General features: G+C 38.2%; 2 protein-coding genes across 2 annotated transcripts; one reads left to right on the top strand and one right to left on the bottom strand.

The window, feature by feature from the left end:
- Positions 1-24390: 24390 nt before the first annotated feature.
- Positions 24391-26702, bottom strand: LOC122316236 (beta-amyrin 11-oxidase-like). Its single transcript, XM_043132769.1, has 5 exons — positions 26565-26702; positions 26432-26488; positions 25975-26241; positions 25742-25831; positions 24391-24465 (listed from the first exon to the last, which is right to left on the bottom strand). Exons 1-5 carry the CDS (start codon positions 26700-26702, stop codon positions 24391-24393), a joined length of 627 nt encoding a protein of 208 aa, XP_042988703.1.
- A 6087-nt stretch (positions 26703-32789) lies between these two features.
- On the top strand, positions 32790-39821 carry LOC122317541 (INO80 complex subunit D-like). Its single transcript, XM_043134675.1, has 2 exons — positions 32790-33350; positions 39218-39821. Exons 1-2 carry the CDS (start codon positions 32878-32880, stop codon positions 39477-39479), a joined length of 735 nt encoding a protein of 244 aa, XP_042990609.1. The 5' UTR covers positions 32790-32877; the 3' UTR covers positions 39480-39821.
- Positions 39822-72089: the final 32268 nt, after the last annotated feature.

Here is a 72089-nt window from a genome sequence, read left to right on the forward strand (position 1 = left end):
TGGACGGGTCCTTACACAATTCATGAAGTTTTCTCTTTTGGAGCAGTAGATTTGAAGGACAAGACAGGGAATATTTTCAGAGTTAATGGTCAGAGATTGAAGCACTACTATGGAGAGCAAATGGAGAGGAACTTTGCATTTATTCCTCTTGGAGATCCTAATTGATGATCATTGAAAAGTCTGGCTGTAGACTTTAAAACAAGCGCTTATGGGAGGCAACCCATAGATCTTTCTTTCTTTCTTTCATTTAATTTACTATCTTTATTTATTTAGTTTTAATAAATTGGTTTTTGATGCAGGTTTATTTAGCAAGAATAAAGAGCTGAGAAATTCTAATCTACGGAAGATTCATGATGCAACCAGGGAAGTTCCTTTTATTTCTTCAATCCTTTTTACTTTTGCATTACAATGAGGACATTGTTTAGTTTAAGTTTGGGGGTGTAAACTCCTATAGTCATTTGATCCTCTTGTTTTCTATGTCTTGGGTTGTTGATGGGTTGTTTGATTCTCTTACCAAGCATGCATTGGAGTAAGATTGAATTCTCTATGACTCTGAAATTTGTGATTGAAGATGGTTTTGAGAAAAAATTTCAAAAATTTCTTTTATGTCAAGTGAAGTTTTGTGGGTACTTTGGTTTAAATCTTTGACCTTGAACACAATTGAGCACATAGCCGTTTTTCTCTCATTCCATTTTGCTTATGAAGAGAAGAAGTTGAATTAATTAAAAGAGGGAGGTTCGATTTTGCTTTGCTCTAGAATCCGTTGATGGGTCCTTGAGGCGAAATCCTAGTTGAGACCAAATATTAGAGAAATGATCTAGGCATTTCTTTGGCATAACCAAAAAGCTTTCCCAGCCGTCCTAAATATCATGCCATCATTACATGATGTGTTTCCATAGTCAACCCCCTTAAGCCTTCATGAGCCTTTATTTATTCTTTGAACTACATAAACCATGCCAGCTCTAAGCCTCAAAAACAATGAATCTACCTTTGATAGTTTGAGAAAATACTTTGGTGGAGAGTTACATTTAAAAGAGAAAAATTGGTTTCATGATGAACCGTATTATATTTGCTTTGTTTGATCAAAGAAGAAGAAGAAAAAGAAGAAGAAAGGAAGTATCTGATTTAAAAAAAAAAAAAAGAAGAAGAAGAAGAAGAAGAAGAAGAAGAAGAAGAAGAAAAGAGAAAGAAAAAGAAAAAGAAGTCGCTAAGCGGAGTGTGAATTACCTCAGATTTTGTTAAGGGAAGTGTTGGTATTACATCAGTGATTACAGCAATAATAATGCCACAAGTATGAACATATTGCCAAGAAAGAGCTATGATTTGAATCATGTGAGTTTCTCTTTTAATGTTCTTTTCACTAAGTATTTTCCCAGTTTGATTTAATTTCCCATATCCAGTTCTTTCTTAACCCTCACCCTGTGGCCTATCATTACAACCTTATTAAAGACCTTTTGATCTCTGATTTTGGTGTTGACTACATTAGTGGAGAGGATTTCTGAAAATTGGACTTATGGGGTTAAGTTTTAAGAGAATTCTTCTGATTTTGGTTGTTCTACTTTTATCTGAGTTTGCAGGTGGTTTGAGGTTAAATTGACTATATCACACACACACACTCAAGGTCTTAGCTTTAGGTTGAAGTAAACGCCTAACTCTTGCTTGACAAATTGCAAAATTTTTGATTGATTTTCCTGCCATCTTTGATGTTAAAAGAGTAAGATACTAGAGATGAAATCTAAATTCATAAAACCTTGGTGAGTGATGATACTTCTCTTTCGGGTCGAGTCGATATTGCCTAAACTATCATTTGTTTTTCTTTTTGTTTGAGGACAAACAAAGTTGTAAGTTTGGGGGTATTCGATGACTTGCAAAAATTTCATATTGCAGATTTTACAAGTTCGCTCGAGCGGAGGCTTTTGGCCGCTCGAGCGAATTTAGGCAGATTCAAACGCTCGACTGCCGCTCGACAGGAAGCTCGAGCAGATTGCTGAAAAATAAAGATCGCTCAAGCGGAGACATTGGCCGCTCGAGCGAAATCAGGCAGAGTCGAACGCTCGATGTGTGCTCGACACCCCGCTCGAGTGAACATCGTATTTTGACAGATTTTAGGTTTTCCGCTGTGAGACCATATAAAAGCAATTTTTCACTCTAGAGCCACGAGTTTTGACTGGAGAACACTTCTTGGGAGAGAAAAACATAGCTAGAGGGATTCAAATCATCTATTTTTGGAGAGGAAATTCCAATTTTTGCACATACGTTGGAATCATACACGAGTACGGACGAGAGAAAAGCGTTGAATCGTTCCCTTGAGCTTTTGACGACAAGTTGAGGCTGCAAGGAGGATTTTTCAGTGTTTATTTTCTTCCCATCTTCTCAGAACAATTATGGTGAATTCGTTTATGTTGAATTCCATTTCTAGCATGAGCTAAATTTTCTTCATTCTAGGAAAACGATGTAACCTATTTCCGAACTATGCTTGATTGTCTATGCTAATTTAATGCAATTCTCTCTTTGTTTATCTGATTTATTCTGAATTTATTGCTTCTAATTAACAGGCCATTGATTAGATGATAAGTAATCTTGTGATTTGCTATCGAAAGAGGGAATCAGAGGGTAGATCTTGGATATTTCAGCATTGGTAAGTATAGAGATCGAAAGACTTGTATGAACTTATGTAGTAATTAAATCATTGGTCTTATTGAGTTCTTGATTATTGAATTTGCATATTCTTGTGTGAATTGATAACCAAGAGTCAATTCTAATTGACTATCGAAAGAGGCTTTTGGATGAATTAGAGATTTGCTAATAGACAAAAGAGATTTAAATTAAATTAGCTGGATGAGAAAAGCATAGTGAAGAAGTAGGTGAAATCGATTTCCTAGAAGTTTTCTTCCCATTAATTTGATCTTCGAACTTCAGTGTTATTTCCTTTACACATTTTTCTTTGAGTTGATCTGATTTAGATTGCAACTACAAAAATCTTAGTGATTCCTCTAGATAAAATCAAGTTTAGTATAATTTTGGTATTTGGCAAACGTAAGGTACTAATCCCTGAGGACGATACTCTTCTTATTACTTTACTATAAAACTACGATACTGTGCACTTGCAATTTTGCACCGGTCAGTGGGCCAAATGGGTTTTTGGCGTGCGTGTAAAAATCTTGTTTTATGGCGCATGTGCATTGGTTTTTAGTTCATGCATATTGTTTGCGTTTATATGTTTTTATCTAGTGTTGTTTGGAGTTTACTTACCTGCGGCACCATTTTTGGTACCGTAGATTTTGGTGCAGAGATCGAGGATGAGGAGGAGGAGGTTGAGCTCGAGGATGCGGCTCCGCCGGGGTGCTGATGTTATGCCTTGTATTTAGTTTAAAATTATATTTGTGTCTTGTAATATTTATTTATGTATGTTTTGAATAGTTTGTATTAAACAAGAAAAATTATGGTATTTAGTTATTGACTTGCTTTTTGCTGCGTATTTCTCATGCACATTCGTCGCTTTTTCACACACTTGGCACACGTCGATAGGGTGGTGACCCGTGATGTCATCATCCGGACGTCTCGATTTCCCCGTGTTCATGCGTGGGGATTTGGGGGCGTCACAGTAATATTCACTATTACATGTATGCCATGTCACATAATATTCATTGTTACATATTATATCATGTTATGAAATATTCTCTATTACATGTTATGTCATGCTATGAAATGTTTCTATCTAAAGTACGTCATGTCTCTCAAATTACATTCAAGTCATGTTATGTGATATTAGGACTTCTGTCCTTTCATATTCCAGTCATGTTTCATTTCAAATATAATTGTGTATTTTGAGAATAGTTAAGTTTCAGTTATCAGTTAATTTGTACTACAGTCAAGGATGGTACACGTTGTCTAGTATCGCAGTCAAGGCTATGCGCTGTTGAGTACTAAGGTAAAGGAGTATAGTATACTCTGTCATACTACAAATGGATAAATCAATTAAGTTGTACTACGATAAAGGATAATACGCGCTGCCTGGTACTACGGTCAATGCTATGCGCTGTCGAGTATTACGATGAAGGAGTATAATCTACTGTACTATAGAAGGATAAAATGCGCTGCCTGGTTCTGCGGTTAAGGCTATGCGTGACTCACTAAAAAATGAGTAGCACAAAGGTTATCTTAAGTTCAGGAGGATATCGTGTAATAATTAGGAATAAAATTCTTAAATCGTCTCGTCGAGGAAAGTTGCTTAAATCCAAACTCGTATAAAATGGTGAAAAATTTCACAAACAAAAGTGGTGGTATGTACAATAAATGGAAGAGTGCAACGGAAATAAAAAATGAACTAGTCATAGACTAGATTCATACTTTTGAAATTTTTTAGTGTCGAAATGGAATGTAAAAGACTACAAATTGAAACTAACAATTAAATATTCAACTACGCTAAACAATTTTAATTAATCTGAAAATTAAATAATAAACTGAAATTAATATAAAATATAATTGTAATGCATATTTAATAGAAAATTAAAGAAATAAGAAAAATAACTAACATAAAATAAAATAAATAGCAAATAAAATATGTTGAATCTAAGGTTTCAAGTTTTGTGTAATTATATATCTACACATGGATTTTGATGATAACAAATGAATTCAAAGAATAAAGAAGTCTCAAGCTCAAGTTATTTACACAATGGAGTCAAGCACATCAAGGAAATAAGTATGAGCAAGAAGGGAACAAGTTCACATTAAAGTCATAGAGTAATGTTGTAAATCTCTTAAAAATTTGAAATTAGGATTAAGGTTCAAAATTAATATTTTATCATAAAGCATTAAAATACATTTTCCACATGTGCATGAATATTTTGAAAATTAAATTTGAAAATTTTGAAAGATGATTGATTGTTATCTTTCACATGTGCATTACATGATTAAATGTTTGAATTTTGAAAATATTAAAGATGATTGATTGTCATCTTTCACATATGCATGTTTTATTTGAATATTTTCAAAAGTGATTGATGCTTTTTATTGACTTATACAAAAGGTAGATATTTTTGTTTAAAAAATTTGAAAAGTAAAGTGTGTTCCTTTTATCATATGCAAAAAGTAAAAAGATTAGGTTTGAAAATTTTGAAAAGTAAAGTGTGCTCCTTTTGTCATATGCCAAAAGTAAAATATTAGGTTTGAAGTTTTTGAAAAATGAATGATGTTGTCTTTGATAATTAAAAAAGAAGAACCTTTTATTTGAATTTTTTGAAAAAGTGAATGATGTTGTCTTTGAAATGTGAATCTTTTTAAATTTGAATATGAAGTCTCATATGCCTATAAATAGATCATTTGAGAGCTTCACATTTACAACACCAAGAGCATACAACATTCATTCAAAGCTTTCATTCTCTCTTCTCTAAGCATTGAGCCTTAATCCTTGTTCATTTTGAGAGATATAGTTTGTACTGTATTGTTCTTATTTCACTCATTGAGGAGTGTTTTCTGATAACCTACCCATTATCAACTCTTGTATCAGTGAAAGAGTGTGTATAACCCTTGTGCGTGTAGAAAGTGTTCTACACAGGGAATAGTTGAATCACCACGTGTAAAGTGATTGCAAGTGTATAGGGTGTTCTACACGGATACTTTGTAGCGGTGTTGTTCAAAGGTGTAATAGGTTTCTATCTCCACTTGAAGAATGTTAAATAGTGAATTTGGGAATCCTCAAGGGGTAGCTTGAGGCGAGGACGTAGGAAGTGGGGCCGAACCTTGTTAATATACTGAATTTGCTTCTCTCTTACCCTTACTCTTTATATTTATTGCTATTTCGTATTTTGTTTATATTGTATATTGTATATTTGATTTATAATTGTTATTTTTTTAATACAACTCAATTCACCCCCCTCTTGTGTTAGTCATCTGGGCAACAATTGGTATCAGAGCTAAGAGCTCTATTATAAGATTAACTATCTTTTGAGTTAAGATCTTATGGCTAACATTGCAGCTTCATTTGATGAAGGTCTATCTAGCAGTCGGCCTCCACTCTTTTGTGGAGACAATTACTCATTCTGGAAAGTTAGAATGAGAATATTCATTCAGGCTCAAGGTCGAGAAATCTGGAAATGCATTGTAAATGGACCTTATATTCCAACAAAAGTGGTTGATGGAGTAAAGGTCAAAAAGGAAGAAGAAGAGTTTGATCGTGAAGACGATAGACTTTATACTTTGAATTTAACTGCTATGAATTTATTATTTAATGCTCTTAATGGAAATGAGTTTAATAGAATAATGAATTGCACTACTGTAAAAGAAATTTGGGATAACTTGGAAGTTACTTATGAAAGAACTTCGCAAGTCAAGGAATCAAAAATGTTTAAGATGAATGATGATGAATCTATTTCTAATATGCACACTCATTTTACTAACATCATAAACAGCTTGACAACTCTTGGCAAAGTTTATTTCAAGGTGGAGATAGTAAGAAAAATTCTCAACTCTCTACCAAAACGCTGGGAATCAAAAGCGACAGTAATTCTTGAAACTAGAGACTTCAAGATGCTTGAAATGAATGAACTCATCGGATCACTTATTACCCATGAGTACACATTGAAAAGAGGAGAAGAAAAGGAAAGCTGTGATACCCCGTTTTTACGTGTATTTTCACTGAATGAGTATTTTAATTTAATTAATATATTAGTTCTTTTATTTTAAATTAGTGTATTTTAATTGGTTTTATTTTAGTTTGATGTGGTGTTTAATTTATTTTAGTCGTTTCATAGTTTTTATCAGTTTTTGGACTCCGGAGGTGAGGGTTGAACCTCATTTCTTTTCCTCATCTTTTCTTTTTCTTTTCTCTTTTTCTTTTCTTTTTCCTTTCCTTCTTTCCTTTTTTTTTTCTTCTTTTCTGTCTTCTTTCTTCTTTCTCTCCTGAGCGCACAACCTCTCTCTCTCTCCTCTGTCGCCGTCCAGCTCCTCAACCCAGAACCGCCTTTCGTCGGTGATGTGGCTAGCACCACCCACCCAGAAACTTCCCCCTCCGACCGGTGCACCTCCCTACCAAATCTCACCTCCATCCGAGCCGCCATTTGCCGTCGAGAGCCCATCTAAGCCGCACGGTTTTTGGCCATTTCTGCCACCGTCGCTCCACCTCCGGCCACCATCTCTTCACCACTTCATCACCTACCTCTTGCAGTCCTAACCCACCCATTTCCGGCCCCGATCTGTTGCCGGAGTAGCTCGCACGAGCTCAACTCCGATTTGCCCTTTTTCCACTTCCACCGCCATTTCCACCACCACCCACCGCCAAAACTCTCTTCCATTAGCTTCATAAACATCTTTAGTCCATTCTCTATCAATCCTAAGTCTTGGTTTGTCTCCGTTCGAAAGTGGATATTTTACAACCCACGGCCACAGTGTATTTTACACTGTTATGTTACTTTTTCTCCGTTGTTTGCAACGTCGTGATCCTTCGAAAAATACCTTATAGCGCTGTAAGTATTTTCCAAACTCTGTTTTAGATTTAAATATATTATTGCTCTTACAATTATTTATTTGACTGATTGGTTAATTCCAAACTGAGTCCGAGGAGTCGGGGGTCGGATGGATTGAGGACGGAGTTGTTTGATTTTGTTGATATTGTGATTGGTTGGATGATTTGTATCTTAAGGTGTGCATTGCATGATGCATTCATGTGCATTTATTTAATTGAGAAAAACCGGTGTTATTTGTGTAAATGGATTTTCGGGTGCGTGTGTATCACCACCCCAAGCCGGGATGAGGTAGTATTGTGACGCCCCCAAATCCCCACGCACGGACACGGGGAAATCGAGACGTCCGGATGATGACATCCCGGGTCATCACCCTATCGACGTGTGCCAAGTGTGTGCAAAAACAACAACGTGCACGAGGAAAACGCAGCGAAAAGCAAGTCCATAACTAAGTACCAGAATTTTTTTTCTTGTTTAATACAAAGCTATTCAAAACATGTACAAATAAATATTACAAAACATGAATATAATATAATATCAAATATAAAGCATAACATCAGCAACCCGACGGAGCCGCATCCTCGGGCTCAGCCTCCTCCTCCTCATCCTCGAACTCTGCACCAAAAGCTACGAAACCAAAAATGGTACCGCAGGTAAGTAAAACCCAAACACCACCAGATAAAAACACATAGAACTCAAGCAACATGGATGCAAGAAAAACCAATGCACAAGTCTTGCAAAACCACATTTTTACCACGCACGCCAAAAACCCATTTGGCCCATAAAAACATATCCTCAAAACCAAGCATCGCCATTATCCCAGATAATGGCCCAAACCACCATTTTTCCAGAAAATGGATCAAAAGCCTCGAAACCAACCTCGCTATTTTCCCAGAAAATGGCTCACGTCCGAAAACCATAAAAACGATTAAATTATGCATGCACCATGATCTCCCCTAGGGATCATCCGCACACCCTGGCTCTGTGCCACACCGTAGGTAACGACCACGCATGTGACACCTACACGAGTAATGCCTAGACTCGCGCCCAGCGCGTACCTGACCAGGCCATCCTCTAGTCCCCGCCACTCTAAGGACCATGGAGTCGACATGACAGCGTTACCGTATCGTGCGATCCGGTCGTCGCCCTGCGACAACCCAGGGGATGTCACTCAATTTTATCCACTCCTGAGTGACCAGAGGAGCTCCACCAAGATAATAACTCATCCCGGCTTGGGCTCGTGAGACACAAGCACCCAAAAACCATTCACGCTAGCAAAACAGGATTTCTCAAATAAAATAAAATACACGTGCATGCACCATGCAAATGTAATTATCAATGCCCAAAACAAACAACCAACCGTAACACAATAAATCAAGCAACTCCGTCCTCCATCCATCCGACCCCCGAACTCCTCGGACTCAGTCCGGAATCAACCAACCAGCAGCAATAAATAAATTGAATGAGCGATATATATTTAAATCTGAAAATAGGGTTTGGAAAATACTTACGGCGCTATATGGCAATTTTAGAAAACACCCGACGTTGCAAACGGCGGTGAAAAAGCAACGTTACAGTGAAAATTCACTATGGCTGTGGGATGTGAAATACCCACTTTTGACCGGGGACAAACCAGGACTTGAGATCGATAGGGAATGGTCTAGGGATGATCGTGAAGCTATTGGAAGTGGTGGTTGGCCATGGGTGGCGGAAAAAACGGCGGTGGGAGGCCGGATTTCCCAAAAAGGAAAGCTAGCTTGTGGGAGCTGTTCCGGTGGTCGTTGGAGGCCGGAAATAGGTGGGTTAGGACGGCAAGGGACCGATGATGAAGTGGTGAAGAAATGGTGGCCGGAGGTGGAGCGACGGAGACGAATCGGAGCAAAAACCGTGCAGGCTTTGAAGGGCTTTTCCGGCCAAACGGCCGGCCGGATGGGGGTGGGTTTTGGTGGGGAGGTGCGCCGAAGGGAGAGGAGTCGACCGGTGTGGGCGGTGAGCCACACGGTGGCCGGACGGTGGCGGGTCGAGGCTGAAAGGGCTCCGGCGTGAGAGAGAGAGAGAGAGAGAGAGAGAGAGAGAGAGAGAGAGAGAGAGAGAGAGAGAGAGAGAGAGAGAGAGAGAGAGAGAGAGACGGGGGGGGTTGACGCGGGAAGGGAAAAGAAAAAAAAAAAGAAAGAAAAAAAGAGAAAAAGAAAGGAAAAGAAAGAAGAAAAAAAGAGAAAAAGGAAAAAGAAAAAGGAAAAAAAAGAAAAGAGGTGTAGGGAAGGAAGACGAGGTCTAATTCTCAGTCCGGAAAAACAAAACTAGACCGCCGCAACGAGATTTAAAAACCGTAAAAAGGAAATAAACTAAAAGAAATAAAACACAACATCAAATAAATAAAAACCCAATTTTAAAGCGCAATAAATTAAAATAATAAACTAATATATTAATTAAAATAAAAATAACCATTTCAGCGAAAATACAAGCGAAAGCGGGTCATCACATCCTCCCCCCCTTAAAAACAAATTTCGTCCTCGAAATTTGCAAGATCAACCACCAACTTAAAGAAAGCCACATAAAAGCACATAAACCAACTGTGACCAAGATTAAGATACATACCTTCATCCTTCAAAAAAATACGGGTACTGCTCCCTCATGTCCGCTACTCGCTCCCAAGAGAAGTCTTGTGCTAACGGATCTCCCCAAGCCACTTTAACCAAAGGTATCACCTTGGACCTCAACTGTTGCTCCTTCCAATCCATGATCTGCGACGGAACAACTTCATAAGTGAGATCCGATTGCAACTGAATACCCGCTGGGTCGACAAAGCGTGGCTCTTGCTGTCCAAAGCTCTTCTTCAGGGATGATACGTGGAAGACATCATGAACATCCCCAAAATAATCTGGCAAAGCAACTCTATAGGCGACGGACCCTACCTTCTCCAGAATCTGAAAAGGGCCGACATACCTCGGATCCAACTTCCTCTTCTTACCAAAACGCTTAACACCTCTCATGGGAGAGACTTTGAGATAAACCCAATCACCAACTTCAAAAGACAACTCTTTCCTCCTGGTATCAGTGTAGCTTTTCTGGCGACTCTGAGCTGCCGCCATTTTATCTCTGATGATCCGGACTTGGCTTTGCATTTCTTGAATTATTTTGGGTCCAATTATCCTACTCTCCCCGACTTCATCCCAACACAAGGGCGACCTACACTTTCTCCCATAAAGAGCTTCATAGAGAGCCATCTGAATGGTCGCATGGAAGCTGTTATTGTATGCAAACTCGATGAGCGGCAGATGGTTTTCCCAACTCCCTTGAAAATCCATGACACAGGCTCTCAACATGTCTTCAAGGGTCTGAATCGTGCGCTTTGATTGGCCGTCTGTCTGCGGGTGATATGCAGTACTGAACTTCAACTTAGTACCCAAAGCTGCCTACAAACTCTTCCAGAACTGCGAAGTGAACCTCGGGTCTCGATCCGACACTATACTCTTTGGTATGCCGTGTAGCCGCACTATCTCCTTGACATACAAGCGGGTCAACTACCCAAAGAGTCGGTGTTATTAACAGGCAGAAAATGAGCACTCTTCGTTAACCGGTCAACAATCACCCAAACAGAATTTTTCCCACTAGGCGTTCTCGGCAAACCCACTACAAAGTCCATCGTGATGTCATCCCATTTCCACTCAGGAATAGGGAGGGGTTGGAGCATACCTGCAGGTCTTTGATGCTCGGCCTTCACTTGACGGCATGTGTGGCATTTCTCAACATATAAGGCAATATCCTTCTTCATTCCATCCCACCAGTAATTTTTCTACAAGTCCCGATACATCTTTGTACTGCCGGGATGAACTGAATAAGGGGCCACATGAGCTTCTGCCATGATCCGTTCTTTGAAATCTGAGTCCTTGGGGACCACTCTACGATCTCGGAACCGAAGTATCCCATCATTATCCATGCTATAATGCAACGGCCCTCGAGATTTTCTGACTCTTTTTCTGATGTTCAGCAGCTTCGGATCCTTCCTTTGGAGAGTCTTCAATTCTTCAAAATCAGTTACTCGAATATCAAGAACTGAAGATAAAACCTCTTCTTGCTGCGAACTCTCTATAAGGAGCCTTCTCATCCCACAAAGCAACGAATCCAATTCTGACGGCTCGGCTTCATCTTCCAAGTGCGACTTTCGGCTCAAAGCATTAGCAACTATATTAGCCTTCCCCGGATGGTACTTGATCTCACACTGATAGTCACTGATTAGCTCCAGCCATCGCCTCTGCCTCATATTCAGATTTTTCTGGGAAAAAAAATGCTTCAAGCTCTTGTGATCAGTAAATACCTCACAAGCTTCCCCATACAAGAAGTGCCGCCAGATCTTGAGAGCAAAAACAATCGCAGCCAATTCTAGATCGTGCGCCGGATAATTCTTCTCATGGTCCTTTAGCTGACGAGATGCATAGGCAACAACTTGTCCTTCCTGCATAAGGACACAACCCAAACCAAACTTAGACGCATCACTGAAGACTACAAAAGGCTTATGCGGTTCTGGGAGCGCTAACACTGGTGCCGTCGTCAACCTTTTCTTTAATTCTTGGAAGCTTCTCTCACATTTCTCTGACCAAACAAATTCTGTATTCTTCCGAGTCAAAGCTGTGAGAGGTCCGGATAGGCGAGCAAAACCCTTTACAAATCTTCGGTAGTATCCAGCCAGCCCCAAGAAACTCCGGATCTTGCGCACTGTAGTCGGGTGCTGCCATGACAAAATGGCTTCTACCTTACTAGGATCAACAGCCACTCCGTCTCGGGAAATTACATGCCCAAGAAATTTAACTTCTTCCAACCAGAATTCACACTTGCTGAGCTTGGCGTACAGTTGGTGTTCTCTCAATTTCCCAAGTACCAGACGAAGATGATACACATGCTCTTCAACATCTCGGAAATAAATCAGAATATCATCAATAAATACTACTACAAAGGAATCCAGATAAGGTCGAAACACTCGATTCATTAAATCCATGAAAGCTGCAGGGGCATTAGCTAACCCAAACGGCATCACCTTAAATTCGTAGTGTCCATACCTCGACCTGAAGGCAGTTTTAGGCACATCCTTGTCTCTGATCCTCAGCTGGTAGTATCCCGACCTCAAATCAATTTTAGAGAACACGGCTGCTCCTTGAAGTTGATCAAATAAATCATCTATCCGCGGGAGAGGATATTTATTTTTGATGGTCACCTTATTCAATTCCCGATAATCTATGCACATACGGAGGGTTCCATCTTTCTTTTTAACAAACAAAACTGGTGCACCCCACGGTGAAGTACTAGGCTGAATAAATCCCTTCTCTACCAACTCTTGCAGCTGAGTCTTCAAGTCTTTTAATTCAGCCGGTGCCATGCGATAAGGAGCTTTATGCACAGGAGCCGCTCCAGGTTCCAAGTCTATAACAAACTCCATCTCCCGCACAGGGGGTAATCCGGGCAAGTCATCCACAAACACATCGGGGAATTCTTCCACAATTGGAATGTCTGCCAATGACTTCTCCTCAGACGGCGTGGACACCATCTGAACCAAGAATGCATCCGCTCCCCATGCAATCTCTCTTCTTGCTTGAATCACTGATATAATTATCGGCTTTTCTTTTAACTTACTCCCTGCAAATTCCAGACAATCACCATCTGGAAGCTGAAAGCTAATTGTCCGACTTCTGCAATTAATACTCACAGAATATCGGTATAGCCAATCCATCCCGAGGATGATATCAAAACCCAATAGCTTGAATACCACCAAATCAGCATCCAAGAATCTTCCCTCAAAATTTAATGGGCATCCCAAAGCAACCTTGGAACACCACACCATTTCACCATCGGGTAGAGCCACTACCATCACCTTCGGCAACGGTTCCGTGACCAAATTACACACCCATGCAAACGTGGAAGATACAAATGACTGCGACGCACCGGAATCAAACAAAGTACAAGCATAAAACTCATACAAACGGACTCTTCCTGAACCAAACACATCAACCCATGAAATCCAAAAAAAACAAAGAATAAACCAAATACACCAAAAATTAAATCCAACTTAAAATTAAAGTAATCCATACCTGTAATTACTCCAGCATCATGGGTCGTTGGCGCCTCATCATCCACCTCTCCGGGTGTAACAGCATAAACCCGGGTTTGCACTGTTTGTCTCGGGTTTGTTCTTCCACCGCGTCTACCTCCACGGCTTCCTTGAACTGTTCTTGGACATTCTAGGGCAAAGTGACCCTGCTGGCCACAATTATAACATCGAGTTCCACTAGGTTGGCACTCACCCACATGGGCTCTATTACAAACTCCGCAAACAGGCACACGTCCTCCCATGCGAACACTTAAGGATGCTTGCGGTCGAGTCCCGGTCCGCTGAACAAATTTCTGAGGCGAACCCGAGCTGCTTCCCTCACCAGAAAAACTCCGCCTCTTATGCCCTGGAGGGGAGCCCATACTCAGATTGTTTTCTCGTTCCACCAGGGTGGCCACATCCACTAATTCCTGAAAAGTGGATATCCGATGGCTGACCACCATACGGCGTATATCAGGGCGCAGTCCCTCCTGAAAATCGCTCAGCTCGCATCTCCTCTGTGGCGATAAGGTGAGGAGCAAATCGCTCAAGTTCTATGAATCTCCCGGCGTACTGTTCCACTGTCGCGCCCCCTTGGACCAAATCTGAGAACTCTCTCGCCTTTTGCTTCCTTACCGATGCGGGAAAGAAGCGGTCATTAAACTCCTTCTTGAAGCGCTGCCAGGTCACCGCAGCGAAAGATCCCAATTCTGATTCCAGCATCACTCTCTTGGTATCCCACCAATCCGAAGCAGTGCCTTACAAGAGATAGCTGGCGTAGAGTACCTGTTGCGCCTCGGTGCATCCACACACCTCAAATGTTCTCTCCAGGTCCTTTATCCACTTTCCAGCTCGAAGCGGATCCTCTTCTCCAGTGAAATGTGGAGTCCTATGCGCCAGGAAGCGCTCATAGGTGCACCCGGCTTGCACCATGCTGCTAGATCCTCCCAAGTAAGGCCAAGGCCCTCCCTGATATGGCCAAAGACCTCCTGGTTGCGGCCAAAATCCTTCTTGTTGCAGACAAGGCCCTCCTTGTGGCGGCCAGGGACCCCCTTGTTGTGGCCAAGGTCTCCCTGGTTGTGGCCAAGGCCCTGTCTATTGTGGCCTATAATTTTGCTGCATAAACTCTGTCATCTGCCGTATGGCTTGAGCTATGGAGTCATCTCTTGATGTATTGTCCCGTGGCTCCTGAGTAGATTTCTTTGGCCTTCCCATTTTCCTGCTACCACAACCTTTGACCCCCTTTCAGAAAACAAAAACAAATAAAACCAACAACCAACAAAAACAGAACCAAAGACCAACACCACGTCACAGAAAACAAAAGAAACCAACTTGCAAAAACATAACCAAATAAATAAAAACAAACAAACAAGCTCAAACAATTAAAACAAATAAAACAAATCAAATAGCTGTACTTAACATAATTTTCGAAACACAACTTTAAAAAGCATTCCGGTACAACCTACGGGACATGTGGTTTTACCCAGAGCCAAACCGCTCTGATACCACCTATGACGCCCCCAAATCCCCACGCAAGGACACGGGGAAATTGATATTTTAAGAAAAGAAAAGTATCGTTTTGAAAGATGAAAATCTTGAGTTGAAGAAGAAGAAAACTGATTTAGAAAATATTATTGAAAACTTTACGAATGGAAAAATAAATTTTGAAAAACTTCTTGGTAGTCAAAGATGTGTTTTTGACAAGGCAGACTTGGGATATATGCCAAAACAAAAATACAAATCTTATAAAAACTTCTTTGATAATCATTCTACATCAAAATCTAATAATATTCAAAATTCTTTTCATAAAAATAATTTTGTAAAAAAAAACTGTTATAATCACTCAAGTTCTTTATATATGTCACATGCTATTTGTAATTTTTGTAATAGAAATGGTCATAATTATCATACTTGTCCTATTAGAAGAAAGCATACAACGACTATTAGAGCCATATGGGTATCTAAAAATCTTGTTTCTTCTAATATTAATAAATAAAGGACCCAAAGAACTTGGGTATCAAGAAAAATCATTTTAATTTTTTTTATAGGTATGCATGAAGTTCTCCACAAGTAAAAACAAATGGTTTTTAGATAGTGGATGTTCAAGACACATGACAGGAGACAAGACTAAATTCTTTGATTTTAAATCTAAAGAAGAAGGACACGTGACATTTGGAGACAACTTGAAAGGGAAGATCGTGGGAATATGTAAAATTGGTAATAAATCTTCTCTCATAATTGAAGATGTTCTACTTGTTGAAGGTCTAAAACATAATCTTTTGAGTATAAGTCAATTATGTGATAAAGGATTTACAGTTACCTTCAAAATGGATAAGTGTATTATTTTGAATTATCATTATTGTAATATTTGTTTTATTACTTTTAGAAGTAACAATGTTTATACAATCGATTTTGAAGAAATTACCTCACAAGATGCTATTTGCTTTTTAGCTCAAAATGAAACTAGTTGGTTTTGGCATAGAAAATTAGGTCATGCCAACATGAAACTTATTTCCAAACTTTCAAAAAATGATCTTGTGAGAGGTTTACCAAAAACAAATTTTTTTAAATACAAAATTTGTAATGTATGCCAATTTGGTAAACAAACAAAAACTTCTTTTAAAATTAAGAAACATATTTCGACTATTAGACCATTGCAACTGATACACATGGATCTTTTTGGACCAAATAGAGTTGCAAGTCTAGGAGGAAAATATTATGCATTTGTTATTGTTGATGATTTTTTAGATATACTTGGGTCATCTTTCTTGCTCATAAGATGAGACACATAATGCCTTCACCAAATTATGCAAGAGAATTAAAAATGAAAAGGGTTATACTATTTCAAGTATCCGAAGTGATAAGGGAAAATAGTTTGTTAATAAAAATATTGAAACTTTTTGTGATGAAAATAGTTTTGTGCATAATTTTTCTGCTCCTCGAACTCCTCAACAAAATGGGGTAGTAGAGAGGAAAAATATATCTCTTCAAGAGATGGCAAGAACAATGCTTAATGAGAACAACTTACCTAGTTATTTTTGGACCGAAACAGTAAATACTGCATGTGATGTTATAAATAGAGTTATGCTAAGGTCTAAGTTAGATAAAATCTCCTATGAGCTTTGGAATGAGAAAAAGCCCAACATTGGTTACTTTCATGTATTTGGATGCAAATATTTTATTTTGAATGACAGGGATAATTTAGGCAAGTTTGATGCAAAATCTGATGAAGGTATCTTTTTCGAGTATTCTACTAATAGTAAAACTTATAGAGTATTCAATAAAAAGACTTTGACTGTACAAGAATCTATGCATGTAGTATTTGATAAATCTAATTCTCCACTCTCCAAGAAATCTATTGATGAAGTAACAAGAGGTATAAATAATACGGAAAGTCTCAATCTCAACAAAAAGAACATAATAGAGGAAGTTCAATATGGAACTATCAGGAAAGATCATCAAAATTTAATATAAGATGCAACCAAACAGTGAAAATTTGTGAAAGATCATCCAATGGAACAAATTTTGGGAGAACCTTCACAAGGTATAAGTACTCTTTCATCTCTTAGAAATATTTGCAATCATATTGCTTTTCTATCTCAGATTGAACCCAAAAATATTGATGAAGCACTTCTTGATGAATCTTGAATTCTAGCTATGCAAGAAGAGTTGAATCAATTTGAAAAAAATGATGTTTGGACACTTATTCCTAGACCCAAAAATCATATTATTATTGGAACAAAATGAGTATTTAGATACAAGAAAGATGAGTCTGAAATCATACTAGAAATAAGGCTCGACTTGTAACCCAAGGTTTTAATCAAGAAGAAGGAATCGATTATGATGAGACATATGCACCAGTCGCAAGATTAGAAGCTATTCAAATGCTACTTGCATATGCTTGTTATAAAGATTTCAAACTTTTTCAAATGGATGTTAAAAGTGCTTTCTTAAACCGTTTTATAAATGAAGAAGTATATGTTGAGCAACCTCCAGATTTTGAAAATCATATTTCCCCAAATCATGTTTCCAAACTCACAAAAGCACTATATGAACTCAAACAAGCTCCTAGAGCTTGGTACGAGAGACTCAGTAGTTTGTTGATTGAAAAAGACTTTTCAAGAGAAAAAATCGGTACAACTCTTTTCATTAAGTATGAAAATGATGATATTCTTTTGATTCAGATTTATGTTGATGATATAATATTCAGTGCTACTAATGAAAATATGTGTCATGTTTTTCCTAGGACTATGCAGGAAGAATTTGAAATGAGCATGATGGAAGAACTTACATTCTTTCTCGAATTGCAAATTAAGCAAGCAAAAAGTGGGACATTCATCAATCAATCAAAATATATTAAGGAATTACTAAAAAAGTTTGGGATGGAAGGTGCTAAGGAAATTGAAATACCAATGAGCCCATTAACTAAACTTGATAAAGATGAAACCAATAAACTAGTTAACTCGAAGATATATTGAGGTATGATTGGTAGCTTATTATATTTGATAGCCAATAGACCAAATATTATGCTTAGTGTGTACTTGTGTGCACGCTTTCAATCATCTCTAAAAGAATCACATTTAATTACAATTAAGCGCATTCTTAGATATCTTAGTGGTACAATTAACTTAGGGTTATGGCACCCTAAACATACATCTTTCGATCTAATCAGTTACACAGATGCTGATTATGTTGGTTGTAAAATATATCGAAAAAGTACTAGTGGAGCATGCCATTTCTTAGGTCATGCACTAGTTTCCTAGTTTAGTAAAAAACAAAATTCTGTTGCACTGTCTACTGCTGAGGCAGAATATATTGATGCGGGTAGTTGTTGTGCTCAAGTTCTCTACATGAAGCAACAATTTGAAGATTTTAAACTCATGTATAATCACATTCCAATCAAATATGATAATACAAGTGCTATAAAATCTTTCAAAGAATCCAATACAATATTCTAGAACTAAGCATATTGAAATAAGATATCATTTTCTTCGAGATCATGTGTAGAAAGGCGATATAGTACTAGAATTCACAAACACACATGATCAGTTAGCAGATATTTTCACAAAACCTTTACCAGAAGATAGATTATGTATGATTAGAAGAGAAATAGGTATGATGTATGCTATGAATATCTCTTAAAAGATAGACCAGAGTCAATAAAAATAGAGAGATTTTTTAAATACTTTTACATAAACTTGAGATTCTTAGTCTCATATTTGAGACGCTCATTCTCTTCATACAATATCATGCCATTCTCATCCATGAAAACTGGCAAGCAGAATGAAGAATCTAATAGAGATTTCAACTAAATTCTTCTGCCAAATGATTCATTCCCTTGTGTGAGACTCTTGAACAATTGTTGAAGTACAACAATTTGTTTTTTAAGCTTTTCAACTTCATGATTTCTGACTTGTAGCCGCTAGGAAAAAGCAACAATAGAAGAAGAGTAGCAAGTGCCGAGACTCACCAAGTCTTAAATAGCATCGGAATCTGACTTATTAGTCAAATTATTATTTTCTTGCTCCAACATTGCACCAATGGCAGCTGCAAAAATGACAGGAGGTTGAGGTGCAAAATACCTCATGGATGGATCTAGAGAAATGTTAGAAGAATGAGCCATTGAGAAAAGAATTGAACCGTTAAAGTGAGAATGTTGAAAGAATGCAGATGAGTTATAGAGATAAGAATAAGATTTGATGTGAATTGGATGAACCTTAAGACTGATTTTATAGGATATCAGATGGGTGAAAATGATCATTTTTTTAGAAACTCGGAGTCCTCAATCCCGTTTGTCAACAACATTAGGCGATTTTTTCAAATCTCCAGCCACACTTGTCAGGTCACGGACGGATCCATTTTTTCAACTATCTACAATTTCTACTAACACACCATTTTCTTCAGTTTATTTACTTGTTGTGGATCCTTTTTAATGATGTCAAAAGGGAGAGAAGTGTTAGACTATAACATTAACATTGTTTGAACTGTTAAACTTGTTATATATGCTTGGAATTATATTTATACTTTTGCTTGAAAAACTAACGCATATTCTCAGTGAGAGCTTAAGTATTAATAAAGGTTTCAGGTTCTATCAAGTATTTGTCATCATAAAAAAGGGGAAGATTGTTGAATCCAAGATTTCAAGTTTTGTGTAATTATATACCTATACATAGATTTTGATAATAACAAACGAATTCAAAGAATAAAGGAGTTTCAAGCTCAAGTTGTCTACACAATGGAGTCAAGCACATCAAGGAAACAAGTATGAGCAAGAAGTGAACAAGTTCACATTAAAGTCATAGAGTAATGTTGTAAATCTCTTAAAAATTCAAAATTAGAATTAAGGTTTAAAATTAATATTTTATCATAAAGTATTAAAATATATTTTCCACATGTACATGAATATTTTGAAAATTAAATTTAAAAATTTTGAAAGATCATTGATTATCATCTTTCACATGTGCATATTTTATTTGAATATTTTCAAAAGTGATTGATGCTTTTTTTGACTTATACAAAAGGTAGATGTTTTTGTTTGAAAATTTTGAAAAGTAAAGTGTGCTCCTTTTGTCATATGCAAAAAGTAAAAAGATTAGGTTTGAAATTTTTGAGAAGTAAAGTGTACTCCTTTTGTCATATGCCAAAAGTAAAAGATTAGATTTAAAATTTCTGGAAAATGAATGATGTTGTCTTTGACAATTGAAAAAGAAGAACCTTTTATTTGAATTTTTTAAAAAGGTGAATGATGTTGTCTTTGAAATGTGAATTTTTTTAAATTTGAATATGAAGTCTCATATGCCTATAAATAGATCATTTGAGAGCTTCACATTTACAGCACCAAGAGCATACAACATTCATTCAAAACTTTCATTCTCTCTTCTCTAAGCATTGAGCCTTAATCCTTGTTCATTTTGAGAGATATAGTTTGTGCTGTATTGTTCTTATTTCACTCATTGAGAAGTGTTTTTAATAACCTACCCACTATCAGCTCTTGTATCAGTAAAAATGTGTGTATAACGCTTGTGCGTGTAGAAAGTGTTCTACATAGGGAATAGTTGAATCACCATGTGTAAGGTGATTGCAAGTGTGGAGGGTGTTCTACACGGATCCTTTGTAGCGGTGTTGCTCAAAGGTGTAATAGGTTTCTATCTCCACCTGAAGGAGGTTGAATAGTGAATTTGAAAATCCTCAAGGGGTAGCTTGAGGCGAGGACGTAGGCAGTGGGGCCGAACCTCGTTAACATACTGAGTTTGCTTCTCTCTTACCCTTACTCTTTATATTTATTGCTATTTCATATTTTTTTTATATTTTATATTGTATATTGGATTTATAATTGTTATTTTTTTAATATAGCTCAATTCACCTCCTCCTGTGTTAGTCATCTGGGCAACAAAATACCCAAACTTTTAATCTAAAGATATCAAGAATACACCATAAATTTCAAATTAAAATTAAATAAAAGGTTAAGAATAAAAAGATCAAGCCAAATGAACGGAAGTGAAGATTGAAAGCAATGGAGGAGGTTAGACTGTAACAGCAATTAGACCCCTCAAGGAGCTCTTCAACGGCATTGTAGTGTAGATCCAAAATACATAAAAGAATGAATAAATTTCCAGTTAGCATACGGTGTCTTCAATTCTAGAGAAAAAATATATGTGGCGCTCAAAAATGCTCCCAAGAGAGAAACTTCATGCAACTCTGGGTTGAATAAAATGATATATATGTTGCCATCCCCCTAAAATGTGTTGCGGCGTGAGTTGAATTTATTGGTTGAAAAGAAGCCGTGCCGCTTTAAAATGCCCAAAGAGAATTATAAGTATGTGGCCCAAGTCAATGTCCCAGGTCAAAGTCCCATATGCATGTATGTTTTTCATCCCAAGTCGTGTCGTCAAAGTCCCATAGAAAAAGTTGTCATCAAAGTCCTATAGAAAAAGTATGATCAATTCATTAATACAGAAAGTGCATTCCCTTTTATAAATGAAAAGCTCTCTATTTCTTAGTCCATGTAAAAATAAATAAAAATCAAAACTAGAAATAAAGTAAAATAAAATAAAAATAAAGAATAGAATATTAAAAATATGTTATGCATATAAAGGAACATTGTCCAATTAAATCATAAGTTATAATATTAAACAAAAATCATGCTATTTATCAATTTAAATCACAACTCAGATTTATGCATCTTAATCATTTTTTCATCTAAAACCAATAATAATTTAATGAAAGAATTATCATATATTGGTTCTAAATATATAAAAATATGCAATATTTCAGCTCAATCAATGCGCTACTGAGTACTAAGGTGAAAGAGTATAATCTGTTGTTATGTTAAATTCAAGTTCATGTTAAGTTAAGTTTAAATTCACGTTCATGTTATGCTATGCTCATGTTCACGTTATGTTTCAAGTTTACATTCATGTCACATTATGTTTCAAGTTCACGTTTATGCCATGTTATGCTCACGTTTATGCCATGTTATGCTCAGGTTTATGTTATGTTATGTTCATGTTCACGTTATATTTCAAGTTCATGTTTATATCATATTATGTTCATATTCATGTTATGTTTAAGTTCACGTTCACATCATGCCTCATGTTCATGTTTATGTCATGTTATGCTCACATTCCTATTATGTTCAAGTTCATGTTTATGTTATGTATATTCATACTATGTTTCAAGTTCATATTATGTTTCAAGCTCACGTTCATATTATGTTGCTAATCCATGTTATATTTTAAGTTCAAGTTCATGTCATATCAAATCAAGTTCAGTTCACGTTTAGTTTCAAGTTATGTCAGTTATGCCATGCTATATGTCAAGTTATACTATGCTTACTTACGACTTTAATTATACATTCATACTTTTACTGTCATGCATGCATCATTAACTTGTGTGAAAGTTTCCTGTTAACTTGTTGAAATTTGTAATCAACTCTCACACTGAATGGTAGGTAATGTGTCAGGATCAGAGCAGGGAACGAACATGGGCAAACTAGAGAAGGTTGATTAGATGTTGTAGACGCAATGCAGAGCCTGCAGCCTCTATAGTTAGGTTTTTGGATAGTATTCCAGCATTGTTAGTAGAGTTACTTGACGAACTAACCCAATAGTGTATTTTGGCAATGTAATTATGGAGTCTGGTCTCCATTGTTTTGAGATTACAATCTTTTGAAACCCGTACTGTAATTGTAGATGTTTATTTTGTTAAGTATGCATGGATTACGTTTTAACAATTTAGCATATTATAAGTTTGGTGCTGATTACACCCAAAGAATAACGCGGTAGTTGTAACAGAGCTTTGGGGTGTCGATTCCACAGGGAGACAAATTAAAAGAATAGCAAGAGGAACAAAGAAACTAAAGAAAAATATTAAATAAGTAATAGAGAACAAAAATTAATTTTAAATGTAAATTTAAGTGAATCAAAGTGATTAACAGAAAAATTACTCAAATTTGACAAACAGTACAGCATCAAGAATCCCTTGCACAAATCTGGTATTTTAATTATTCTTAATTCATTGGATAACTCAATTAGGAACTCAATTCCCGCAATTCCCAATCGGAAGGTATAGATTTATAAACCAGACTTAAATAAAATGTAACCCTTTGAAAAAACATTCACCACTTTTAAAAAACGTGAATTACTACCCCTATTGATAAAATCTAATGATGACAATATACTCAGGAAGCGATATTGCAGCAAAAAACTAAATCAATATAGATAAATAATTGATCTAAACATAATCAAAGAACTAATCCATTCAATAGAAAAAGCATGACTGAATCCATAAACACAATAAATTCTATGATTATTCGGAGAAGGAAACATCAACGATGAATTGAGAATGATAAAACAAAAGAGTTTTAGCAATTAAAAATCAAATACATGAATTAAGAATAAATTAGAAATATCATCTAATGTGCAAGTTCATCCCTAACCCTACTAGAGAATTTAGTTACCCATAAATATACTGGACAACAAAAATCTCCAGAGAAAACTGAAGCGAATGGTGGCCATAGGAGTGATTTTTTTCTCTCTTCAGATCTGCCTCTTGTACCTCTTCCTCCCCACCATTTCGTGCTAATGATATGCTTATATAGGGTAAGAAAGAAACCCTAATGTCCTCTTGATTTCCGCATAAACAAATCGCTTAAATTTTAGGACTTATCTTGGCAGCTACCTACATCCTTCAGGAGTTTGAATTTGGAAATCTTTATTAGAGACAAAGTTATAGCCCTTTAAGATATCTTTCCAATGCATCAAGAATCGCATCAATCAGATATGTGAGTAAAAAGATACAGTCAAAAGACTAAAGTATGTCCAGACTGTCTCCTAGCGAATTTCGGACTTGGACTTCTTGTGGTTTCATTTTGTGATTTTTTTTCTTTTTCTTTTCTTCCAAATTGCTCTCAAACCACATGAATGTCCTCCTTTGAATTTGACTGGGCTTGACTTGCTCTTTTATAAACTCTGAAATTAGACATAAAAAAACTACTTAGGAGTATCCCAACGTAAATAGAAATTCAATTTAAGAATACATATTAATTCCTATGATTTCTATTCACATTTTAGCATTTTAGTCCAATAATAGGGTATATAGAGTGCACTTTCGCACACTCATCAGGTGCATAGTATTGCTTAAGAAAAAAAGTATCCGCTGCGAATATTACATAATGCTAGATGTATGTTAAGAACATTATATCTTATATGTCATGAACGAGAGCATGTAACCTTGTGTTATATGTCTTGATGTTTTGGATGTCTGTTCGATTCCAAATGGAATATGGGGGTGTCACAAGTAAAAATCAAAGTAATGGAGGTTTTGTTGCAGTTTTATGGGGATAAGAATTCAACCCAAGATTGCAAGGTTTGTGGTGTGAGCTATATAGCTGAGATCTATTGGGGAAAGATCATCTTTGTTGATCTAGCAAAAGTAAAAATACAAATTCTTGTTTATTAAACCAAGGTAATGATATCATATGATTTCAAAAGGCAATCAATTCTAGATGGAGCGGATGAAATAATAGGGGGAATCGGGGAAGAGAGAAGAGAATCAAGAGTTTCATTTGTTGATCTGTCAAACCATCCAAGGAATTCGTAGGCATTGTATTCACTTCTCTCAAGTGAATAATAAAGGATTTTAAGCAAAAACTTAAGATAAATTATAGAGATTAGATACATGCTCATGCACATTGTCCTATTAAAGAAGGTATAGAACATAACCTAGTGAGATTTTGAAAGTTCTCTTCCAATGACTGAGCAAGCATACGAGAAGTATAAGGATACATTACTTCATTGAGAGAAAAGCTCTCAACCATTCCTTGTGTTTTTCTACATAAGAACCCAACCCAATCCTCCCTACACATTGTTGCAGAGCTCTAGCCATTTATAGGGGTGTGCATAAATCTTTATAAACCGGTTGACCCGATTGACCCGATCAGATCCACCCGATAAAATGCGGGTTAAAATTGAAGCGGGTCATATGAAATGTTATGTGGGCGAAACCGCAGCTGAAGAAAGCAACCCGTATCCCTCAGTTAGATTCCCATCTCCCTTTGTCTTCAACCCTAGCCCCCCTCCCTCTCTCTCTCGAGTTCTCTCGCTCTCTCTCTCTCTCTCTCTCTCTCTCTCTCTCACACAGACGGTTGCGTGGGTCTCTCTCTCTCTCTTCGGCCGTAGCTCTAAGATCAGCTTTGGCGTGGGTCTCCAAGAAAGAGGCATGTTCCTTCTCTGCGTGGATCACTATGTTGTTTCTGTTAATAGATCGATTGACTACAAGTCTGCAATATTATTTTGCTTAGGGATTTGAGGTATGTGGTTATTTGTAAAGTTTGCTCAGATATGTTGTTTTGGGTTTTTGTTGTTGTTTTTTGATTTATTTTGGATATTCAGTTGTTATGAATTTTTAAGCATTTTTTGATTGTTTTTAACTTTTTCGTTGTGGGTGGGTGGTGGGCATGGTGGGGTGGATGATCGTGGGGGCCAATCCGCCCCCCAACTTTCGGATGGGGGCACTTGACCGGCCAAAACTATTAGGCATATATAAAATGTGCAAGTCTTGTAAATTCCATTGAATTGGAAGCTATACGCCTCTTTGTGGGGTAGAGGATCCAATCGTGGCCCTACCACCACCACCACAACCCAAAAAATAAAATAAAAAGGATTAATTAAAAGAAAGAAAAAATAAAAATCCACACTACCTTAGCAAGATAGTTCATTTGTTTAATTTCCTTAAGGTTCAATCCTTTTTGGGTAGATGGTCTTCTCTTTATAATCTCATCTTGCTCTTCCTGGAAAATGATTTACAGCATATATAGTCAATTATACCAGTGAGCACCCATGATAAATAAGTAACAGTACGTAGTAGTGTTGGCATTTTGAGGTTTAAATTAGCAAAGATGCAGCCTCTTTGATTTGATCGCAAACGTAGTACCTTGGCTTTTTCTAGAATTTCAGGGTGCTCTGTTAGGTGCAACATTGCCCACAATGTAGTAATTGCGGAGCCATTAAAACCCGCTACCAAGAAAGTGAGAAGCAAATCTACGACATGCTCATCCTCCAATTTTTGACCATCCTCATCTTCAACTTTCATAAGCAAATCTATCATATCTTTCTTTGCCTTGGGTTGATTACTTTTAGTCATAATCACCCTCTTTTCGTTCAACACTGATTGAAGGACCTTTACCAACTCCTTCCGTGCCTGTTACATGATGAACAAGTCTTTATGAGAAATTAATTCTCGGATCGCCTTCTACCGCAAAAGCTAGAAAATTAATTATTCTTGTGTATATTTTTTTTCACGACCTGCATTGATGTTAGATAAACTTGGTCACATTACATGAGATAGAAGTCTGCAAGAACATTCCATTGAGAAAGAATGAAGATTTTACCTGCAGTGCTTTGTGGAAAGCGAAACCAAGTAAGTTAATAACCATGGAAACGATTCCCTTCATATAATCACCAAAAAAAAAAAAAATCAAAATATGAGAAAACCAAGTAAACCCACAAAGGAAGGCCACCCACCTTCATATTTTTAGGTATGTGCTCAAAAATTGTTACTGTTACGCATATGCACTCGGGGGTTGCAAATTTCTGAGAAGGAAATGTGTTAGGGGATGTGTTTTTGCTCCTTATTTCTGCCATGAACAGGGAGCTACCCATTTCTCCATTTTGTCTTTAAGAATGAAAATGATAGCATGATTCATTTCTCTTTAAGAATATTCAATTTGGTTCTTGAAATTCCAATTAAATTATATCCATCTATATTGTTTTTGGCCATCTGTTGATCTGGTATACAGAGATGAAATTTGTTGTTAAAAATATTTCTATTATGAGTTTGCAAATTTTATTTTTTTAGGCCTTTGTATATGATTGCTAAAACGTACAGCTTATATTTCATTGGGTAAATTATCTTGTCATTGATGGAGAGACATTTTTGTTTTGTTGGGTACATTTCAGAACATCAGAAAATTACATTTCAGAATACCATTTGTTTTGTTTTCCAATTGGTATTCTTATTTTCTCATACTTTTATTAGATGTCAGTTCGTGCCATGGATTCCTTCAGAAGTGACACTCCTACAAATTTTCATAAATGTTGAAAGTTTTGAGGCAGAATCAGGTAATGAACATATTTCTTTCTTCCATATTTTTCATAATGTTTATTTTTATATAATTGAATAATCTGTTTATCTTTTCTTCTCTTTTTTTTTTTTTTCAGAATTTGATCCCCAATCGAGCTTTATTTATGTTGATGATGAGTGACTCAAACCTTATGGTCTACACATTCTATTTTGTTTATTGTTTATGTTATGGATGACCTATGGGATGTAATGTAGTGGATAGATGAATGGATTTGTGAGAAAGGCTGGATATATTTATTTCTTGTTCATGAATTTATTTAAAAGGGCTGGAATATTTTCTATGGACATTCATGTTTATTTTTTATTGTTCATGTTATAGATGGCCTGTGGAAATGGAATGTAATGTAGTGGATAGATGGCTTGGGATGTAATGTTTATTGAGAAAGGGGCTGGAAACGGGAGTATTAAAAAAAAAAAAACTGCAGATTTAACCCGACCCGAATCAACCCGAATGATTCGGGTCGGGTCGGGTCATCCTGTGATGGTGCTGGGTTGCGGGCCACAACGGGTCGGGCCAAATCTTTGATTGGGCGGGCTGTTCAGGCCTAGCCATTTATTTGAGTTATCACAATTGAAAAGCAACAGATTTTTATTTTTTATTTTGCATTTTAATCCCAATTCATTTGAAAAAGAACATAATGCAAATCTGGGGTCAAGTTGACTAGATGGTACTTGATTTCCATGTCAATTTGGCTCCATAAGAAATCCCTTGGGGCCTCTCTATATGCATTGGCCACATCAACAAATACATATATATGTTAGTGGTCTAGTTAGATAAAGTACTTTTGATCAAAGTTAGCTTGTTTTGTGATGACCTGTTTTTATGTGTATTTTCACTGAATGCGCTTTTTAATTTATTTAATATAATAGTTCTTTTATTTTAAATTATTGTATTTTAAATTAGTTTTAATTTATTTGATGTTGTGTTTAATTTATTTAGTCGTTTTACAGTTTTTAAAATCGTTTTCGGCGGATCAGTTTTGGTTTCCGGAGTGAGGACTGGAGCTCATTTCTTTTTCCTCATCTTTTCTTTTTCTTTTCTCTTTTTTCCTTTTTATTTTTCCTTTTTCCTTCTTTTCCTTTCTTTTCTTCTTCTTTCTTCTCCTTTCTCTCCCGCGTACGCCGAACAGCCTCTTTTTCTCCTTCCCGTCGCCGCCCCTTTGACCGCCCAGTTCTCCGCCGTCTGACCACCATTTAGTGTACGACCACCACCATTCTCTTTCCCTTCCACCAGAGATCATCCCCACCAATTTTCAGAGCCATCGGACCAGCCGTTAGCCACCGCGAGCCGCCGAAAGTCACTACACCTGCTCTGTTTTTGCCCCTGTCACCGGTTGCTTTCGCAGCCCAGAACCGCCGCTCACCGGCGGCGTGGCCTACACCACCCACCCAATTTTCTTCCCCTCTCACCAGTGAACATCTCCACCAAGTTTCACCTCCATCCGAGCCACCGTTAGCCACCACGGGCTCCTCCAAGCCATACAGTTTTTCACCGATTTCGGTGCTGTCGCACCACCTCCGACCACCATCTCTTCACAGCTTTTTCCCCTACCTCTTGCCGACCTAAACCACCCATTTCCGGTCTCGATCCATTGCCGGAGCAACTTCCATGAGCTCAACTCCGTTCAACCCCTTTTTAACCTTCGACTGCCATTTCCACCACCACCTACGACTAGAACTCATTTCCCTTAACTTCATAAATATCTCAAGGCCATTCTCTATTAATCCCGAACTTTGGTTTGTCCCCGTTCAAAAGTGAGTATTTTACAACCCACGACCACAGTGAAATTTGCACTGTTACGTTGCTTTCCTTCCGCCGTTTGCAACGCCGTGTGTTTTCTAAAAATACTATATAGCACTGTAAGTATTTTCCAAACCCTGCCTTTAGATTTAAATATATTTTGCTCATTCAATAAATATTTGTTGTTGGTTGGCTGATTCCGGACTGAGTCCGAGGAATTCGGGGGTCGGATGGATTGAGGACGGAGTGCTTGGTTTTGCTTGTTTGTGTTTGCTTGATTATTTGAGCCATGAGGCGTGAGTTGCATATTGTGTTTATGTGCATATTGTTTTAATCGAGAAAATCTCATTCTATTGGCATAAATGGTTTTTGGGTGCGTGTGTCTCACGAGCCCAAGCCGGGATGGGTTATTATTTCGGTGGAACTCCTCTGGTCATTCGGGAGTGGATAATACTGAGTGACATCCCCTGAGTTGTCGCAGGGCGACGACCGGATCGCACGATACGGTAACGCTGTCGTGACGACTCCGTGGTCCCTAGAGTGGTGGGGACTAGAGGATGGCTTGGCCAGGTACGCGCGGGGCCCGAGTCTGGGCATCGCTCGTTTAGGTGTTACATGCGTAGTCGTTACCTGCGGTGTGGCACAGAACCAGGGTGTGCGGATGATCCCTAAGGGAGATCATGGTACATGCATAATCGGATTGTTTTTATAGTTTTCGGATGTGGGCCATTTTTTGGGAAAATGACGATGTTTGGTTTTCGAGACTTTTGATCCATTTTCTAGGAAAATGATGGTTTGGGCCATTATCTGGGATAATGGCGAAGCTTGGTTTTAAAGATATGTTTTTGTGAGCCAAATGAGTTTTTGGCGTGCGTGGAAAAATTATGGTTTTATGGCGCATGTGTATTGGTTTTTCTTTCACGCATATTGTTTGAGTTTTATATGTTTTTATCTAGTGGTGTTTGGAGTTTACTTACTTGTGGTACCATTTTTGGTACCGTAGATTTTGGTGCAGAGGTCGAGGATGAGGAGGAGGAGGCTGACCCCGAGGATGCGGCTCTGCAGGGATGCTGATTTTATGTTTTGTATTTGGTTTAAATTTATGTTTGTGTCTTGTAATATTTATTTAAGTATATGTTGAACAACTTTGTATTAAATAAGAAAAATTCTTGTACTTAATTATTGACTTGCTTTTCGCTGTGTATTTCTCGTGCACATTCGTCGCTTATACACACTTGGCACACGTCGATAGGGTGATAACCCATGATGTTATCATCCGGACGTCTCGATTTCCCCATATTCATGCGTGGGGATTTAGGGGCGTCACATGCTTGCTTCTTTTCGAATGATTGAGTTTCTCTCACCTTACTAAATCTTATGATGTCATCTCAAATAATTTCAACCACTTTTTTTTTTTTTTTTTATGGAAATATGCTTCATAGCATTCATTTATAAACGAAGTTACAACTGTGACTTATCAATACAGGAAAACCAGACTATAAGTCAACTAACGCAACTGCTCAGGAGCTTCCCCGTCAACAAATTTCTTTGTGACGGACATTGTCTAAACTTCTACACCTTCTCTCCTGACAACAGTCAAAAGAGAAAGCACTCTGTCAAAACAGAGCTAAAACAACCTTTCTTCCAAAGAAGAAAAGTACACCCTCGCTCCATCCTCCCAAGGAGGAGGAGTACATCCACACTCTCTCCTCCCAAGGAGGAAGAGTACCAACACCTACATTCCTCCAAAAGAGGAGTAGGACAAAACACCCACATTCCTCTAAAAAGGAGTGGGACACCAGCCTATTTATTATTAAAAAACCTAATACAGATTAAAAACAAAACTTAAAACACTGAAAATGGGCTTGATAAAACAGACTACCTAAAACAGACTTGATTAAACAAATTTGTTTGGGCCCGGCCCAGACAAAGGTTCAGCTATTTGCAAGTGGGAGGGCCCAGCCTCTTAGGGTTTCATCTCTATCAATCTCGCCGCCCCTTTCCTCTTTTTCCTTTTTTTTCTTCCGTTTGCTGCTGTCTACGCCTGAGCTCCATCTCGTTTCTTCCGTTTGCTACTGTCGGCGCCCACCACGAGCGAACTGCATCCACCACCTTAGGTTTAGTCGCAAGCCCCTGCACGCCGAGAACCTCTAGTTCTGAAAAGCTGCCACCACCGACAGCAGGAAGCGTTTTCAACCGTAAACCATCACCCTCGACTGTGGCCGAGAACCTCTATCTCTAAAGCGCTGCCACCCCCGACAGCGAGAAGCGTTTTCAACCGTAAACTTCACCCTCGGCTGCAGCCCAGCAAACTCTGTTTTCCTAAGTGGAAGCAGAGCACCATCGATGGACCACGCCACTCATTTCGAGGACCTCCAGCTCCATCAACGCTGCCACCCAGCCACCATTTCGGCGGCACAGCAGTAGAGTTATCTTTAAAATGAAGCCTTTGGGGAAGTGGACGACGAGCCACAGTGCAACAGCCAGGCAAACAGGTCCCTTAAGCCTCCATAACTGCAACCACCGAAGCCCTTATTCTCAAGCACCTAAGCAAAGCAAAAACAAAATAAAAACTGGAGAAAAAACCGGTAAAGAGCAAGGAAAAACAGGGAAGGTGGGAGGGAGGGAGGAGCCGAGGCTCCCACCTCCCTCGAGTTAGCTTTTCTGTTTTGGGTTCTAGAGAGAAGTGAGAGCCTCGAGTTAGCTTTTCTGTTTTGATTTCTAAGGATGAATTTCAACCACTTCATCTATATATAATTGTCGCCGATTCTACTTAATCGATAGTTATTTATTTACACTAATTTTAATCAAAATAAATTAATTTTTAAATTTTTTTTTTAAAGAAAAAACTTCAAGGCACAGAAAGGTTAGCATAAATGACGAAAATCGTTTAGGTGTGGCTCACAAGAGAATAATTTTTTTTTTCAATTTAAAATATATTTTATAGAATTCTTGATTAGCGGAAGAAAAAATACATACGTAAAACAAATTTCATTATATTTATTTAAAAAATTAACTTAGATTATTATGAATAAGAAATTTTATTTACGGTTTTTACTTAAAAACTTATGTGCAAGCCTTTTATTAAATGAGAAAATGATTATTTTAAGAAAGATATACTTTTGTAGTTTTAAAAAATTTTAAAAATAAAATGTCTACACTTACATTGCATAATATTGCTCATTATAAATATGACGGTTGTCTATCTCTCATGCCAATAGGTGATTCAAATGCCACAAATTTAGATTGTGTTTAGTTGGCAAGCTGACTTTAACTCATTTCAAATCAATTACGATTGAATTTACTATTTTTTTAATTTTAAATAAAAAAAAGTTTAATTCATTTCAACTCAATTTATATATTCAAACATAAATTTTAATATATTTTATTTACATTCATATACATCTTAATTTTTAATATGATTCATAAAATATTACGAGAAATTCTAGATTTTTCACTGGGAGATCCAGTTAGGAGCTTTCGCTCCCAGTATTTTTTTTTTCTCTCTTTCTTAATAATTAAGAAAAATTTATTTAATATTATTATGAATTTATTTATTTTTTTAAAATGTCTAAAAATATTAAAAAATGATGTGAAAATAAAAAACAAAAAAAAAAATTCTAAACAAATCGGGAGTTCCCAACGGGAGCTCCAACGGTGGCCGGAGAAGAGTACAAATATTACCCTCTACCTACCAAGTCAAATAATCTAAAATCAGTTCAACATCATTGAGCGTGACCAAATTGGATCTCCACGTGCTTAAAGTCTAAGTGGGATGAAAGCGTCAATACTGCAGGTTTTAAGGATCAAAACCGTAATTTCGTTTATATACATATATACATATTCGGAAGAGCATTCGATTCCTTTATTAAATATATGAAATTTAATTGTAAAACCCAATTAAAACCCTAAAAAATCTCACTCTCCCCTCCAACTCAGTGGCCGAGTCAGCCATGGACGATTCCAGACCCTCTCCTTCCTCTCCCTCTCCTCCTCCATCCCCCTTTAGAGTTGCCGACTCTGACCTCGACGCCCCCCTCTCCACGGCTGAGTTCCTGACCCGTCAAGAAGTCCTAAAGCGCCGATCCCGAAGAGCGAAGCAACTCGCCACGTGCTACAAGGCCCACTATTGGGCGTTAATGGAGGAACTGAAAGACAAGCATAAGGAATACTACTGGATGTACGGGAAGAGCCCGTACAAAGAGGAGGACGAGGAAGAGAATGAGGTGGGTAATGATGGGAACTGTAGGAAGAGGGAAGTAGCCGGGGGAAATGAGGAGGAGGTGCTGAAGACGATAGAGATAAGGAGGTGTGAGGTGACTGGGTGTAAGGCGAAGGCGATGGCGTTGACGAAGTACTGCCACGCGCATATACTCTCAGACTCAAAGCAGAAGCTCTACAGGGGTTGCAGCTATTGCATCAAGAGGTAATTTATTTGTAGATTTATTTATATTTACCTATGTATGTGTATGGATATGGGCATGCGTGGGTGTGGCTGAGAAAGCTGGGGGAAAGGAAAGAGGATATTTTTATTTCCTATCGGGCTGGATTCAAGTTGGTTACGGAGAGAGAATCATGTTTTCGATTATCTGTTTAACTTTTTGGGGTAAGTTTGAATCCGTTTGTTATTACTAGTTTCGAATGTTGGATTTGAAGGATAAGCCGCCCAAGGTCTGTGAAAGTGTTACTGGTTTCATTGCCGGATCAATTGGGTCTTGGTTCTGAGTTATTACGTTCTCCTTTTTTATTTATTTATTTTTTTGTGGGGTGGATAATGGTTGCTACTTCTTTAATCCCTATTGTGGATAAACAGTGAAAAGATCGGTATTTGATTAATTCGATTGTCGGGATTCCACCCTTACTTTCATTTGGTATCTATTCTGTTTTTCCTTTCCATGATAAAAAGGACAAGGCAAGTGAACAAAAAATAGAAAGCCAAAGTAGCTTTAGGTCTTTATTGAATATTTTAGATATATGGAATTGAGGAAAATCCGGTTTGATTGCAGTTATTGTGTTGGTATTATTTTAATGAATGTTTGGACAATTATTAGAGAATATAGTGACATCGTTTGGTATTCTATAATTACTTTAGAGCATCCTCATGTAGACAATGCACTGAAGCTCGGTTCTTCTATTACTATCAGAATTTTCCTGAACTTGGTTTTTGTGGTTTCTTTCTTCAATATTCACAATATGAAATGCTAGAGAATTGGCTTAACTTGTGATTCATTATGAAAGAACATTAGTTTGTCCATGAAAACTGTGGAGATGGTGCGAATCTCACAAGTCATAAGAGTAACTTGTACTTGGGTTTTCCTATTTAATTTTTTTAATCATTGCCAGTGGCTTTGCCTATTTACTCGATAAAATAAAATCTTATTTTACCTATCAAAGAAAAAAAAAATTATAGAGTAGCTGCACCGATTTGTTTTGTTGATCTTGTGCACATCCTGTGGGTTATGGACTCACACCCTTACCCACTATCCTAGTGGTGGATTGAGATGTTCATCTTTGAAAGGACTGAACAAATCTTGTTACAATTAATATTTTTTCAGTGTGGTATATATTTTGTATATAAATAATACAAACATTTGGATTTTTAAATTTCTTTCCAAAAGAAATGGTAAATAAAAGATGTCTGGGGAGTTAAAAGGGATTAGGGGGGAAGATGGTAATTTCTAAAAGTTTTTGGTAAATATAGATATGGTAAAAGGATTTTTTACTAATGTTTAAACCCTGTGTTTAGGGGGAAGGCAGTAGTTTCTAAAGCTGTCTCACCTTGCATCCACCACTATGCTATCCCATCTGTATAGGGAGTAGATGCCAATGAACTTATACATGAATATATCCAAGAGCCAAGAAAAACTATTCAGTGTGGTCAATTTGGGGAACAAGATTACATTATTCCATTGGTTGATTGTAATAGACTTTAATGCATGAACGTACATGATTTTCTTGTATCTTTAGACAGTCATTCATAGGTGTGCTTTCTGTATATGTCCGTTGTACTTGGTTGATGGTCGACAAATTCTCGCTCTTTTTACACATACAACACCAATCCAATACTATGATACGGCGTTTTCTTAGGTTGTCAATAGTTAGGATCTTCCCCAAAGAAGCTGTCCGGGGAAGCTATCCATACAAAAAATGATGCCTTTAAGGGGCCTTTGTCTTCCAAATGCTATTCCACGGAAATGGATTTGCATTACGCTTAGAGATGGATTGGTAGAAGGAACATACTATGAACTTCCGTTTCGCCGAGGAGTGCCACAAAAGTTTTGTCTTCACCCCCCCTTCTCTCTCTCTCTCTCTCTCTCTCTCTCTCTCTCTCTCTCTCTCTCTCTCTCATAGGGACTGAATAGACTAGGGTGTAAAATTCATAGATTGCGTCAACTTCCCAATCATGGAAAGCTCTAAGGAATGTAACACTCCACCGCCGGGGGTGGGTTTTTTGGGGGGGGGGGGGGGGGGGGGGGTGCCATTAGAAGTTGAGGTTCACAATCGAGGTTTCTTTCATGCTTGCTATACCAAAGAAGTTTGGATAGGCTTCCTTAAGTGTTCATGATGGTATAAACCCCGAGGGGTAGCTCAATTGGTCAGGCCTTGGGTTTGCTCCTCAATGGTCACTAGTTCGAGTCACCTCAGGGCCACTGGAGAATTTACCTGGTCGTTAATTTCAGGGCCCCTTGGGATTAGTCGAGGTGCGCGTAAGCTGGCCCGGACACACAAGGTTATCAAAAAAAAAAAAAAAAGTGTTCATGATGGTATACATCTATGAGATAGGCTTGATCATGCCTTCCCAAACAAAAGCTTTCGGCTTTGCCATTGCAAGAAAATATGCTAGGATAGTTATGTTGAGTTAGCAATTTTATGGTGTGGTTTACTCGTCTATTATTGTGGTTGATCTCCTTGGAAAGTTAGGGATAAGGAGTTTGGAATACAAGTTTTAGATGAGGCGTTGACGATTTGGAGAAGCTAATGTTTAGAATTGAAAAAAAAAGGGCCAAACATGTGATTAAAGAAAGTACCATTGTGTGTCCTGTATGGCATGAGTATGGGTGGTGAATGAGATCCCATATTGCTTGAGAGGGTGAAGTTATTGCTCTTTATAATAATTCAAAGGGGCTCCAAGTATACCATTGACTAGTTTTGGAGTATGACCCATATGTTGGGCATTCCTTGGGTCATCAAAACTATTTGTGGAAGGTGCTCTTCAAATTTGGGTTCTCTCATAAAGGTTGTACCTAAAACTCAAGAACAATGTAAGGAGACAGTTGATTCGAAAGAGTCAGCCTAATCTTTGTTCAGCTATGGTGGAGTTCTCAGATTTTATTTTTGAGCAGGATCTTATGGATATTCCTCCTGTTGGAGTTTCTTTCATGTGGTCTAACAACCAAGACAATCCTCCTTGGATATGGAATTAATAGAATCCTTGTGTCGTCCGATTGGGAAGAGCATTTTCCTTACCTGTGCTAGAAAAGACTACCGAGACTTTGCTTAAATCACTTTCCCATTATTTTTTTAGTGGAGAGTTTCAAGGGCAGGGAGTATTACGACTTTTAGAATGTGGTAAAAAATAAAAGGTTTTGTCGACATGGTTAGATAGTGGTGGTCTTGTTATCACTTCCAAGGAGCTTATGTTTATTTCTGGCCCACAAACTAAAGGCATTGATGAAAGAATTTAAGACTTAGATTGAGCAAGTGTAACTTTTATTTGGTGCATCGTAATAAGTCTTTCTTGGTGAGTCTAGAAGGCTTGGAGGGTGCTGAATAGGACAGAGCACTATCTAAAGAAGAGAAGCTACAGTAAGTTCAAGTGATATCTGACCTTGAAAGGGTCACTTCAATTGCGGAGGTATTTTGGAGGTAGAACTCTCGGGCTCTATGGCTAAGGGAAGGTGACAAGTGTACCATGGTTTTCCATCAAGTGGCTAATTCACATAGGAGGAAATGTAATTGAGAAGCTATTGGTTATGGGTTTAGTTTCCTCTAATTGAAATGAAGCTAGGGATCTTATTGTGCAGTTCTATGAACATATGTTTTCTTAACATCAGGGAGGTTGTCTCTTAGGGTTTTTCTATAGGCATCTTGGTGCACTTAACATTTCTCACCTATTGTTTGCAAGTGATACTTTGATATTTTTTGGGGGTGAGTCCATGGTACATCTGATCTTTGAGGACACATTTTTTTTAATGCTTTGAAATTGTCTTTGAGTTGTAAGTGAATTTAGCCAAGTCAGAGTTGGTTCCTGTGAGAAATGTCTTGAATAGTCTAGCTGGCATACTGTGTACAAGGTATTTTCTTTGCCTATGAAATATCACGATCTTCCTTTGGAAGCCTTATTTGAGGAAGAGTCTATTCGGATGGTGTGACTCAGAAGATTGAATGCAAATTGACCGGTTGGAAGAGGATGTACTTGTGTATAGGTGGCAATATCGCTTTGATCAAAAGTACTCTCAAATTTGCCTCCACACTTCTCATTTCCGTTCCCCCTTTCGACTAGGTCAAATACAGAAACTACAAGATTTATATGGCATGGCCTAGATGATGAATTCAAATTTCATGGAGTAAATTGGGCTTAGGTGTGCTCTCCACTTTTTGATGGAGGTTTGGGAGTTTGATATTTTCTGTTGTGTAATCAAGCCTTACTAGGGAATTGGCTTTGGCATTACCAACATGAGAAGGCCTTATGGAAAGCCGTTGTGTATTCCAAGTTTGGTTGTGGTTGAGGTGAGTGGAATTCGAATGAGGTACACTGGGCTAATGTGTGCTCTTCACTTTCTCATAGAGGTTTGGGAGTTTGAAATTTGCCTTTGCTTAATCAAGCCTTATTAGGGAAGTGGCTTTGGTGTTTACCAAGATGAGAGGGAGGCCTTATGGAAAGCTATAATGATTCCAAATTTGGTTGTACTTGTGGTGAGTGGTGTTCGAATGAAGTATTTCGGTGATGTGGTTTGTGGAAAAATATCAGAAGATGATCGGAGGTTTATCCTAGTCGCAATAGACTTGAGATGGGTGATGGATCTGGATTAGATTTTGGCATGACTTATGGTGTGGAAACATGGCCCTCATGGAAGCATTAAGATGCACACTTTTGTGAGTGTGAATAGAATAAAAGCAGTTCTTTTTTTTCTTTTTTGCTTGAACAACATCCTTAGGGAAGATTCTCTCCATAATAACCCAAGGAACGTCATATCATAATGGTTAATTAGTTATCGTATTCGTTTTTGTTTTTGTTTCTGTCTTTTTTTTTTTTTTTTTTATAATGTTGCTCAACTTTTCCTTTCTTGGTAGTGATTGATCTTGCTGTTTTTCTTGTTTAAGACTAGTTGGTCAAGTGATTTATGATTGTAGCCATGCAATAAGCTCTTATCTTAAATGCAATCTCCTACCTTTAGATTGTGTCACCTTCCAATCCAATAACATAAAATGCATGTTTGTAAGTAACATCTTGAAAAGCATAGAATCACTCGCAAAATCTTAAATTTGAAATGAAGATAAGATAATTCTGTTTTTTCTGGGCGTGAAGAATAAAAATGTCTTCCAAACCACATAATTAGGCTGGTATAATGTCCTGTGTTAACTTTGATTGGACCCTTTGTGAAGATTCAAGAGGGGCTTGAGCAAATTAGCTTAAATGCAAATGTTATAATTTCAAAATGAGATAAGGCTGAGGTGACACTATGAATAATGTCATGCTGAGGTTTTTTAATTCAAAGTTTTCCCCAATGGATTGTAGATTTGTATTGTATCATTCAAGCCAGAGACTTCAATCTCAAGTTGTAAATTAGGAAATCAAAGTTGGCTGAACTAGATACCAGTTATTACCAAATCGACTCTCCTGTTGATGACTATGATTAGGCCACTATTACATGGATTTTTTTTTCCTTGACTATCTGAGAATACTTTGGTTATACTACAGTTTTGGTGTTAGCAGCTGATGAAACTATCTTAGGCTTTCCATATTATCCTTCATTATTGTTGAAATTGTACTTTTGGGAACCTAGAGTCATACCGTTTACTGATTTCCTTGAATTACTTGGTGCATGGATTATATTTCCAGTTTATATAATGGATGTTAATATGCCCGTCTGGGTGTAACCTAGTTGTTATAGGGCCGCTTGGAATCCGTTGTAGACTTGGACATTTAGTTTGGATTTTGCACTAGGAATTCTCTCTCTCTCTCTCTCTCTCTCTCTCTCTGCCCTTATGTTGGATAATTCTGTCTTAATAATAATAATAATAATAATAATAATAATAATTTTTGTTAATGATTTGTTCGCCTGTGTTCAGTACGCAGACAGGGCCCATTCTCTGTTGTAAGCCTGTACTAAGATCCACGGTTCCTCTACTCTGCTCCACTCATATGCAAGTTGCTGAAAAACATCTCATCCGTGGCCTGAAAAGAGCAGGTCTTAATATCTATTCAACTAAAAAGCTTGCACCAAAGTTCCACATCCTGGTCACAGAATTTGTTCGGCAAATTCAAACCAAAAGACGAGCTGCACTGAAGGCAACTGTAGCCAAGGTTCAAATTGATGAAGAAATGAGGTAGCTCCATATAGTTGCACAGTTCTCTGTTTGTATAGGTTTTATGCCTTTAGCTGTCCAGAAAGATGCCAATAATTTGGGGTGATTACCATCTCTGATTGGTGGAGCAAGAGCATGAATTGGCCGGGACATTGGACTTTCTTTGTCCCGAAAGGCAACGCGTGTGCATACTTAGGGTACTTCTACGATCTTGGTTTTATGTTTTCTTATAATGATGGAATGCAATTTCCTGACAGTTCATTAGCAAACTACTGCACATGTAATTCTTTAAGCTAGACTGGTAATGCATGTGCTCAACACAATGTATAATGTTGAGAAATATAGAGAAGATGCATGGTTTCTTGTATTCTTTTAATAATTGAAATATAGATGCTGGATAAAGATGCATCACTTGTACATGACCAGGTTTTTGTGACCTGACTTTGAACTGTTAAGCAACCTTGCCTGCTCCATAAATTATAGGGAAATGATTTGTACAGTTTAGGATATATAGGTCCCGTGCACTCTTTTTAAAAGTAGATAAATTGAAAACTTATATCGGAAAATCTATTTTTTAGTGGTGATTTCATTTTTCAAACGTGGTGTGCGGAACTGACACATTATTAGACTGTATATACTATATAGTATTACTTTACATGGATAAGGACGTAAACAACAGTCAAAAGAGTATTCCCTGAAATATGATATTAGAAGTTTTGCTTACATCACCAATGACCTAACCATTTCAAGAAATGCTGTGATGACTCGCTTTTGAGTGTATTTTCGTTGAAATAGTTGTTTTTATTTTAATTAATATATTAGTTATTTATTTGTGTTTTAAAGTTGTTTTTAATTTAATTGATGTTGTGTTTTATTTCTTTTAGTTGTTTACAGTTTTTAATATCTTCGCGGCGGTTTAGTGTTGTTTTTCCCGGACTAAGGATTAGACCTCGTCTTTTCCTTACATCTCTTTTCCTTTTTTCCTTTTCTTTTTCCTTTCTTTTTCTTTTTTTTTTTTCTTTCTTTTTTTTTTCTTTCCCCTCTCTCTCCCTGCGTCGACCCCCCCGGTCTCTCTCTCTTCTCTCTCTCTCACGCCGGAACCTTCAGCCGTTCGAACCGCCGTCGTCCGGCCACCGTGTGGCTCACCGCCGGCACCGTTCGGTTCCCCTCCCTCCGGCGCACTTTCCCACCAATTTCCACCCCCAACCGGCCGACCATTTGGCCGGAAAAGCCCTTTGAAGCCCACACGGCTTTGGCTCCGATTCGCCGCCGTCGCTCCACCTCCGGCCACCATTTCTTCACTACTTCATCACCGGTCCCTTGCCGTCCTAACCCACCTATTTCCGGCCTCCAACGACCACTGGAACAGCTCCTACGAGCTAGCTTTCCTTTTTGGGAAATCCGGCCTCTTTCCGGCGATTTCGCCGCCACCCACGGCCAACCACCACTTCCAATAGCTTCACAATCATCCCTAAACCATTCTCTATTAATCCCAAGCCCTAGTTTGTCCCCGTTCAAAAGTGAGTTTTTCACAACCCACGGCCACAATGAATTTTCACTGTGACGTTGCTTTTTCTCCGCCGTTTGCAATGCCTCGTGTTTTCTAAAATTGCCATATAGCGCTGTAAGTATTTTCCAAACCCTATTTTCAGATTTAAAAATATATTGCTCATTCAATTATTTTAATCTGCTGGTTGGTGGATTCCGGACTGAGTCCGAGGAGTTCGGGGGTCGGATGGATGGAGGACGGAGTTGCCTGTTTATTTGTTTTATGTTGTTGGATTATTTTATTATGCATTGTTATGGCATTGCATGGTGCATGCATGTGTGTTTGTGAAATAGTGTGAAAAGCCTGTGTATTGGCGTAAGTGGTCTTACGGGTGCGTGTGTATCACGACCCCAAGCTGGGATGGGGTATTATCCCGGTGGAGCTCCTCTAGTCACTCGGGAGCGGAATAAACTGAGTGATATCCCCTGGGTTGTCGCTAGACGACAGGAGCGGGGGCTAGGGGTTGCTTGGTTACGAACGCGCCGGGCGCGGAACCAGGCATCGCTCTACGCACCGACTCCGTGGCCCTTCGCTGGTGAGGGCTAGAGGATGCTTGGCTACGAACGCGCGGGGCGCGGAACTGGGCATCGCTCGTTAGGTGTCACATGCGTGGTGATACTCTGCGGTGTGGCATTGGAGCCAGGGTGTGCGGATGACCCCTAGGGGAGGTCATGGTGCATACGGTTAATATGGATTCTGGTTTGAGTTGGATAAAGGCCAAATGTGACTTTTGGCGTGTTTTTCGGAAAGGATGTGTTTTTGGGCTAAATGGGATTTTTGGCGTGTGTGGAAAAATCGTGTTTTATGGGCTTTGTGCATTGGGCATGTTTCATGCATATTGTTTGAGTTCTATGTGTTTTTATCTGGTAGTGTTTGGGTTTTACTTACCTGCGGTACCATTTTTGGTTCCGTAACTTTTGGTGCAGAGTTGGAGGACGAAGAGGAGGAGGCTGAGCCCGAGGATGCTGCTCCGCCGGGTTGCTGATGCTATGTTTTATATTTGGTTTAAAACTGTATTTGTGTTTTTGTAATATTTTATTTATGTATGTTTTAAACAGCTTGTATTACGTTGAGAAAAATTCTGGTACTTAGCTATGACTTTCGTTATCCGCTGCGTGTTTCTTTGTACACATATATTGCCTTGCACACACTTGGCACCCGTCGATGGGATGGTGACCCGGGTTGTCACCATCCGGACGTCTCGATTTCCCTGTGTTCGGGCGTGGGGATTTGGGGGCGTCACAGGTGGTATCAGAGCGGTTTGGCTCTGGGTAAAACCACATGTCCCGTAGGCAGTACCAGAATGCTTTTTAAAGTTGTGTTTTGAAAATTATGTTAAGTACAGTTGTTTTATTTGTTTTATTTGTTTGAGCTTGTTTGTTTGTTTGTATTTATTTGGTTATGTTTTTGCAAGCTGGTTTCTTTTGTTTCTTGTTGTGTGGTGTTGGTTTTGTTTTTGTTGGTTTTATGATGGTTTTATTTGTTTTCTTAAAGGAGGGTCAAGAGTGGTGTTGTGGCAGGAAAATGGGGAGACCAAGGAAATCTACCCAGGAACCACGGGACAATACCTCCCGGGATGACTCCATAGCCGAAGCAATACGGCAGATGACGGAATTTATGCAGCAGAGTGCGAGGTCTCAACAGACAGGGTCTTGGCCACAACAAGGGGGTCCCTGGCCACCATCAGGAGGGCCTTGTCCACCATCAGGAGGGCCTTGTCCACAACAAGGAGGGTTTTGGCCACAACCAGGAGGTCCTTGGCCATATCAGGGAGGGCTTTGGATGTATCCAGGAGGGTCCAGTAGTATGGTGCAAGCCGGATGCACCTATGAGCGCTTCCTGGCGCATAGGACTCCACACTTCACTGGAAATGAGGATCCACTTCAGGCTGGAAAATGGATCAAAGATCTGGAGAAAACCTTTGAGGTGTGTGGATGCACTGAGGCACAGCAAGTACTCTACGCCAGCTATCTCCTGCAAGGTACCGCTTCTGATTGGTGGGATACCAAGAGGGTGATGCTGGAATCTGAATTGGGATCTTTCGTTGCGGTGACCTGGCAGCATTTCAAGGAGTTCAATGACCGCTTCTTTCCCGCATCGGTAAGAAAGCAAAAGGCAAGAGAGTTCTCCAATCTGGTCCAAGGGGGCGCGACAGTGGAACAATACGCCCGGAGGTTCATAGAACTTGAGCGATTTGCTCCTCACCTTGTCGCCACTGAGGAGATGCGAGCAGATCGTTTTCAGGAGGGGCTACGCCATGATATACGCCGTATGGTGGTCAGCCATCGGATATCCACTTTTCAGGAATTAGTGGATGTGGCCACCCTTGTGGAGCGGGAAAATAATCTGAGTGTGGGCTCCCCTCCAGGGCATAAGAGGCGGAGTTTTTCTGGTGAAGGAAGCAGCTCAGGTTCGCCCCAGAAGTTTGTTCAGCGGACCGGAACTCGACCTCAAACGTCCTCAGGTGTTCGTATGGGAGGACGGGTGCCTATTTGTGGAGCTTGTAATAGAGCTCATGAGGGCGAGTGCCGGATGAGTAGCGGACCCCAGTGTTACCGGTGCGGCCAAGTGGGACATATCGCTCGGGATTGCCCCGTCAGAGTTCAAGGAAGCCGTGGAGGTAGACACGGTGGAAGAACCAACCCGAGACAAGCAGTGCAAGCCTGGGTTTATGCTGTCACACCCGGAGAGGTGGATGATGAGGCACCAGCGACCCATGATGCTGGAGTAATTACAGGTATGGTTTAATCTAATTTTAAGTTGGATTTAATTTTCGGTGTTTGTGGTTTATTCTTTGCTTTTCGATTTCATGGGTTGATGTGTTTGGTTCAGGAAGAGTCCGTTTGTATGAGTTTTATGCTTGTACTTTGTTTGATTCCGGTGCTTCACAGTCGTTTGTATCTTCCACGTTTGCTCGGGTGTGTAATTTGGTCACGGAACCGTTGCCGAAGTCTATGGTAGTGGCTCTACCCGATGGTGAGATGGTGTGGTGTTCCAAGGTTGCTTTGGGATGCCCGTTAAATTTTGAGGGAAGGTTCTTGGATGCTGATTTGGTGGTGTTCAAGCTGTTGGGTTTTGATATCATCCTCGGGATGGATTGGCTATACCAATATTCTGCGAGTATTAATTGCAGAAGTCGGATAATTAGCTTTCAGCTTCCAGATGGTGATTGTCTGGAATTTGTGGGGAGTAGATTAAGAGAAAAGCCGATAATTATATCGGCGATTCAGGCAAGAAGAGAGATTGCATGGGGAGCGGATGCATTCTTGGTGCAGATGGTGTCCACGCCGTCTGAGAAGAAGTCTTTGGCAGACATTCCAGTTGTGAAAGAATTCCCCGATGTGTTTATGGATGACTTGCCCGGACTACCCCCTATTCGGGAGATGGAGTTCGTTATAGACTTGGAACCTGGAGCGGCTCCTGTGCATAAAGCTCCTTATCGCATGGCACCGGCTGAATTGAAAGAGTTGAAGACTCAGTTGCAAGAACTGGTAGAGAAGGGATTTATTCAGCCTAGTACGTCGCCGTGGGGTGCACCAGTTTTATTTGTTAAAAAGAAAGATGGAACCCTCCGTATGTGCATTGATTATCGGGAATTGAACAAGGTGACCATCAAAAATAAATATCCTCTCCCGTGGATAGATGATTTATTTGATCAGCTTCAAGGAGCAGCTGTGTTCTCTAAAATCGATCTGAGGTCGGGATACTACCAGCTGAGAATCAGAGACCAAGATGTGCCTAAAACTGCTTTCAGGTCGAGGTATGGGCATTATGAATTTAAGGTGATGCCGTTTGGGTTAGCTAATGCCCCTGCAGCTTTCATGGATTTGATGAATCGAGTGTTTCGACCTTATCTGGATTCCTTTGTGGTAGTATTTATTGATGATATACTGATTTATTCCCGAGATGTTGAAGAGCATGTGTATCATCTTTGTCTGGTACTTGAGAGGTTGAGAGAACACCAGCTATACGCCAAGCTTAGCAAGTGTGAATTCTGGTTGGAAGAAGTTAAATTCCTTGGACATGTAATTTCCCGGGGTGGAGTGGCTGTTGATCTTAGTAAGGTAGAAGCCATTTTGTCATGGTAGCGCCCAACTACAGTGCGCGAGGTCAGGAGTTTCTTGGGGCTCGCCGGATACTACCGAAGATTTGTAGAGGGTTTTGCTCGCCTATCCGGACCTCTCACAGCTTTGACTCGGAAGAATACAGAATTTGTTTGGTCAGAGAAATGTGAGAGAAGCTTCTAGGAATTAAAGAACAGGTTGACGACGGTACCAGTGTTAGCGCTCCTAGAACCGCATAAGCCATTCGTAGTCTTCAGTGATACGTCTAAGTTTGGTTTGGGTTGTGTCCTTATGCAGGAAGGACAGGTTGTAGCCTATGCATCTCGTCAGCTAAAGGACCATGAGAAGAATTATCCGACGCACGATCTAGAATTGGCTGCGATTGTTTTTGCCCTCAAAATCTGGCGGCACTTCTTGTATGGGGAAGCTTGCGAGGTATTTACCGATCACAAGAGTTTGAAACATTTGTTTTCCCAGAAAAATCTGAATATGAGGCAGAGGCGATGGCTGGAGCTAATCAGTGACTATCAGTGTGAGATCAAGTACCATCCGGGGAAGGCTAATATAGTTGCTGATGCTTTGAGCCGGAAGTCACACTTGGAAGATGAAGCCGAGCCGTCAGAATTGGATTCGTTGCTTTGTGGGATGAAAATGCTCCTTATAGAGAGTTCGCAGCAAGTGGAGATTTTGTCTTCAGTTCTTGATATTCGGGTAACTGATTTTGAAGAATTGAAAACTCTCCAAAGAAAGGATCCGAAGCTGCTGAACATCAGGAAAAGAGTCAGAAAATCTCGAGGGCCGTTGCATTATAGCATGGATAATGATAGGATACTTCGGTTCCGAGATCGCAGAGTGGTCCCAAAGGACTCAGATTTCAAAGAACGGATCATGGCGGAAGCTCATGCGGCCCCGTATTCAGTTCATCCCGGCAGTACAAAGATATATCGGGACTTGAAGAAAAATTACTGGTGGGATGGAGTGAAGAAGGACGTTGCCTTATATGTGGAGAAATGCCACACATGCCGTCAGGTAAAGGCCGAGCATCAAAGACCTGCAGGTATGCTCCAACCCCTCCCTATTCCTGAGTGGAAGTGGGATGACATCACGATGGACTTTGTAGTGGGTTTGCCGAGAACGCCTAGTGGGAAGAATTCTGTTTGGGTGATTGTGGACCGGTTAACGAACAGTGCTCATTTTCTGCCTGTTAATAACACCGACTCTTTGGGTAAGTTGACCCGTTTGTATGTCAAAGAGATAGTGCGGCTACACGGCGTACCAAAGAGTATAGTGTCGGATCGAGACCCGAGGTTTACATCGCAGTTCTGGAAGAGTTTGTAGGCAGCTTTGGGTACTAAGTTGAAGTTCAGTACTGCTTATCACCCGCAGACAGACGGCCAGTCTGAGCGCACCATTCAGACCCTGGAAGACATGTTGGGAAAATCATTTGCCGCTCATCGAGTTTGCATACAATAACAGCTTCCATGCGACCATTCAGATGGCTCCCTATGAAGCTCTTTATGGGAGAAAGTGCAGGTCGCCCTTGTGTTGGAATGAAGTTGGGGAGAGTAGGATAATTGGATCCGAAATAATTCAAGAGATGCAAAGCCAAGTCCGGATCATCAGAGATAAAATGGCGGCAGCTCAGAGTCGCCAAAAGAGTTACGCTGATACCAGGAGGAGAGAGTTGTCGTTTGAAGTTGGTGATTGGGTTTACCTTAAAGTCTCTCCCATGAGAGGTGTTAAGCGTTTTGGTAAGAAGAGGAAGCTAGATCCGAGGTACGTCGGCCCTTTTCAGATTCTGGAGAGTAGGGTCCGTCGCCTATAGAGTTGCTTTGCCAGATTATTTTGGGGATGTTCATGATGTCTTCCACGTATCATTCCTGAAGAAGAGCTTTGGACAACAAGAAACACGCTTTGTCGACCCAACGGGTATTCAGTTGCAACCGGATCTCACTTATGAAGTTGTTCCGTCGCAGATCTTGGATTGGAAGGAGCAACAGTTGAGGTCCAAGACGATACCTTTGGTTAAAGTGGCTTGGGGAGATCCCTTAGCTCAAGACTTCTCTTGGGAGCGAGCAGCGGACATGAGGGAGCAGTACCCGTACTTGTTCGAATAGAGAAGGTATGTACCTTAATCTCGATCACAGTTGGTTTATGTGCTTTCTTGTGGCTTGCTTTAAGTTGGTGGTTGATCTGCAAATTTCGAGGACGAAATTTGTTTTTAAGGAGTGGAGGATGTGATGACCCGCTTTTGAGTGTATTTTCGCTGAAATAGTTATTTTTATTTTAATTAATATATTAGTTATTTATTTGCGTTTTAAAGTTGTTTTTAATTTAATTGATGTTGTGTTTTATTTCTTTTAGTTGTTTACAGTTTTTAATATCTTCGCGGCAGTTTCGTGTTGTTTTTCCCGGACTGAGGATTAGACATCGTCTTTTCCCTACATCTCTTTTCCTTTTTTCCTTTTCTTTTTCCTTTATTTTTCTTTTTTTTCTTTCTTTTTTTTCTTTTCCCTCTCTCTCTCCCCGCGTCGACCCCCCCGATCTCTCTCTCTCTTCTCTCTCTCTCACGCCGGAACCTTCAGCCGTTCGAACCACCGCCGTCCGGCCACCGTGTGGCTCACCGCCGGCACCGTTCGGTTCCCCTCCCTCCGGCGCACCTTCCCACCAATTTCCACCCCCAACCGGCCGGCCGTTTGGCCGGAAAAGCCCTTTGAAGCCCGCACGGCTTTGGCTCCGATCCGCCGCCGTCGCTCCGCCTCCAGCCACCATTTCTTCACCACTTCATCACCGGTCCCTTGCCGTCCTAACGCACCTATTTCCGGCCTCCAACGACCACCGGAACAGCTCCTACGAGCTAGCTTTCCTTTTTGGGAAATCCGGCCTCTTTCCGGCGATTTCGCCGCCACCCACAGCCAACCACCACTTCCAATAGCTTCACAATCATCCCTAGACCATTTCCTATCAATCCCAAGCCCTAGTTTGTCCCCGTTCAAAAGTGGGTTTTTCACAAACCACGGCCACAGTGAATTTTCATTGTGACGTTGCTTTTTCTCCGCCGTTTGCAACGTCTCGTGTTTTCTAAAATTGCCATATAGCGCTGTAAGTATTTTCCAAACCCTATTTTCAGATTTAAAAATATATTGCTCATTCAATTATTTTAATCTGCTGGTTGGTTGATTCCGGACTGAGTCCGAGGAGTTCGGGGGTCGGATGGATGGAGGACAGAGTTGCCTGTTTATTTGTTTTATGTTGTTGGATTATTTTATTATGCATTGTTATGGCATTGCATGGTGCATGCACGTGTGTTTGTGAAATAGTGTGAAAAGCCTGTGTATTGGCGTAAGTGGTCTTATGGGTGCGTGTGTATCACGACCCCAAGCCGGGATGGGGTATTATCCCGGTGGAGCTCCTCTGGTCACTCGGGAGGGGAATAAACTGAGTGATGTCCCCTGGGTTGTCGCTAGACGACGGGAGCGGGGGCTAGGGGTTGCTTGGCTACAAACGCGCCGGGCGCGGAACCGGGCATCGCTCTACGCACCGACTCCGTGGCCCTTCGCTGGTGAGGGCTAGAGGATGCTTGGCTACGAACGCACGGGGCGCGGAATTGGGCATCGCTCGTTAGGTGTCACATGCGTGGTGGTACTCTGCGGTGTGGCATTGGAGCCAGGGTGTGCGGATGACCCCTAGGGGAGATCATGGTGCATACGGTTAATATGGATTCTGGTTTGAGTTGGATAAAGGCCAAATGTGACTTTTGGCGTGTTTTTCGGAAAGGATGTGTTTTTGGGCCAAATGAGATTTTTGGCGTGTGTGGAAAAATCGTGTTTTATGGGCTTTGTGCATTGGGCATGTTTCATGCATATTGTTTGAGTTCTATATGTTTTTATCTGGCAGTGTTTGGGTTTTATTTACCTGCGGTACCATTTTTGGTTTCGTAGCTTTTGGTGCAGAGTTGGAGGATGAAGAGATGGAGGCTGAGCTGGGTTGCTGATGCTATGTTTTTATATTTGGTTTAAAACTGTATTTGTGTTTTTGTAATATTTTATTTATGTATGTTTTAAACAGCTTGTATTACGTTGAGAAAAATTCTGGTACTTAGTTATGACTTTCGTTATCTGCTGCGTGTTTCTTTGTACACATATGTTGCCTTGCACACACTTGGCACCCATCGATGGGATGGTGACCCGGGTTGTCACCATCCGGACGTCTCGATTTTCCCGTGTTCGGGCGTGGAGATTTGAGGGCGTCACAAATGCGTTCTCTTAATCACCATTTTAAGCTACCGTTTCGTAGTTAAAGCTGACTAGCGTATATTTGTTCTGCCCACAGGCATGCTTTCCTCATTTGCAGCAATGAGTGGTCCATCACCCTATTCTTGGGTTTGAGTTCTTAGGCTTGGACCTAGATGCCACGCACAAACTTGTCATATGAGCCCAAGATCGTCTTTTTAAGCGCTCATCTTTTATATACTAAACATCATTCGGCAATCAAAAAAGGCATCGATTATGGATATTAGTGCGGAATTGGAATGTAAGGTACTACAAATGAAAGAGTTAACAAAGTCATGAGCAAAACAATTCGCAATGGTCACAACACATTATGGCAACGTCTACCCTTTTAGTTTTTTAGTTTTAGCTGTTTTTGAAATATGAACCTAACTCAATTCATTTCAAATCAATCATTAATGAAATTTATTACTTTTTCAATTTTTCTTAAAAAGGTTAAATATATCTAAACCTATTTTATACATTTTAATCTAAAAATTTAAATCTATTTTAACTTAAGAAAGTAAAACTTATCGTAATGAGACTCATAAAATATTACTATTTACAATTCAATTTAACTTATTTCAACATCCAATTGTAACTTCTACTGTTCTCATTGTATCTCAAGTTTTGGAACATGGTTTCCTAAGAGCTGGAGAACGAACATACTTTTGCTTGGGCTTCTTGCTCATTGGTCAAGTTGTTTCCAACCACCTCGAGCTCGAGTATCAAGAATGGCATTGCTCTAAGTGCTACTTGTGTTTTGAGTACATCTTGTAGAATTCAAGCTGGCAGTCAATCCATATATTCTAGTTGTTGAATTTCCACCAAGCTACACCTTTAATGCTTGCAACATTTTTTAGGTCATTTGATAGTCCTCGAACCATTGTGCGTAATGATACTGAACATACTAAAGCGTGCATCTTCCATTTTAAGTTGATTATCATACACTTCACAACCTTTTCGGTGTATTCGGGGTTACATTTGTGCGACGACCGGGAAACATAATAATAATAACAAAAAATAAATAAAGATGAAAAAAAAAAAAGGGAGAGAGGGAAAAAAAATAGACATGAAATCAGGTTACTGGTTCTAAATCGAGATAAATTTTCAAAACACTAACCTTGTTTGGTTAATCAAAATTAAAAATTTTATCTCAACTCATCATTATAATTTTTTTTAAATCTTCATAAAAAATATAATAAATAATCTAATTTTTTTAAATCTTAATATAAAATTAATATTTAAAATTTATATTATAATAATATTTTATTTATTATTATATAAAACATTTCATTTCATCTCATCTATATAACTAAACGAAATCTTAACAACTTAGAAATCAAATTAAACAAAAGAAAAAATAAATTAGCCTTAATTTAAATACGAGTTTATTAAAAATTATAAGAAATATTTTAAAAAAAGGTACCGTGCGGCAGCTCCTAGGCATGCCACATGGCAGCCCTTGGATGAAAATTTTAGCAGCTGATATGATGTATTACAGCTGGTCTGCAGCACAAGGTAGCTCCCTCTCTCACATGGACACATGTCTAAGTAGAATAAAATTAAATGTACATCCGTTTACATTTTCTCTCTCCTCATAGGTGGCTCAGTCCATCCTCGGGATTCTCCATTCCAAATAATCCCTACCACAATTATTATATCACAACAATTATGATATTAAAGATATTAATTTAATTTATAAAATTTAAATTTTAAAATTTACCTTTTAAATTAAATTATGTTAAAAAAATTATATATTAAATGTAAAAACATTAAGTTTAGTTTTAATCTTTAAAATTTTCATTTTAAATTTAAAATTCTTATCTTATCATTACAACTTTTCATAATTTTCATATAAAATATAATAAATAATTCAAATTTTTCTTAAAATTTTCAAATTTAAAAATAATAATAATATTAAAATATAATATTTTAATATTTCATCTTAAAATTCAAAATTTTCATCTTACTACCAAACCAAATATAAAATAAAATTATTTAACACAATATTGACCCATAAATGTGAAACTGAGATCTATGAATTAGGCACCACTAAACTGCATTTTGGTAACACCGTACCACGTCTTAATTAATTAAATCATCTTAATTCTCATAATAATTAAATCTCATATCCCCACCCTATTGATAAAATTATGAAACCTAATTTATATATATATATATATATATATTACTCAACCCGTATGTACTCACATAACTTGTAGCATATATTGATCTCAAAATAACACATCTTCTCAAGATAATATAATCAAAACCTTTAATAATGTAAACCCATTAATTAATTTACCCATGCATGCAGTACAATTCCTTGTTTGCTTTCACAATTCATCTAAACTTATCTCATTTAATCATTACAATATTTTCAAATTTCCATACAATATCTTAATATATGTGCCTAACTACATGTTTTATTGATAGTGATTGAAAATTGTAAAGGAAAATCTTTAATTTTTATTTAATCCCTAATCATTGAAGGAATACTATTAAGAGATATATTGAGTCGTATCTCCTTGATTGAGGTATTGATAAGATATTTATTGTTACTGTTAATAATGCTAGCTTAAATGATACTGCAATTTCATAATTGAGGCATTTTTTTTTTTACTAGAAAGAAAGTATATGCATATGAGATGTTGTGCTCATATTTTGAACCGTATCGTGAATGAGGGTCTGAAGGAGTGTAATGACACCATCACAATGGTTAAAAATGCGGTTAGATAAATGCGCTTCCCTACAAAATTAGACAAGTTTAATAAATGTGCAAAGAAAGAAAAAATTGATTATAAAAAAATCTTGTTCAAACTTGATGGAGTTAGGAGCATCAGGCGCCACAACTAAAAGACTGCTTGAGAATCTATTTGGAATCTTGAATGTTGAAGAATTACTGAGTAGCACAATTTTATTCAAGAACAATTGTTACTCAGTTGCTTAAGAAATTTGTTTTTGTTTGTAATGTGTATTAAAAATATAGTGGAGTATTTTTATTTAGTTTTAGTTATCTAGTAATTAGTATGTATATAAGTAGTATTACTAGTTTATAGTAGTTATTAGTTAGTAATAGTATAAATGACATCAAATTAAAATGAAATTGAATATTTAAAATGATTGAATTTTAAAAATTAAGCTAAACAAAAGCTCAAAATGTTAATGATTTTGAATAATTAATTGCGCAAAAGATGTTGAATTCGGTAAAAACAAAAGGCCCAAATAGACCGTGAATTGGCCGGAATCCATCCCCCTCTTTTGTCGGTTTCGACCGGCTTTTCACCTCCAAAAGTAAAGGTTGGTCGGTTTCAGTTTCAGCCCAAAACTGAATTGACTAGGAAGAAATTTTCTAAAAAATATAAAAATAATTTAAAAAATAAAAACCTCTAGAAACACTATTTTTGATTAATTAATATGAAAAGTAATTAACCTTATCATAATTTTATATAAAAAGAAAAACATTGTTAGTGTAACTAAGAAAAAAATTAAATGAAGATCAACAAAAGCACTTACAACAGTTAGTGTATAATTATATAATTAAGAAATATTTGTAGTATTTATGTTCAATATTTAATTACATTATTATATTAAAATAAATAAAAACAAAGCTTATAGAATTTTTTTCGTAGGCCTCAATTTTGATTAAGTTGAACCTAGCATGAGGAGCTTCAACGTGGTGTAGTGGTGTTGCCTAGTACTAGATGCTTTCGTCAACATGGTGCAATACTGGTGTTGCCTGTGAGCTGAGCTCGTAGAGTGGTTTCTGGGTTGAAGTTTGGGCATGGACATTGCTTAGTCTAGATAGTTGAGGCAACGACAAAATAAATTTGGGAGGGAGGCAGAGATAGGGGCAAGATGTTTCATGGCTGAAGGAGGTGGTGGACAACATTAATGCTACGGCTAGAAAAAATATAAGGCATAAGCTAGGGTTGCAGGGGCTTTCGTTGTCTAATCCAGTGATGCATAGGTGTGGGATGTGGAGATGGCTCTCAGCAGTGATGGGTCCATGGTGTTATAAATAATGAAGCCAAGTAGAGAGCATAGGGACTTCTTGGTCTGTGGCATTGGTCTACACCCATGGTATAAGGGGAAAACGCCCCAGGCCCAATGGCCTGTTCAGAACCCCCCGGTAACCCCAAACCAAAGTAAAATGGGAAACCAGCAGTGGCCTAGGGTCGAGGCTAGATTGATGGTGCACACGGGGGACCCGAGAAGGGAAGCCTAACCCCATAATTTTCTTACCTTTTAGAAGGGCACTTGGGTTGGAGCCCTAAGTTGATCAAAAAGCCCACTATGGGCCCATATCACCATGGGCCCATATCACCCTAGGCCACATCAGGGAACTAAGGCCTAACAGAAAGTACAAGGATAGGTGACCGAGCAGGGCACTGGCGGTGAGACATGCCCAGTCATGGGCGCACCCAGCAAGAGATATGTCACATTTAAGGCATGTCAGGAGACACGAACATGCGACAATGTACCTATAGGACGACGCGACCTCAGCATGGCACTGCGCTGCAGTAGTAAGGATGTGGTAGGTCTGAATTGGGCACAACCTGGCTTCTCATGATCTCCCTTATAGCAGAACCCAAGCTGCGTATAAATACCTCGATCCCATCCACGAGGAAAGGTCTAATTCTCTTTTCACTTCTACTTTTCATTCACCTAAGAACTCTCGACTAATTTTAGTAATGGAGAATTCACAGGCTCCGCTAAAGTCCACCTTTTACTCTTCTTGCAGGTGCCAAATGTGTGGGTCTCTGTGGAACTACTTGGGCTGTGAAACATGATATCAACACGCGGTGCACATGAACGAACTTAGTTGTGTGTGGTACTGTGTGCGTGAGGTGTTAATTGCTTGGAGGTTCATGGTGGCCGAGAGGGACTGTAGGCAACAAGCTAGGGATGTGCTAAACGGGATGGTGGAGGCTATGGCATTCGAATTATTATGTACATATAAAATTTTTCATATATAATACTTACATTTACATATCATATTTTTTTAATATAAAAAAATATGCAAGTATTACAATATATACAGCTTGAGTATACTTAATCTTTTAAATAAGTTTGTTCAAAAATATTAATCGAGCTTCATTGAGTTTTATTTTTATACAATTATATTCTTTAGATCATATTTTATCTTCACTAATAGGCATATTTAATAATTGAAAGGGATTTGAGTCAAGTTTATTTGAGTAGCCTAGATTATACCTGTAATAATTTGCATGGATCAAAGGGAATAGTAATATATATTTTTTGAAATAAATGCCATTTCATTAATCATATAGCATGGCTGTCAGCCAATACAAAGTGAGTAGTACAATTAGCTAAGGAATCAACATCCAAAAGCTCAAATGTGAGGGTTACAACTTCTTTAGCCAGAGTGGTACTACTCTATTTGCCCCTTGTTTAACATGCTGCAACTTCCATGAAAAACTTCCAAGTGCTCTACAAATGACAGCAACCAAACATTGTAAAGGGCCATTTGAGTCCTTTTGGTGTAGAACAACATCAACAACATTTAAAGAGTCCCCTTCGAAAACAACATTTTGCATATGAAAGTCCTTACATAAAACATAACTGCTTCCAATAGCCCTCTAGCATCAGCTATCAAAGGTTCCACACAATAACTGAGAGGCTTCATCAAACCTCTTAGGAAACAACCTTCATCATCTCGTATCATTAGACCAATACCAACCTGTTGGTTACAGGAATTGATGGCCACATCCCAATTTACTTTGACCCAATTTTGTGGAGGAGCCTCCCATTGTGTGCATTGGGATTGTAAGTCCCCAGTTGAGTAATTCAAGTCTCAATAGCAGCCCTATAAGTAGCCACTTCAATTATAGCAGTAGAGTCTAGAACAGTAGGATCTTGGAAAGAACCATAAAAAATTTGTTTGTTTTGTCTCATCCAAATGGCTTTGGTAAGGACAACAAACAAAACCAAATCCTGGGAGCTTAGTCTAGCCATCATGTGGACCAAAATCTCTCCAAAATCCAACTCTGTAATAGATGTTTTCTAAAATGCCTTGTCACCTAGTGACCACACATCTTGTGTTGAGGGGCAGGACCATAAAATATGGCTTGGAGAATTCATCTTCTTGTAAACAGATAGGGCAAGTAGCTTCAGCAACCACATACCGCTTAAATAAGTTTGTCTTAGTGGGAAGGGCATCAACACAAGCACGCTGACTCACTCAAAAATGAGTAGTACTAATGCTATCCCAAGTGCAGGAGGATGTCGTGTAATAATTAGGAATAAATTCCTAGATTGTCTCCTTAGGGAAAGTTGCTTAAAATTAAACTCGTTGAAAAAATGTGAAAAACTTCACAAAGAGAAAATAAAATGATGGTATATGCAATAGATGGAAAAGGGTACTAGTCATGGACTAGATTCATGTCTTTTGATTTTTTTTTTGTTTGTCGGATTGGAATGTAAAGGACTAATAAATTAAACTAAGAAACTAATAAAACTAAATTAAGCATTAAACTAAATTATAAAATAAATGACAAAACATGAACTGAAAATTAAAAATGCCCAAAACCAAGATTCTAGAATTCATCTTTGTAATTAAATCACGGATTCTCAAAATAACACATAACAATTGTAATCACTATTAAAAGAAAACTTAAAGAAGTAAGAAAAATAAATAACACGAAATAAGTAAACAGAAACTCAAAAGTATTCTATAAACTTTAAAATAAAATAGGGAACGAAAAGTCTAAACGAAAACTTCCTTTCACTATTCAATTTAAATTCAAAACAAAAAGGAAACAACTTCTTACGTTTCACTCTTGAAAATTAATCTCTAAACCTTTAATAAAAACTCTATAACAATTCCTCTGCTCTTCACGTATGATATTCAGAAAAATCGAAAACAAAAACAAAAGCTTAAAACCAAACCTTTCTTGCAATAAATTAAGGTAACACAATTAATTAGAACTTCTAAAACAATTCTTTATGAAACAAAATAGCACACTTGATTAAAAACTTCTAAAACAATTTCTTTTATTGTATGAAATAAACTAATAATGAAACAAACTAGTAACTTAATGGAAATTAAGGTATTACACTTAATGAAATACAATTCTAGAACAAATATTAATACACTAAAAAAATGCTAAAACAACAAAGCTTTGAAACTAAAAGGAGAAACAAAATTTCTTAAAACAAAAAGGAGCTAATTCTTTCAAATACATAGCAGAAAATTGTGTGTGTTGAGTTGTGTTTTTCTAAGATTGAGTTGTCCTTCTTGTTCTCTTGTATGCTTCGGAGTGCACCCCTTTTATAGCCGAACCTTGGCTAGTTCATCTCTCATTCAATTGCATTCACACTCAATTTGCATTCACACCTCAATTTCGGCCACTTGCATTCCTCTATAATTATTTTGTGTCTTGCATTGCATTCCTCTTCAATTACTGTGTCTTGCATTGCATTCCTCTTTTCTTATTTTATTCAATTGGTTTATTAATTCAAACCAAACAACCAAGTCCAACATGCCTAACTTCTTGCCTGACTTGATGCCTAACTTCTTGCCTAACTCATACTCGGTTTCTTCATTGCCTCTCCAGCCGACTTCTTCAATTTGTTTCTTCAATCTGTTATTTCAATTTCAGCACACAACAATTCATTCACCTACTGCTTCTAGTCGGTCCAGATAAAGTAAATTCATTCCCCCTTTAATCACAATTCACAACTGACTTCTCTTGTTGAATATGGCACTCTACTTCAAGCATTTCGGTGGAGACCAATAGGTGGACAGCAGCCTTCTTCTTCCTTCATTTCGGCTACCTCTTCCTTTCTTTTCAGAATTTCTTTCACTCACATTCCAAACTCTTTCTATCTTCCTTTATCTCGGCTCTTGTCCAATTCAATGAAAAGGAAGCAGCCTTTGATGACCCTTTCAATGTCAAAACTTGTGGAGACAATTCGGTGGACAGTAGCCTACCCCTTCATCTAATAATTTCGGTGGACAGCACCTCTCTTTTGATGACTTCATTTCATCACATGTTCCTCAACTTAGTTTAGCTGCACCAACCGATGTAAGTTAAGCCAAACAAGTAGCCTTCCAATTAATGTATAATTTATGTGGGTTGGAAATGAGTTGGTGGATTTGTGGGGTGATTGTAGCCGTGTATGAGGTTAGATTGAGTTGGGATTGTTTGAATGGTGGGAAAGCTCAAGACAAAGTATGAACAAGGCATGAACATAATTAACCATGGTATGCATGAAAAATGGAGATGGAGAAAAAGAAAACACTCAACAACAAAATAACATAAATGAAAGATTAGCTTTGAGCAACTTCCATTCAAAGATGGCAAGAAGTGCTTCTATCTTTTGAGGTTCATGAATTGAACCCAAAAGATGGAAAGATAGCTCAAGAAACTTTATGAACATAAAGAACAATAAAAACAATGGTACAAATGCAAATGATAATGGAAAGCAAGAAAAATTATGGACTAGAATGCATAGTAATCAATAGTTGGTAGAATTCAAGCATAAATTCATGCTTTTAATCAATTAAAATCACAACTTTGATTTATTCATTTTAACCATTTTTCCATTTAAAACCAATAATAATGTCATGATGAATTTAAAATACATTGGTTTTAAATAGTTAAAATGTGCAATATTTCAGCTCAATCACACCCCCCAACTAGCATTTTGCTAATCCTTGAGCAAAATAGTGAAAATTAATTGAGATGAATATTGTATAAAGCTCGAAATTCAAACAAAAACAATCAAACATAATTCTGAATTCTCACAAAAAAATTGATTCGTGACTACTCAACACCATGAGTTGTATCCACAAGGAAAGTCTTAGTAATTGTTCACATAGAATTGGGGCAAATGTCTTAGAACTCAGATATGTGTGTGTGGCTAAACCTCTGTATATTCCTCACTAATAAACATGATTTATCATAAGATTTTTCAACCTTAAGATTAATCATTATTGATTCTAACTACTTCAAAGCCTAAAGAACTAGCAGTTTTCATGCCAACTCTGTTTAAAGGTTGATCATTCAACCCCCAAAGTTTTGGGTAACTGTTTCTAGCCCTTTATTTAGGAAAACTTACACGATCTTTTTCTTTTTTTTTTTTTTTTTTTTTTTTTTTTTTTTTTTTATATATATATATAAGGCTCGGTAGTCCTGCAGTTTACTTCTCCTGTTTTAAATCAATGAACATTAATGAAGAACACTACAAGTGTAAGCATGTGCAAAATGTTCTTTCAAAACTTGCCCTTCATTCTATATAAATCATACTAATTCTCATTTTTGTAAATATCACATCCCGGTGTTTCAAATCACTCCTCAACAAAATATGAGGCATCATAAGTCATGTTCTATGCTTAAGGTTGAAAATAAATCTTCACAAAATAATTCCGCTCAACTATTCCACCAAGATACACAAATCTAACAAACATGCCAGAAGTGTGTGTTAATCGTTTATGTTTCAATGCACCACAATTTTTTTTTTTTTAAATTTTTAACAGAATTTTAACACATTTTTAACAGAAAACCCTCCCCCAACTAAATGTGACATTGTCCTCAATGTTCAGCAATTGAATATTCGATGATGTATGTTATACAGACATGAATTGGAGCAAGATAAACACTGTAGAACATATATTGAGACGAAAATGATTAAACAGAGAGGAAAAAATTCACCTGAGATATTCGAGCGTACACAAGGAGTAGATTTCTGTCAAAGTTAAAAACACAAAAAGCAAAAGAAAGAAAAACAAAACAAACAATGCAAAACAAGCAAGAAAGTAAAAGAATTATTTTATTTTATTTTTTATTTTTTTTTTACTTTTACATAAACTTGAGGTTTTTAGCCTCATGTTTGAGACGCTCATTCTCTTCATACAACATCATGTCATCCCTATCCATGGGAACTAGCAAGGGGAATGAAGAATCTAATAGAGATTTCAATTGTTTATTCTTCTGCCGAATGATTCCTTCCCTTATGTGAGACTCTTGAACAATTCATTGAAGTATAACAATTTGTTTTTTAAGCCTTTCAACCTCATGGTTTTTGGCTTGTACCCGCTGGAAAAAAGCAACAATAGAAGATGAGTAGCGAGTCCCAAGACTCACCAAGTCGTAGATAGCATCGGAGTCTGACTTATTAATCATACTATTATTCTCTTGTTGCAACATGGCACCAATGGTAGCTGCAGAAAGGATAGGAGGTTGAGATGCAGAATGCCTCATGGATGGATCTAGAGAAATGCTAGAGGAATGAGCCATTGACAAAAGAATAGAAGGCTTAAAACGAGAATGTTGAAAGAATACAGATGAGTTTATAGAGATGAGAAGAAAACTTGATGCGGATTGGATGAACTTCAGGACTGATTTTATAGAGATAGCACAAAGAACCAGACGAGCTATCATCCAAGTCAAAGAGTAATGTGATTTCGGTGAAAATGACATTTCTTAGAAACTCGGAGCCTTCAATCTCGTTTATCAACAACATCAGGCGATTTTTTTCAAATCTCCAGCCACACTTGTCAGGTCACGGACAGATCCAATTATTTTTTCAACTATCTACAGTGTCTACTAACGCAACGTTTTCTTCAGTCCACACCCCCCAACTAGTGAGAGACATAGTTCTCAATGAATCAAACGAAAGAAAACAAAGTGCACAGAACTAAGCAAGCAAAACAAACAATCAACATGAAATATAAAATCAAAGCAAACAAACAAATAAAAACAAAGCAAATAAAGAAAACTGTAAATAAGGAAAAACAACTTAAAACACTTCCCTGGGGTCTTGCACAAGCAAGATCTCATCATGTGGATCAAAGACCTTCAGAAATGACTTTAGACGTTGTCCGTTGATAGTGAAGCTATTACCATTCTTCGGATTGACAATGTCTACCGCGCCATGAGAATGAACGGTCTTTACAATGTACGGCCCACTCCATCGGGATTTCAACTTTCCAGGAAAAATATGCAAGCGAGAGTTGTAAAGAAGAACTTCCTGGCCAAGTGTGAAATGCTTTGGATGAATTTTCTGATCATGCAGAATTTTCATGCGTTCCTTTGCCATTTGCGCGTTGTCATAAGCATTTCGACGAGCTTCATCCATTTCATTGATCTGTAATTTTCTCAGCCCTGAAGCTTTATCAAGTGACATGTTAACATGTTTTATGGCCAAAAGAGCTCGATGCTGAATATCAACAGGTAAATGACAAGCTTTACCATAAACTAATCGATAGGGAGACATCCCTAGATTTGTTTTAAAAGCTGTCCTATAAGCCCACAGAGCATCAAGAAGCTTAATCGACCAATCTTTCATATTAGGATTTACTGTTTTCTCCAGAATGATTTTTATTTCTCTGTTTGCCAATTCAGCTTGCCTATTTGTTTGAGGGTGATAAGGGGTAGAAGCTCTGTGTGTGATACCATATTTCTTCACAAGTGTAGAAAATGGTTTATTGCAAAAATGAGAACCCCCGTCACTAATGATAACCTTGGGCATGCCAAATCGAGCAAACAAAGATTGTAAAAATTTTAGTACAACATGATGGTCATTGGTTTTGCAAGCGATGGCCTCAACCCACTTTGAAACATAGTCCACAGCCAATAAAATATATGTGTTTCCAAAGGAAACCGGAAAAGGTCCCATGAAGTCTATTCCCCAACAATCAAAGATTTCTAAAGTAAGAATGGGGAAAAGGGGCATCATGTTTCTTTTGCTAATGGCTCCCAACTTTTGACAAGACTCACATGCTTTACAAAAATTGTAAGCATCCTTAAACATGGAAGGCCAATAAAAACCGCTTTGCAAAATTTTTGCCACTGTTTTATTTGCTGAAAAATGACCACCACATGCACCCGTATGACAAAATCTCAATACTGAAGAAAACTCATCATTAGGAATGCATCTCCGAATCAATTGATCCGAACAATACTTGAAAAGATAAGGGTCATCAAAGTAGAAATGTTTTACCTCAGATAGAAACCGACGCTTATCTTGGGTTGACCATTCAGAAGGCATTCGCTCAATCACTAGATAATTGACTATGTCAGCATACCAGGGAGCTCCATCAACCACAAACAGCTGCTCATCCGGGAAACTATCATCAAGAGGAAGGCTGACATTTGAAGAAGGAGATGATGACAATCTAGAGAGGTGGTCAGCTACCACATTTTCAACTCCTTTTTTATCCTTTATGTTGATGTTGAACTCTTGAAGTAATAGAATCCAGCGAATCAAGCGTGGTTTTGCATCTTTCTTAGCCAACAAATACTTAAGAGCAGAGTGGTCAGTGAAAATAGTAACAGGAGAACCAAGAATATAAGCCCGGAATTTATCAAGTGCAAAAACAACTGCAAGCAATTCTTTTTCAGTAGTGGTATAATTTTTCTGGGCATCATTCAAGGTTCTACTGGCATAATAAATCACAAATGGTCTGTTATCCACTCGCTGCCCCAAAACAGCTCCTAAGGCATAGTCACTAGCATCTGTCATAATCTCAAAGGGAAGGTCCCAATGCGGGGGTTGCACAATAGGGGCAGTGGTAAGCAACTTTTTCAATGTATCAAAAGCTTTTTGGCACTCATCACTCCAAACAAATTCAATATCATTTTGTAAAAGAGTGCACAAAGGTTTTGCAATGGAACTAAACCCTTGAATAAACCGCCTATAAAAGCCAGCATGACCAAGAAAAGAACGAATATCCCTAACTGTCCTAGGGATAGGAAGTTTAGATATTAATTCAATCTTTGCCTTGTCGACCTTTATACCCTCAGAAGAAACAATATGCCCTAATACAATGCCCTGAGTAACCATAAATTGGCATTTCTCCCAATTAAGTAAAAGATTTTTTTCCTCACATCTCTGGAGAATACGTGCCAAATTATGCAAACAACTCTAAAAGGATTTTCCAAAAACAGAGAAATCATCCATGAATATTTCACAAATATCATCAATCATGTCAGAAAAAATACTCATCATGCATCTCTGAAAAGTAGCTGGAGCATTACACAAACCAAAAGGCATTCTAGTAAAAGCAAAAGTGCCAAAAGGACAGGTGAAAGTGGTTTTCTCCTGATCCTCAGGTGCTACAGCAATTTGATAATAACTAGAATAGCCATCCAATAAACAATAATATGCATTACCAGCTACTCTTTCCAAAATTTGATCCAAGAATGGTAAAGGAAAATGATCCTTCCTACTGGCTGAATTAAGTTTTCTATAATCAATGCACATTCTCCAGCGAGTAACCATTCTAGTTGGAATCAACTCATTTTTTTCATTTTTTATGACAGTCAAACCAGATTTCTTTGGTACCACTTGAGTTGGACTTACCCACTTACTGTCTGAGATGGGATAAATGATTCCCACTGCGAGTAGCTTAAGCACTTCCTCTTTCACGACTTCCTTCATAGTAGGATTGAGCCTACGTTGAGCATCATGAACTGGTTTAGCATCGTCTTCAAGATGGATTCTGTGGGTACATACAGCGGCATCAATGCCTTTGATGTCGGCTATTGTCCAACCAATTGCGCCTCGATGCTTTCTTAATACTTCAATCAACTGGGCTTCATCCTTCTGATTTAGCTTTGAGGAAATCACCACCGGAAAAGTTCCTTCTTCAGGTCCAAGAAACGCATACTTTAAATCTTGAGGAAGTGGTTTCAGTTCCAACTGAGGAACTTCTTCCTCTGAAGATCTAAGTATGTCTGGTGGTGGTAAAACTTTGAACTGGGGTTTCCATCTTGCTCCCGCAAATTGTACTTCAAGTGGTAAAGATGAATCTGCAAAACAATCAAAAAAATCAAAGTCATCTTCATCAATATGATCAATTTTCTCATCAAGTAAAAATTCAGGTGTCTGAAAAGTATAATCATCATCAGAAAAAGGAGAAGTTGAGCAAATAAAATCTGTTGGTGCCAAACTCTCCACAGCATTCAAATCACTTGTGTCATCCAAATGTGCTGGCATCTTGCAAGCGTTGAAAACGTTCAACTCAAGTGCCATGTTCCCAAAGGTAAGCTTCAAAACTCCACTTCTGCAATTGATCAAAGCATTTGATGTAGCTAGAAATGGTCTTCCTAGGATGACAGGAGCTTGATAAATAGTGGAGACCGGCTGCTGCATGTCAAGAACCACAAAATCTACTGGGTAGTAGAATTTGTTCACCTGGACCAACACGTCCTCTACAATACCCTTTGGTACCTTAACTGATCTGTCAGCCAGCTGTAGCATGATGGAGGTCTTTTTCAGCTCACCCAATCCCAACTGCTCATATACTGAGAACGGTAGCAAGTTCACACTACTCCCCAAATCAAGTAAAGCTCTCCCAATTCATGATTCACCAATCATAATGGAGATGTTGGGAGAGCCGGGATCTCCAAACTTCTGAGGAGTCTCGCTCAATATTAATGCACTAACTTGCTCCGTTAGGAAAGCTTTCTTCTTCACATTCAGCTTCCGCTTCATCGTGCACAAGTCTTTCAAAAATTTTGCATATGAAGGCACTTGTTGTATGGCATCCAAGAGTGGAATATTGATTTTCACTTGCTTGAAAATCTCTTGAATCTCCGTGTGATACCTATTCTTTTTGCCAGCTGCCAATCTCTGAGGATAGGGTACCACAGGTTGGTATCCCTTACTAGTTTCAGCATCTGCACTTACAGGCTTCTTCTGTTCTGGTTTCGCTACCTCTGGTTCTTTTTCAGCTTCATCCGTCTCTGCTGCATCTTTAGGCGTAGGAGCAATTACCTCTGTGTCTATGGTCATCTCAGGTCGGAAAACTTCCTTCCCACTTCTCAAAGTAAGAACAGCTTTTGCTGTCTCAATAACGTCTCCTGAGACATTATGCACTTGATGTTGTTGTTGTCTGTATACTTGAGGATTAGGCTGAGGCTGTGCAGGAAATTTCCCTTTCTCTAGGGTGCTCAAGGTTGTGCTCATCTTATTAACAGTGCCACGCAACTCATTTATGGCCTGAGTATTTTGATTATTTGTGGTGGCCTGAATCTGCATGAATTGCTGAAGTGTATTGGCCATCTGTGCCATACTGTCATCTAGAGTCTTCTTTGCAGATGATGAAGGCTGAGGACCTTGTGCAGCTACATGAGGCTGAAATCCAGGAGGAGCTACATAAGGATAGCTTTGAGGATTTTGATATGGCGGATACTGGTGCTGAGGAGCACCTTGATTAAATGGCTGCTGCTGAGGTGGTGGGGACCGACCAGGCTGATCATTTCTCCATGAGAAATTTGGGTGATTTCTCCACCCCGGATTATATGTGTTGGAGAAAGGCTGATTCTGTGCTCGATTGACCCAGTTAGCTGATTGTATTGGCTCAGACCCACCTTCTTGAAATACTGGCATAATCGGGCAGTCTTGGGTCTTATGGTTTGAATCAGCACATATAGAACATGCCTCTGCTACTTTCGCAGCCTTTACCTTTTCCATCTCCATGACCTCCATTCTTCTAGTCAATGCAGTTATTCGGGCTTGAACATCCGTGTCTCCTTTGAGCTCATATCTGCCCCCTCCAGAAATAGCCCTCATTGGCTGTGCTGTTAATGGAACTCGATCAGTACGAGTGTTCCATTGTTGTGCGCTCTCAGCAAGGTAGTCGAAAAATGATAATGCTTCATCAGGTTCTTTGCTGAAGAACTCTCCATTGCACATTGTCTGAACAAATTGCTTGCATTCCGGAGTGAGACCAGTGTAAAAATAGCTCACCAGCCTCCAGGATTCAAAACCATGATGTGGACAAATGTTCACCAAATCCTTAAATTTTTCCCAACTGGCCTGAAAGGTCTCATCAGGTCTCTGATTGAACTGGCTGATTGCTCCTGCAAAAATTGAGTTCTCTGAAAAAGAAAAAATTTCTGTAAGAATTCACGCTGCATGTCAGACCAACTAGAAATGGAATTAGGTCTCAAAGAGTTAAACCAAATCTTCGCTTTATCCTTTAAAGAGAAAGGAAATAAACGAAGTCTAACGAATTCATCAATAACAGCCCTAGTGATAAAAGTAGCACAAGCCAGCTCAAAATCTGTCAAGTGCTGGTAAGGACTCTCAGAATCCATCCCGTGGAACTGAGGTATCACTAACATCATGCCATGCTTGATAGAGAAATTTGGTGCATTTTCAGGTAAAATTATGCATGAAGGTGTAGTGGTACGAGTGGGTTGCAAATAGTCCTTCAGAGTGCGTGGTGCAGGTGTAGCCATGTTTTCTGATTCAATTTCAATTTCGTCAACTGGCTCACTCAAAGAAAAGACAGACGAACTATCTATCTCCAAGCTGTGTATACTACTCTCAACACTCGATGTGACTCGAAGCAACCTATTTGAAGTGTCTCTCACCCATGACATGAAACATCAGTTTAGAGAAGCAAAATAAAAATAATAATAATAACGAGTTTAAATTCAAGTTAAAATACTTTCCCCGGCAACGGCGCCAAAAACTTGACTCACTCAAAAATGAGTAGCACTAATGCTATCTCAAGTGCAGGAGGATGTCGTGTAATAATTAGGAATAAATTCCTAGATCGTCTCCTCAGGGAAAGTTGCTTAAAATTAAACTGGTTGAAAAAATGTGAAAAACTTCACAAAGAGAAAATAAAATGATGGTATATGCAATGGATGGAAAAGGGTACTAGTCATGGACTAGATTCATGTCTTTTGATTTTTTTTTTGTTTGTCGGATTGGAATGTAAAGGACTAATAAATTAAACTAAGAAACTAATAAAACTAAATTAAGCATTAAACTAAATTATAAAATAAATGACAAAACATGAACTGAAAATTAAAAATGCCCAAAACCAAGATTCTAGAATTCATCTTTGTAATTAAATCACGGATTCTCAAAATAACACATAACTATTGTAATCACTATTAAAAGAAAACTTAAAGAAGTAAGAAAAATAAATAACACGAAATAAGTAAACAGAAACTCAAAAGTATTCTATAAACTTTAAAATAAAATAGGGAACGAAAAGTCTAAACTCAAAACAAAAAGGAAACAACTTCTTACGTTTCACTCTTGAAAATTAATCTCTAAACCTTTAATAAAAACTCTATAACAATTCCTCTGCTCTTCACGTATGATATTCAGAAAAATCAAAAACAAAAACAAAAGCTTAAAACCAAACCTTTCTTGCAATAAATTAAGGTAACACAATTAATTAGAACTTCTAAAACAATTCTTTATGAAACAAAATAGCACACTTGATTAAAAACTTCTAAAACAATTTCTTTTATTGTATGAAACAAACTAGTAATGAAACAAACTAGTAATGAAACAAACTAGTAACTTAATGGAAATTAAGGTATTACACTTAATGAAATACAATTCTAGAACAAATATTAATACACTAAAAAAGTGCTAAAACAACAAAGCTTTGAAACTAAAAGGAGAAACAAAATTTCTTAAAACAAAAGGGAGCTAATTCTTTCAAGTACATAGCAGAAAATTGTGTGTGTTGAGTTGTGTTTTTCTAAGATTGAGTTGTCCTTCTTGTTCTCTTGTATGCTTCGGAGTGCACCCCTTTTATAGCCGAACCTTGGCTAGTTCATCTCTCATTCAATTGCATTCACACTCAATTTGCATTCACACCTCAATTTCGGCCACTTGCATTCCTCTTTAATTATTGTGTCTTGCATTGCATTCCTCTTCAATTGCCGTGTCTTGCATTGCATTCCTCTTTTCTTATTTTATTCAATTGGTTTATTAATTCAAACCAAACAACCAAGTCTAACATGCCTAACTTCTTGCCTAACTTCTTGCCTAACTTGTTGACTAACTTGATGCCTAACTTCTTGCCTAACTCATACTCGGTTTCTTCATTGCCTCTCCAGCTGACTTCTTCAATTTGTTTCTTCAATCTGTTATTTCAATTTCAGCACACAACAATTCATTCACCTACTGCTTCTAGTCGGTCCAAATAAATTAAATTCATTCCCCCCTTTAATCACAATTCATAGCTGACTTCTCTTGTTGAATATGGCACTCTACTTCAAGCATTTCGGTGGAGACCAATTGGTGGACAGCAGCCTTCTTCTTCCTTCATTTCGGCTACCTCTTCCTTTCTTTTCAGAATTTCTTTCACTCACATGCCAAACTCTTTCTATCTTCCTTTATCTCGGCTCTTGTCCAATTCAATGGAAAGGAAGCAGCCTTTGATGACCCTTTCAATGTCAAAACTTGTGGAGACAATTCGGTGGACAGTAGCCTACCCCTTCATCTAATAATTTCGGTGGACAACAGCTCTCTTTTGATGACTTCATTTCATCACATGTTCCTCAACTTAGTTTAGCTGCACCAACCGATGTAAGTTAAGCCAAACAAGTAGCCTTCCAATTAATGTATAATTTAGGTGGGCTGGAAATGAGTTGGTGGATTTGTGGGGTGATTGTAGCCTGTATGAGGTTAGATTGAGTTGGGATTGTTTGAATGGTGGGAAAGCTCAAGACAAAGTATGAACAAGGCATGAACATAATTAACCATGGTATGCATGAAAAATGGAGATGGAGAAAAAGAAAACACTCAACAACAAAATAACATAAATGAAAGATTAGCTTTGAGCAACTTCCATTCAAAGATGGCAAGAAGTGCTTCTATCTTTTGAGGTTCATGAATTGAACCCAAAAGATGGAAAGATAGCTCAAGAAACTTTATGAACATGAAGAACAAGAAAAACAATGGTACAAATGCAAATGATAATGGAAAGCAAGAAAAATTATGGACTAGAATGCATAGTAATCAATAGTTGGTAGAATTCAAGCATAAATTCATGCTTTTAATCAATTAAAATCACAACTTTGATTTATTCATTTTAACCATTTTTCCATTTAAAACCAATAATAATGTCATGATGAATTTAAAATACATTGGTTTTAAATAGTTAAAATGTGCAATATTTCAGCTCAATCACACGCCACAAGAAAACTTGCACTACACTTATCGTTTTCAAAGACCATATTGCTTTCCACAAATGCTGAGAGCTGCACTACTGAGAAGATTCTCCTCTACTACTCTAAATTGGTTGCATTCTCAAGTGATAAGCACTTTTCATAATAAATTTGCCACCTGAGGTCCCACCCCATACTAGTTTATCTGGAACCTCATGACCCACCATAGGAATCTGCAAGATCTGAGCTATATCATCTGGAGTAAAAATAGCTTGAAGTAGCTCCATGTTCCACCATCAAATACTTGTATCAATGAGTTTTGAAACTAAAGCATGCTCAGATAAATACTAACAGGAGGTTGAATCCGATGAGTTTTAGTCTGAGGCAGCCACTTATCTTTCCAAATGTGGACCTGTTGGCCATCACCAATTCTCCACACCACACTTGAATTTAGTAATTGTGATGCCTACCAGACACTTCTCCAAATGTAAGAAGGCTTCAACGCCAAAGTAGCAGCTAGGACAAATGAGTGTGGATGGTATTTGGCCTTAAGGGGAGGTTGGAGAATGTAACAATCTCGATGCTTGCTTTGCTAAGAGTGCATAATTAAAAGACTCTAGATCTCTAAAACCCATTCCACCATAAGGCTTCCCCATACACATTACATTCCAAATTTTCCAATGAATTTTAGTCCTCCCTATCCTGATTGCCCCACCAGAAATTAGAAATAAAAAAGTTTAACTTCTTAACTAGGCAATTGGGTAACATAAACACATTAATGCAGTATGTGGGAATGGCTTGCAACACTACTTTAATGAGAATTTCCTTCCCTACCATAGATAAAAATTGTGTCTTCCAGTTGAGTAGACTGCACCTCACTTTATCTACCAAATCAGTGAAAGCAGTAGATTTTGATCAACCAATTAAAGACATATTAGATGAAGCCCTTAAACCTGCAACCTCCATTAAATAATGCTTAGTAGTAGAAACCGTGTTGTTGCTGAACAAGATGGATGTTTTATCTCTGTTGAGGTGCTGTATTGATGCATATTCATAAAGGCCCAAAATGGCATTGAGTCTCAACCATTCATGTATATTGGCTTTACAAAATAAAAGAAAGTCATTAGCAAAAAATAAATGATTGATTGCACCACTCCTCTGGCTATAGGCACACCAGATAACAAACCCTACTGCATAGCAGAAGTTAATTGAGAGCTTAAAGCCTCAGCACAAAGGATGAACAAATATGGAGACAACAGGCAGCCTTGTCTTAACCCTCTTTGTGGAGAGAACTGCTTGAAAGGAATCCCATTCACCATAACTGAGAAGGATGAAGAACTAATGTAGGTGAGAACTAAATCAACCCACTGATATGCAAATCCTAGTTTAGACAGCACATATGCTAGAAAGTTCCACTCCTCTCGATCGTATGCCTTACTAATCATGTCCAATTTTAAAGCCATATAGCCTTGCATGCCATGTCGTTGGGTTTTCATAGTATGGAGTGTTTCATATGCCGCCATGATATTATCACTAATTCATCTCCCATGAACAAAAGCACATTGATTTTGTGAAATAATATCAGGTAAGATCAATTTTAATCTATTGGCAAGCATCTTGGTGATAGCTTTGTAAACTACATTACACAAGCTTATTGGTTTGTATTCAGTAACAGACTTGGGGCTTTTACCCTTAGGGATCAACACTATATAAGTATAGTTGATATCTACAATATCTCCTCCTCTATTTAAGAAAGACACCACTGTTGTACATACCTCGTCACCAACAACAGACCAATGAGTCTGATAAAAATAGGCCCCATAACCATCTGGACCAGGTGCTTTCAAAGGACCCAACTAAAATATAGCCTCCTTTACTTCTTCCCTTGTGAAAGGCTTCAACAACTTAGCATTCATCTTAAAAGTTACTTTCTTTGTAAGAATAGAAAGATAAGTGACAATATTAGTAGGAGAGGATGAAGTAAATAACTTTTGGTAGTAGTTAGTGAAGGCACAACCAATCCCTTGTTGATCATTAAACACATTGCCTCGCTCATCCATTACTTGCACTATTTTATTTATTTTCCTCCTCTAGCTTGCACATTTATGGAAATACTTGGTATTTTGATCTCCTTGTTGCAACTAGTTGACTTTAGCTTGTTGTTTCCATTTTAGGCTCATTCTTTCAAGATGGCTATTAATCTCCCTTTGAAAACCAGTGTACTCCTCCATAGTGTCTGCATTCAAGTATTGCTAGAGACTCTCGAGCTTCAGAACTTTAGCTTTCAACCTCTCATTAGTAACAAGATCTTTACATCTGCTCCAATTCTTCAGACTCATCATACAGCACTGTAATTTCCTTTGTAACCTGTAAAAACCCCCTCCCGAGTGGTGAGTTTGATCCCATGCTATCTTTATTACCTCTCCACATTTAGCATAAGTTGACCAATTAGCATCAAATCGAGCTAATCTATTGCCAGATTGTATCTAGTTGGTACTAGCTCTAGTGTTAACCAAGATTGGGAAATGGTCAGATGAAGAAGAGGGCAGCACTTGAACTTCCCCATCACCATAAGCATCGCACCAGTAGTTGTTTGCAACTACCCTATCAAGCCTCTCTTTTGTGAAGGTACCAGCACTTCTTCTATTTGACCATGTATAATTCTTAGTCAAAAACCCTAGATCACATAACTTTCATGTTTGTAAGACATTCCTGAACACCTATATCTGCTTATAACTTCTTTTACTTCCACCAAACTTCTCCTTACGAAAGAGTAATTCATTAAAATCACCAAGGCACAACCACTGCACAGGATTTAAACTCACCAAATGTTGTAGAATAGAGTAGCCTTTGTGTCTTTTAGCAACCTCAGGACGACCATAGAAAAAGGTTAGCATCCAAGCTGTATGACTAAATTCATCTTTGATCCATGAATTGATGTGCCACTAAGAATAACAGTGAATGGTCAAGTGAACATCTTCCTTCCTCAACAGAGCCAAACCACCCCCTCTACCCCTACCAGCAACACTAAAACAACACTGATACCCCAATAACCTTTTCAGTCTATCAAGCTTACTATCATGTAATTTACTTTCTATCAAGAATATAATACTAGGCTTTCTATCCTTAACCATATGGTTAAGGTCATGAACTATCCGAGGGTTGCCAAGCTCTTGGCAATTCCAACTTTAACGCCTCATGACTCCCATCATGACTTCCAGGGGGTTGAGTCTCAGCCTCCGATGATAAAGTCAGAATTGGACCCATGGAATGAGTCCTTCTTGTTGTCTTTGAGTTTACAGCACCAACAAAAGCAGCACCCATAGACAACTTCATTTTCCATTCACCAGCTAACCTTTTTTGAATGGTGCTATGTTGCCCAGATGATTAACACAAGAGGGGGGGTGAATTGAGTTATATTTAAAAAAATAACAATTATAAATCAAATATACAATATAAAATATAAACAAAATATGAAACAGTAATAAATATAAAGAGTAAGGGTAAGAGAGAAGCAAACTAAGTATGTTAACGAGGTTCGGCCCCACTGCTTACGTCCTCACCTCAAGCTACCCCTTGAGGATCCCCAAATTCACTATTCAACCTCCTTCAGGTGGAGATAGAAACCTATTACACCTTTGGACAATACTGCTACAAAGGATCCGTGTAGAACACCCTCTACACTTGCAATCACCTTACACGTGGTGATTCAACTATTCCCCGTGTAGAACACTTTCTACACGCACAAGGGTTATACAGACTCTTTTTCTGATACAAGAGCTGATAGTGGGTAGGTTATCAGAAAACACTTATCAATGAGTGAAATCTGAACAATATAGCGCAAACTATATC

The sequence above is a fragment of the Carya illinoinensis genome, chromosome 7, assembly GCF_018687715.1.
Source record: "Carya illinoinensis cultivar Pawnee chromosome 7, C.illinoinensisPawnee_v1, whole genome shotgun sequence".
In the NCBI taxonomy this organism is placed as follows: domain Eukaryota; kingdom Viridiplantae; phylum Streptophyta; class Magnoliopsida; order Fagales; family Juglandaceae; genus Carya; species Carya illinoinensis.

Coding starts and splice junctions, on each gene's coding strand:
- LOC122317541 (XM_043134675.1), top strand. CDS start 32,878: ATGGACGATTCCAGACCCTCTCCTTCCTCTCCCTCTCCTCCTCCATCC. Junction 33,351..39,217: donor TGCAGCTATTGCATCAAGAG/GTAATTTATTTG, acceptor GCCTGTGTTCAG/TACGCAGACAGGGCCCATTC.
- LOC122316236 (XM_043132769.1), bottom strand. CDS start 26,702: ATGGGTAGCTCCCTGTTCATGGCAGAAATAAGGAGCAAAAACACATCC. Junction 25,832..25,974: donor AAATTCTAGAAAAAGCCAAG/GTACTACGTTTG, acceptor ATCATTTTCCAG/GAAGAGCAAGATGAGATTAT. Junction 24,466..25,741: donor AAATGAACTATCTTGCTAAG/GTAGTGTGGATT, acceptor TACTTTTGCTAG/ATCAACAAAGATGATCTTTC.